Below are 52,354 nucleotides of genomic sequence, written 5' to 3'. Positions count from 1 at the left end.
TGAGGAACCATAAAAGATGCAGCCAGATGATATAGGGTCCCTCCCAGCCTCTCACACATCCTGGGAGCCAGGAGAGGGGGTCTATCCTGGGGAGGTGTGGGAGGAACCCCATTTCCCCAGCTTCCTAGCCCCAGGCGGGTCCTTTCCTTCTAAACACATACGAACTCGCTTAGCCACCTGCTTGGGTTGGTAGTGGTAGGACCAAAATGGGCATCTGGGGTGTCGGAACCAACTTTCTGAGGCTCCCAGAAGTCGTGAATTTACTAAGCTGAGAGTCTGGGGATTGGGCTGGAGGGAACTGAGACTGTGAAAGCTGTGACAGAGTAAGGGAAAATGTGCATAGAAAAAGCCTCCACCCCACCCAGACTCCCTACTCAACTCCCTAGGTCTGAGAAATATTTGCATCTCTAGTGAGGAAGTCAAAATAATATCAATTTCATTAACAAATACAGGAACAACACAAAAACAACCCTCTAACTGCAAAACTCCAGAGATCTCTGCCTATCCCCAGTCCTGGGACCTTGCAGGTGGGTAGGAGGAGAGTTCCCATCTGCCCACAACTAGGTCCAGAGACCCTCTGATTTTCTTTTCATCTTAAATCTAGGAATTGCCAATGTTGGCCTCTGGGCCTGATTTCTAACATCAACATTCTCCCAGACAGGCTGAACTCACACATATTTGGGAGAAAAAAGCAAACTATTATTACACTACTGTTGTCTTTGCCAAGAGAAGGTCCAATAGGTAATCTCAGACCCCCATCTGGGCAGTCAGGGAGACGAGAGTCTGGCCCAGGGCCCACAGACAAAATGCGCTGCTAGGATCCCCACCAGCTCCCTAGCGTCAACCAGGGACCTTTTACAAATCTTGTCAAAGGCCACTTAGGGTCTCCAGGACCCACTCCAACCGTCCAGGCCCCTCCCCCACCCCATACCTCCTGTCCTTCTCAACTCGACAGCTCTCGGAAACCCTTCCAACCCGTCGGCATTTCGGACGTTTGGGAGGGCCGCTGGGCCGGCTGCCGGGCCTCTCTGCTGCTCTACACTTCACAAGGGATGCGGCCCAGGTGCCCCAGCACCCCAAGAGAGAGGAACAGGGGGCAGAGCCACCGCGGGTTTGGGTATCCTTGATACTGGCGCCCGAGAGCAAAGATTTTTCTCCTCTGTGCGCTGGAAGCCGCCACCTGCCAATCCCACCAAGGCGCCGCACCCCCCACACCCCTCTAGCCGCCCGAGACAGAGAACAGGGTTTATGGGCGACTCCCAGGACGGGTTTCATCGGAGCGGGAGGCTGCCTCTCCCCTCCACCGCCCAGAAGGATACGAACAGCAACACGCATAATAATAAAATAAGAGCAGGGGCTGCGCGCTATCGGAGCCACCTCCCCTGCGCTCCCGGGTCTTTCCGCGGCTTCCCGACCGCCTTCTCCTGGCAGCCACAGGTTGCTAGCATGACCTCGCGCCGCCCAGCCACCCTCCGCCGTCCGGGCGTGTCCAGCCCGCGAGGAATCAGCTTTTGTCGGAGGGGAGAAGGGACTCAGCGAGGGAGTGAAACCGAAGGCCCGAGCGGAGGCGAGTCCCCAGCCGGCCTGCGCATCGGCGGCGGCGGCGCGGAGGAAAGGCCCAGAGCGGGCGAGGGCGAGGGTACTCACCGGGAGGCTCCCCAGCCCCGCCGGCCGCCGAGCCGCCCGCGGACGCGCTGGGCAACAGCTGAGCTCGCTCCTGTCCACTATTGTGTGTCCGGAAAACCGGACTGCGGCGGCGGGCAGAGCCACGGGCTCCCTCAGAAGCCGGAACATGACTTTTTTTTTTTTTGGTGTGTTTTTGTTTTGGAAGCGCAAGTTTTCGTATTAATCTCATACTTTGGCAGTCTTTGTTAAACAGGCGCATCATGAGGCTCTCAAACATTTTAATAATTTTTAGACGCCGTGACCTGCGGTTCACCCCTCTCCCGGCCTCCCCCACCAGCAGGCAGTTACTATAATACGCTCGCGCAGTTCGCTGGGTCATATTGAATTTTGCGTAGGTCATTACTTGGGAGAAAAATGACAGAGCAGAAATTTGATTCAGCTCATCCTCTCCAGCTCGACTTTTTGCCAGAGTCTTCTCTTCTCTTCACCCAACCCCCACCCCAAAAAAGTCCCATTCGGATAAGAGTCAGTCGGCCACGCCCCTGTTTTGACTTTCCATCATTCCCATATTTTTGTCAGCTCTGGTTCCAGAGAGAGTGTGGGGTTTCACGTGGGATCCTTTTGAGGCCTGAGAAGGAGGCTGGCACGGGGAAAACTGAAAGCGTGGCTTTGGGCATCTGGGCCCCAGAGAGCAGGCCTGAGCAAGAGGCCCCTTCCCTGAACCTTACCCCTAAATGCCTGTATGGCTAGGGCCCGAATCCCCACTCCATTGCACACTCCATCTGCTTTGTTGGCTCCCCTAAGTGTCAGAGATACCCTCATTTCTACAAAAGCTTTGGAAGCTCCAGGGCCTAGAAATGACCACTCCACCTCTTGGGGCCAAGATTTTGGTCCACACAACCCAGCAGTTTCAAGGAAGCTAGAACCCTGAGAGACGTGCTGGGCTGGGCTGGTCAAAGCTGGGGACATAACTTTCAGAGCTTTAACTGTCCTTTAAATACAAAACAATAGCTTCCCCCTCCCCCCAAATAATTGTTCTCATCAATACAGTAACACTTTTGCCTACCCCCATCAACCACACAAGGAGGTTCAGGAGCAGATCAAGAAGGCATTTAAAACAGTGAGATTTTCTTGGGTTTGTCTCTGCAGGATTAGAATCTGGTGGATTGCCTACAACACACTTCTCTCATTCTCCAGCCTCCTAGGGACCTGCAGAGGTGAGTCAGGTGACTCCCCTTCCTCCCAGTTCAAGTCTACAGACTGAGACAGGGCTCCAGCCTAGTTGGTCGGGTGGTAGCCTCCTAGTAGGGAGAGGTCAAGAAAGAACTCCCCAAGGCACCCAGCTTGATCTAGAATGGCAGAGGCCACTTCTTCCCCATCCTAGGTCCCTCTAGCCCAGGACCTTGGGCTGCTCCAGTCTATACCGAAATTTGCTAACGTTCCGTCCTGGAACAGAAGGAGATGGATTCTTCAGTTCAGGCTTTGACATCTGTCTCTTCAGGACTCCAGGAATTCCCTCCTGGTCTGACACTGCAGAGAAACTCGCCTAAGGACTAAGCAGAAATAGGGACCTACACCCAATTGGTTTAGTCAAAACCCTGGGTTAAATCTATTTGAAATTTGATATTAAACCTTTGTCTCGTCTGGCCATGTTTCAAAAAGGAATCTTTACAGAAACTGTCAGGTTATCTTCATCCTAGAAGGAAAAACGCCCGCAGTGTACCTCCTATAGTAAACGCTTGGAAGAGAACATAATGACATCTCATAATACAATAGTCATTTAAAGACCCAAAATAGGCATATGCCCCAGTGTTATAATTACTGAGTCTCTCTAGGCATTTACTTATGAGCTAAGCTCAATGCATGGATTCAAAGTTCATTTCAGGTTGCCTGTTTCAACTCCAGTAAAAAAGATCTCTGTGAGGCCATTTGGTACTTTTCCTTTGCATTTCTCCTCCCTCATCCAAATAGGAAGAGAAGGAGTCAAGATAAACACAAAAATGGAGGCTTGGGAGAGAGTGAGAGAATTAACAAGCTAATCTTTCAATAGGTAAGTTCTTAAACTGCAGCAATTTGGAGAGACAAATGAGAGTTTGGAAAGGCTCCAGTGTTGGCCCATGCTCATGGACCCTACCTTCCTGACACAGCCTGGGGGTTAAGGGTGCTGGAAAACAGGCCTGCCTCTCCCAGGGTTGGGGGATTGAAAGAGTCAGTAGTTTGACCCCTTTAGGGCAAGCAGGGTGAATTGATGTTGGTGAAAATCAAACCTTCACATTGGAAGTATTCTTTGGCCCTGCCAGAAGTCCTACAAAGACGTGGGGGTAATTTAATTGAATTTCTAAAATGTGTGTGGCTAGGAAGGTTTAATTAAATTTAATATGGTGACTCAAAGATTATCTTTGGAAGAGAAAATTGCTCAGAGGGTTCACCACACCCTAAGCGCTGTCTTTTCTACAACTCACCACCACCACCAGTCTCACCCTTTTTGGAGAAGGGATTTTTCCTTCCTCAGTTTCCCCTCCCCAGATATCTGTCTCTTCGCTGCCCAATTCTGCTCCCCCACTTCTGCAACCCACAAATCTTCCTTACCTCCAGCATCCCTGGCTCCCTGGTCCGTCTTCACACACATACAGCCCCCTCCCCCACCGCTCCACCCCACCCCCGCCCCAGTCGCCTCCGCCGCGCTCGCTCACGCATGGTGTAAACTTTTGACCCTCCAACTTTGCGACCCCTCCGGCAATAACACTGGCCTCACCACCCAGGGTCTCATTCTGCTATGCCGGCCGGCCCCAGAAACCCCAGGGCAAAACGCTCTCCTTACCCCTCCCCCTTTCGCCAGTGTCCCCACTCCCCCAGAGCCTTAGACCTGGGCAAGATGAGTCTTTTGACTATTAAATAACTCCTTGGAAAAAGACGCGGAACCCACTTCACGCATTTTCAACGGTCTCTTCTATTGGGATGCCTGGAAGGGCTTTTGACCACTCACCCTTCTTCATTTTTGACCCCCAAGTGGGGCAGAGGTTGCTGGAGGAAGAGACCTATGGTGAGCAGTAGAATGGGCTGACCTGGAGAAGGGCATTTTTGGGGTGAAGGGTGGAAAGAGCTTGGAGCAGGGGCTCCTCGGGAGCAGAGGGGGCCACTGTGCTCACAGGGCTGGAGGGAGAGCTCAGTGTCCCAACAATGCGGGGCCCAGGGCCACCTTGCGCGGCCGTTCGCTGGCGCCTCGGAGGCCCCAGCCCGGCTGTGAACTTGGTCTAAGGCGGACTCTACTGGCAGCTCCGGGATGTTACAGCCTCTGCCTCTAGTCCAGAGCAGCGGCCGTGCGGACAACCCGCGCGCTTTCGGTTTCCCTTCTGCCCAAATATCGCCTCCCAGACCACCACCTCTCACTGGGAAGGATTTCCTTTCTCCTTCCTTAGGATCCTTTGGGATTCAGAAAACAGAAAAGAAAACGAATTAGAGACGCACGCACCTAAGGACAAACCTGCAGAAGCCCCGAAATAGGGTATCCTCCATGATGCCTCCAAATCCCCCAAGAGGCGACGCCCCACACAGGTTGGCACTTTCCCTCCACTTCTCCCCTAAGTGTGTCTTTCCCAACTGGCCTGGGTCATCTTTTGGTAAGGCAAAATGGTCTGGGGCCTGCGAGGTACCTTTCCTCCCTGGATGCATTCAGCCCTACCCCACTGGGCTCCGAGGTCAGGGATCGCTGTGACCAAAACCAGCCTCTGTGGTCCGAAGCCGCAAGGCTCAGCCCGGATCCACTCGGGGAGAGGCAGGCCAGAGGGCGGCCTTGCAGCCTGGGAACCGTTTCCAGGGAGCAGAAGCTAAAGGATACTGCAGAGAGTGCATTTTTCTCTCCAAGAGGAACTTTAGGGGGAGAAGAGACAAGAGAGGAGACGCCTAAATCACCGAGAAAAGGAAAAAGGAGGGAAGAGAAACGTTAAAACTTGGGGAAAAGGTGCTTTTTGGGATCCGACAGGTTTCCGAATTGCCGGAAGTCCAATCCTCTCCAGGCTCCCAAATTTCCCCTCTTCCTCTTGGAGGCTGCAATCAGTAAATTCGACAAAAGAAAGAACGAAAGATCCGCCTAAACCTGCCGGCGTGCCCCCACCCCAGGTCTGCAGCGGTGGAGGTGCTGCGGCGGTGTGGCCGGCGGCGCGTAATGTATGCTGCAGCGGCTCGGAGCCCCACGTAGGCCGGCGCTGCTGCCCCCGTCTGCTGACCTCTGCATGATCCCGGACTCTATGAATTATTGATGAGATATGAGCGTTGATTTCCCCTTTCAGGATGCAAACTCCATTATATTGTTAAAATGGCGATTTAATCGTTGAGAATAGCTTTGGTGTGGGTTTTTTCCCCCAACTCATTTGCGCCTCCTTCCTTTTCATTTAACTCTCTTAATTAAATCCTTTAACAGATTTTAATCACTTTTTGGAGGGAGGGGTAGGAGACAGGAGAAGGCCATAAGACCATCACTACCAACAACAACGGGACACTAAAGCAAAATAAAACAAACCAAAGTCAAAAACCATCATAAGCCTCTACCTTTGAGAAGTTGAAAGGAAGGTGAAGAGAGGGAGGTTAACCCCTCTAGAAAGGATGCTCGTTAACCTCTGCTGGAGACAGACCTTTAGAGGGCTGGGGAAACCCACCAGAGACAAGGAAGAGTGGGGTGGGGCCTGCAGGAACGACCTGAGGGGTATTTAATCCACTCCTGCCCCGCCCCCACAACCATCACTACCATGAGACTTGTGTGTGAAGTTGACTGTAGAGACTAAGTCATTCTTGCCCTCGCTGAGAACTCCAGGGGCCTCAAGCCTGGGGAGGGCCACAGGATTCATGTGGAGAGGGTCCTCCAATCTCAACCTCAGAGTCACTTAGGGAGAAATATCCATTCTGCTTCAGGAACCCCCATTTCTCCCTTCCCCTCCCCAAACAGCTCGGTTTCCAGGCGGTGTTAATTAATATGGATGTGTAACCACGCTGCAGCAATCGATAAATCTCACTGTGGGCAGATCTCAGCCTCAAAATCCGATTACTCTGAGAAATTCCAAAAATGGGGAGGGTTATCAGTATCCCCTCCCTTAAAAGAGAGGAGCTCATTCTTACTAGCCCTGTCTTCCAAGATTGACCAGGTTGGTCCCCCAAGCTGAGAAGTCCATGCTGGGGAGACTAGTCCTGGGAAGGGACTGAGTTTGGGGGGTTGTGCTGAGCTTCTGTCTTCTCCATTGCTCTGAATCCTTGGTATGCAAATCCCAGGGATAAAGGAACCAGTCAAGGAAAGGAGCTTCCTCTTGGATATTCCCATTCTGCTCACCAGCCCTCAGAGAATAACTTCTCACAGCCAGGGAAGGGTTAAGTGTCCCTGCCACAGTTATGGAGAGGAAGCCGATGAAATATGGGCAATTGGAACTCCAGGCCCGGCTGGCTTTCCTGTTTACACTTCTTTATACTTCCTCCCACCCATTGGCCTCAGAGAAACAAAACAAATAACCAAATAAAACAAAACAAAAAAAAAATCCAAATTGAATTGTCCACTGAGTGGTGGCCAGGCTGGCCTCAAAGGGAAAAGAGAAACTGCAGCCTTAATCTCCAGCTGTCACCTCCTGGGGCCTGCCCCAGGTTGAAGATTTGGCCAGAGGGTATCGGCCTGGCTTGTAGCTCAAGAGGCTGAAGCCCGGACTGGCAGAGAGAAAAAGCGGGTGGGAGAGGAGGGAGAGCAAAGCTCTGGAGAGAGTAGAGCTGCTTTCTTAGAGGGAGATAGCCTGAGGAGGGCAGGAGGAGATGACAGAGGTCTGGGGCAGAGGAGAGAGTTCTTGGCACCAGAAATCCCTTCACACTTCTCATTGCCTCCCCCAACTTGTCCTGGTTGGGGTTCGGACCAGACTGGGGTTCAGCTTAGGGAGCCTGAAGTGGAGAAGAGGAAAGCCCAGCCTAGGCATCTTCTCCAGGACCCGCTTAGAGCTGGAGGAGACCCTTCAAGGGTTTGGTCACTGAGGTGGAACTGGCACCCCAAGTTGCTCTTTGCCATCCTGCAAAATCCAGCCAGATATACTTAGTAGATGTCAGAGCCTGCAGAACTGACATGAGAGGGGGCGAAGAAACAATTTTTCAGCAGCAGACCTTGCTATCTGGGGTTTTAGCTTTCAGGAGGGCTTTAAGAAAGGGAAGTATATTAGAGTGAAGCCAGGGGCACAGTAGGAATGGGGTTCCCCTGGAGACCCAGGTCAGACTCTCCCTTGTGGAACTCTTTCTCTGCATGTCTGTCAACTCCGCTGCCTTGTACAGTGGAAGACTGTGGAAGCTGTGCCTCTGGCACTTCTTTATATTTTCAATGGTTCTGGGGATCCTTTGGGAGTCGACCTGTGTCTCCTTTCTAAGGGATACAAATGCCCTCATCATTCTTGGGATGATGTGTCTTCAAACCAGGGTGACTCTGCTTTTAAAGCCTGTTAAGGATCTCCTGTAAGTCAGTCTTGGGCAGTGGATAGAGAGCTCAGGGAATAGAGAGTGGCTTCAGGAGAAAGAGGAGAGGGGGAGAATTCCAATGTCCCTTAATGGGAAAAAGGGAGTCTTATGACCCCATCCTTGTCCCAAAGATCAGAAGCCCCTCGAGGTGCCACATATCCAATCCCAGAAACTACCTATGGCAGTTGGTGAGGTGAATCAAGGGATGGCAGGCTGGTGAAAGCAGGAGTGACAGGGTAGTTAGCCCCATAGGTCTTAAATTGGAGGGGGATCAATTTGGTGGGGAAGAGGCCTCTGACTTTTAGAAGGGTGACTTTTCCCTAGAAAATAACAGAACCTCTGGGGATCAAATCCTGAAGTCTCTCTGGTTTATGGTGCCACAAAACAAAGGGGCCTTTGAGGGTGTGCCCGGAAGAGAAGAGGGAAAAAGAGCACCTTTCCTATTTTCTCTTCCAGCTCCTGAATCTATTTCCTCCTGACAGTTGAGGGATTTGTATTCTTGAGCTAATTTTATTTATGGAGGGCATGCCAGAGTTCTACTTAAACACCTAACACCTCTAGGCAAGAGAAGAAGCTCTTCCCTTCCCCCACTCCTGGTTCAGGAATTAGGTTTTGAACTGGGGGGATTGCCCACTCTGTCCGCTCCCTAGTCTGACTTCAGGATCCTACTTTGAGCCAAGGAGAAAGATTAGCTTGAGACCAACAGGCTGAAGGTGGAAGCAAAAGCAGCGCTGTGCTCCCTATCCCAGAGAAGCCTGATGAAGCCAAAGATAACTGGAGGGACCCCTTTTTATGGGCTTCAAAGATCTGAAAGCCAGAGAGCACCCCAGAGCAAGGCAGCCCACAGCAGCCACCTACCCGGTGCTTTTTCTCAGCTCACATGTATCTGGATAAAAGTGCCCAGAGGTGCACCCCCCTACACTTCTGACAAATGAATGTCATAAAGTTTCTTTACTGAGGGTGGGGAAATAGCTGTCTGAAGATATCCAGCAGTGAAGTGGCCCCCCACAACGGCCCCTTCTTTCAGCAATACACACCCCTCTTTCTTGGTCCCTAAATTTCCACTGACACTGAGGAAGCATGAATCCCCCACACAAACCCTTTTCCCCACAAAGTCAGACACTCCTGCTAGTAAAAATCAGGCACCCCCGACCCATGAGGCCTTATGAAACTGAGAGCACTCATTTCAGGCACACGGTCCCTTAGAACTGGGTGCATAAAACAGGCTAAATTTCCCCCACATCACCCCACAGCCCCAGCTGGAAACAAGTTTTCTTCCCCCAGTCCCAAGTCCCAGAATTGCAAGGGGTAAAAGCGAAAGCTGAAAGCGACTTACTGTGGGAATGCTGGCCTGGGCCGCTGCTGCCTTCTGGGCTGGTCCGGCTGCTCCAGGCTGGAAGAGTGCTCACCTACTTCTGCCCCCTTCCCCATCACAGCGAGCAGTTAAAGTGTCACTTAACATTCTGGAGAATGTGAAATATACTGCGCGGTGTCAACTCCCCAAAACCATAAAACTAACTTTATGGACCTCACGTGACTTTCTCGAGCCAGTGAGGGGTATCTGTCTGACTTCTCGGCGATTTTTACGATCTAACTTCGAGATAAAACCCCTATCCATTTGACATCTAAATGTCATAGCGACTTTTGGGATAGTTTGCTATCGACAAAGGGGGACAAAGTCAAGGGGTGAAGGGAAAGGAGGGCCAAGTAGAGCCTCCACGACCCTCGGCTGCCTCCTCACCAGCTCCCCCTCCCCCCAAGTCCAGTAAGAAGTTGGGCCAAGCTGGAAGGGATTGACCGGGTAAGTGTCCAGACTTGACTCTTGCGATCAGGGTGGAGGCTGACTTGGATGGAGGTGGACTGGGCCCTGGCCCTGGGCCAGGCTGAAGGGGGAACCAGGGGTCTTTCTGAAAGGACTCTAACTCCTAATCAAGAGGGAAGATCAGTTGGACCCTTGGAGAGAAGGAGCCCTTGATAAGGGTAGGGAAGGCTGAGGATGAGAGAAATCCTTTGAAATCCAACTGATTTTTTTTTTTTTTTTTTTTTTGCTTTAGTTGGTGGCAGAGCTGAATTGGGACTTGGAGTAGGAGACAGGGGGCTGGGCAGGCCTCTACCACTCCCAAAAGGCTAGGAGCCTCCTGCTGAGGACTTAGGCCCAAATTACTTTCCCAGAAGAGTTTTCCAGAGGCTTCCTTGACCAGCTAATGGAAGACCAGGATGGAGTCTAGTTCAGCCTTTCCCCTGCCCCAGCCCCACATGGGGTTTCTGGGCCTTGGAGTTCCCCAGGCACAAAGGTCTGTTCTCTAGCCCAGGTACTGTTGACCAAGCCAGGGACTTACATGGCTGAGAAGAGCTGTTGGGGAGCAGCCTACTTTTTCTTCCCTGCACCCCAGATCTATTGAGAATGGTGCAGGGTGTGCCTGGGATGGAAGAGGCAGACCCCTCGGAGAAAAGACAAGTGGAAGGGCAATGGAGTGGGGGAAACATTTATTTGACTTCCAGGAAAGCTACAAACAAATACCAAAAGCGAATCACTGAGACAGGCCCCGCAAAGACAGATTTCACACGTAGCACAGCATCCACTCGCTCACTACAAATGGTCTTGGAAGCAAAATGGGTAAGGGAGAGATGGGTCTGACCCAGACTATCCCCATATTTACAAGCTTTGGGCCCTCTAGCCAGACCCATAGATTCACAGAGAAATACACAAGACATTTTGCACTGAGGATCATTTTTGTTTCCGTATACTCCCAGACCAGGCCTTGCGGGGCCTACTCAGGCAGCAGGAACTTAAATCTCACTATCTTCTTTCTTTCTTCTCAATATCATCCCTTTGGTCCTCCCTAGCCCCTTCCCACCCTAGGACCAAGCCCCTAGGAGACTTGGGCCTGGGGAGTGGAGAGAGAGGAGGAGGAGAATGAAAAGAGACTCCATCTCCGAGGCCAGCTCAGCTTGGCCCCACTGCGGCACTACCCCACCTCAACTGCTGCCCCTTACAGAAGTTTCCAGCTGAAACTCAAAATACAGCGATCATCTTTTTATAAATAAGTTAGAACACAGATGGGGAGGGGAGAGTTCACATTAAACATGCGAATTTCTTTTTTTTTTTTTTTTTCCTGGGGGAAGGACTGCAATCACAGACACAAACATTCAGAAACGCTGGCGGATTTGGGGCAAGCAGAAGGGAGTTGGGAGCATGGAAGGAAAATAATAATTATTATTATTAACAATAATAACAAGATAACCAGTCCAGGAGAGAGGGCGCCACAGGAAGACCTAAGACCAAACGAAATATCGTAACACAAGGCCGGGGCGAGGCAGGCTTGTGGGAACCGGTCCCCAGCGGGCGGCGGCAGCGCGGGGAGGATTGGAGGGGCCAGGGCTGGGGGTGGCATGGGCTCTTGGGCCGCTGGGCTCCTCTGGGCGGGCTCAGGGCTGGAAGGCGCTGCCGGCTGTAGCCAGGCTCATACTTTTCAGTTTGTTGTCCTTCTTCCACTTCATGCGCCGGTTCTGGAACCAGATCTTGATCTGGCGCTCGGACAGGCAGAGTGCGTGGGCGATCTCGATGCGCCGTCGCCGGGTCAGGTAGCGGTTGAAGTGGAACTCCTTTTCCAGCTCCAGGGTCTGGTAGCGGGTATACGCGGTCCGGGCCCTTTTCCCGTCCGGCCCGGTCATATCTGGAGCAGACAGAGGAAAGCCGCAAGGCAACGTTATTCCGGTTAAGGGAGGGGGCACTGGGTGGGAGGGGGCGGGGGAGCAGGACCCAGGCGTCCGGGCACCCAGCTCACCACAGCTCCAATCTTCTCTACTCCAGATGTCCACATTCAAGCTCGATTTCTGCACCCCTTTCTCCTGCATCCCCCACTTCTGCCGGCAGCTAGTGCGCCCGGCTTTGTCTTTTGCTCGCTCCTAGTGCCTCACCCTTGGCTGGGCTCAGGCGGCCGCTCGCCCCGGGAGGGAGGAGAGCGGTTGCACTTTTGCCCTGGAAAGCTCCTTTTACTGCTCACCCCTTCTTTGCTAGCGGTAGTCTCAAAATTTCAGGGGTAAGCAGGACCCTTCCCCACATTACGTGAACCCCATCCTTTATTCTAAAGCTGGTACAGCTGCGCTAATAAAAACCTAAGCCGAAGCTGAAACAAATTATTAAAAATACCCCCCTCTAACAGAGAGACCCTGTTTGGCTCTGTCTACCAAGCTATGAGGCCCCTCTTAGAGACTTCTCCCCCTTGGAAAAATGAATCTATATTTAGGGTAAAGCCAAGCTCTCCTTGTTCCCCCCATCCCACCCCAAAACGCAGAGAAGGAAAGCTGAGAATACAAAAAAGAGAGAGAATTACCATGGCTGATGTGAAGCTTCCTCATCCAGGGGAATATCTGCGGAGTCTGCCCCTCGGGCGCGGCTGTGGAGGTGGCCATGGGCTCTGGCTGCGCCCGAGCTAGGCTGGGGCTGCTTAGCTGGCTCGCCGCTTCCTCAGGCTCCGAGGACGCACTGGCCTCGTCTATTTCGGTGAAATTGGCGCTGGAACTGGCTGGGGTCGCCTGGTCGGAGGGGGACGAAGCAGAGGGCTTGGCGCCGTGGCTGTCGCCGTTGGTGCAGGGCAGGGACTCGGGCGAGGACAGGGAGCAGCTCGAAGCCGCTTGCCTGAAGCGGGGCTCCTGGGCGGGCGCGGGGAAGGCGCGCGAACTCTCGCCCACCGCCCCAAAGTGGCTGGAGGAGGCCGAGGAGCGGTTGACGCTGAGGTCCATCCCATTGTAATTGTAGCCGTAAGAGCCGGTGTGCATGGCAGCGGGATCCCTGTAAGAGCCGCTCAGAGAGCTGCCACTGCCATAATTTAGCAACTGATAGTCCGGGCCATTTGGATAACGCCCCGAGAAGGAGTTTACAAAGTACGAGCTCATTTGGGTGATTTTGGAGGGCTTGATTTGTGGATCGTGGTCGTTATAACCCTGTGCTTCACGATTTATGATGTATTAATGAATTATAGCGATGCACTGTACTTCGTTTTGCTATGTATGCGGCCAAATATGGGGGGGGTTGGAAGGGGGGTGGGGGGGCGTTAGGGAATCACGTGCTTTTGTTGACCAGTCGTAAATTCTCGCTGATGACCTCAAGAGGTAATTCATGCTCTATGGTTACAAATAATGACGATCCGAGAATCGTTAGGGCCGATTCAATGCGAGCCTCCGAGAGAGGGGGAAAAAGGAGAAGGGGGAGAAACAGGGAGAAGGTTGGCGTTGGCCTCTGAGCAGAGCGCGCCACCTCCCGGCGATCGATGGGAGCGCGGGCGGGAGACCGCCATGGCTGCAGCGGCTGCGTTCCTGCCGGCTCCCTGCAGCCGCCGGGAGAGAAAGAAACCCGGCCAAGGCTCAGCTACAGGGTTGAGCCTTTTCGAGCAGGGGTTGGGCTTTTTACCCACTTTCTTGTGGGTGGGGTTAGCCTCTCTATTTGGTTCCTTCTCCCTACATCATCATTGTCGTTATTATTTTAACTTTGGATGAGAAGATCAAAGATTGAGTTGCTTTTCCCTTTCTCGGGCTTTGCAAGTCTCCGAGTTGGAGGCGGAAATGGGGGAAGGGTTGGAAGTTGTGTGTGAAAAACAATTATTGCAACGGGTTTTCCCCGGGAGCTTAGCCCTGCCTGCATGCTGGTGGGGCTGCTGTTGCCGGTCCACAGCGCCCAGGCCGAGCCGGCAGGACTGGGCGGGAGGCTTGAAAAACAAGCAGGAGAAGCGCTCACTTCTCCTGGGCCACTTGGAGGTTCGAAATCCCCTTCCTGACCTCCTTGGTGGTCCTTAACCCAGGCGTGGGAAGTGACAGAGCAGGACAGGGACCCCAGAAGCCGAACACAGCTGGGGCTAAGTGGCCTAGTTGCCGAAAAGACCGCAGCGGCCACCGCGTCTGCTGCTTGGGTTTGAGTAGTAACATGTGTCTGAGAGTTTGTAAAGCGGAGCCCCTTCCCCTCGTCCTACGCTATTGCATTCGGAGGCCCCACTCCAGGCCCCTCACTCGCAGCTGGGCAGTTTGAGAATTTGCCTGGTGTCAGCCGCCTTCCCGGAAAAGGGGTTCCAAGGACCCGCATGCTTTGCTGAGCACCCTGGGCGGCCAGAGACCGCCCGCAGCTGGTCCCCTATTAGAAGGGGATTATTTTCTTTAAAAATAATAAAGGAAGCCAGAGGGCGGAGGAATAAAGGAAAACAGTGGTCGCAACTTGCCCTCTGGGTGCCGGTGCAAGCAGAGAGAGAATGGGCCATTCCCGGTTGAGAGGATGACACTAAATGCCCCATCACCTGGCCTCCTGCCCTGGGGTCTCCAAGGAGCAAGGGAAAGTTGTGCCCTTCGGCCTGTGCCTGGCTGGTGGCTTTACATTCCCCTGCTTGAGGCTGATCTCCTACTTGAGGCTGACCTCCTATTTGAGGTGGGAAGGGGCACCTGGAGCCTTCAGCTACAGGGCGAGAGATACCCAGTGGCCCCGTTTTTTAGTCTCCGGAGCCACAGGCCAGGAGCGGAGGGCCAAGGCTGGCGAAAAAACCTGGCCATGTGGACGGGCCAAAGGCCAGGGGTCTCTGCGAAGGTGAGAACAGAAAAGTGCTGCAGAGGCCCCCAGACTCGATGGCTCCGTCTCCGCAAGAGAGCTTTAGGGGCCTCAGTGGCTCCCTTAGTGCTGTGGACACAGGAGGAGAGGCTAGAGAATGAGAGGGAAACAGCCCCTCTCCATCCCCCAAGTCTGCACGGGGAGAGGCGGCTGTGAGCCTCAGCACCAGGGAAACGCAGCGCTGGGGCCTAGGCAGGACTGATCGCTCCAGCCTTTATCTCAGCTGTAACTTCCCAGTCGGACAGGGCTCGCTTCAGCGGGCCAGGGCTCTCGCTTTTGCTGAAGAATTCTGGCTCAAGACAGATGGAGAGGCTGGGGGTTGAGGGGAGAGTGAAAAACGGCAGGGGAGGATCGGAGGTGACCCAGCGTCGAGTTTTCACATCTTTATTATTGTTATTATTATTATTATCATCATCATCGAAGTATTTCACGTCCCGAGCTAAGACAAGACTACAAACACAACACATAGAAAATTAATAAAATAGAACTTTGTTTTCTTCTGAGGCTCCTCTTCTTACTTCTAGGTAGTATGTGCTCCTTCCAGTGGCTTTGGGGAGGGGGTGGGAGAGACGACAGGTCTGGGATCAGGGAGTCTTCAAGGCCTCCGCTGAGGGGACAGCGAATCTACCATTGAACCGTGCATGGGGGACATGGACGAAATGAGACGCGACAGGGACAAGAGCATTTTGCTCTGCTTCCAGGAAACATCAAGTGAGTCCGATCCTCAGTTCTCACCAGGAAGCCTGATCAGGCTGAGGCGAGTTCCTCGGGAAGGAAGGGCGCGCGGGGTGCTGGGTGGGCTCGAGTAGTGAGGCCTCAGAGCACCCACCGGGAGCTGTGCGGGCGGGGGCGTCCAGGAGAGAGCTGGGCCTCGCCTGTCGTGCGCTGGAGAGCAGGTCTCCTGGCTCCCCCACCCGAGAGCCTTCCTTCCCGGGTCTCTCCGACCCCCTCGGCTCCCCACAGGCCTTTCCCCTCGCGTCCTCCCTCCCTTTCCAGCACCTTCACTCGGCCGGTTTTTCTTCCTCCTCCTCGGCACTGAGCTGAGACGCGCTGAGCAGTTTGCTCTCCTTTTTCCACTTCATGCGTCGGTTCTGGAACCATATCTTGATCTGCCGCTCAGTCAGGCACAGGGCGTGCGCGATCTCGATGCGCCGCCGCCGCGTCAGGTAGCGATTGTAGTGAAACTCCTTCTCCAGCTCCAGCGTCTGGTAACGCGTGTATGTCTGGCGGCCTCGCCGGCCACTGGGCCCAAAGGAGGAACCTGTTACGCAGAGTGGAGATGCTGAGGCCTGGGGTCACCGGGCCCAGGGCCCCCTCCCCTAGTCGACCCTCGAACACAGACTCCAGCCAGTACAGGGATACCCTCCACTCTGCCGGTTCCCTTCCCCCCTTTCGCACTCCTCCAGCGCCCCCTCCAGATTCCCTCCTGGTCTCCTAGGCCTGTGCCGTCAGTCTAGATGGGGGAGGGGAGGAGCAGTTTGAACTCCCACCTGAGCCTGGGGGGAGGGGCTGGTCAGGTGTGTCTCTTCCTAGTTGCATCTTGTCTTTCCCTCGCTTTCCATCCATCTTTCTCCCCAACCCCCATTCCGCCAACCCAGTGATAAATCCAGGCCCTTAATCCGTAATGACGTAGATCGATCCATAGTCCACATTAACGGCTCCTCACTTTCGAGTCCGGCTAATGGACATCAGTTGGGACTTAAGGCCAACAAATAATCCAACCTGAGACCCCGCGCCTGTTTCTTCCTCTCTCGCTCCGCCTGCTCCCTCTCTCTTCCTTCCCCTTATTCCTCCTCCCTCCTCTGATTACCACTCCTTTCCTGGTGCCTGATCTTGCCCCAGCCCCCCACCCTCAGGGAAACACAGTCCCAGTCAGACTCAACTCTTCCTCTTCAGCGTCACCTCCTACCCCCTTGCATGACGCACTCCGTTTTTAATGGAGCCGTCTTTGGTTGGGGAACCCTACCAGGGCTGGGAGAGGGGGGCTGGGGGCGCAAAGTAAAGCCAAGCCCGTGATTGCGGGCCCCTGCTCCCTTTCCTGTCCTGGAACCCCGGCTCTGGTCAGGGGCCCCAGGAGAGCACACTCGCTCCTCATTACTCCCAGTGCGGCTGAGACTTTGCAAACTTTGTAACTCCTGCCTAATAGGAGACACAGCGAGAGATCCCGGGCAGGCACCCAATCTTCTTCTATCTTCTAACTGAGATGCCCACCCAGCACCCTGTGGGAGATTGGGGCAGGGGGCGCTCACTAGTTCTGTGTCCCGGGGTGGGGGCGCAGGGGAGTCAGGGCTACAGCGACGGGAAGTCTCACTCACTGTTGCACGAATTCATCCGCTGCATCCACGGATAGACCGGAGTGGAGCACTTCTGCTCTTCTGTCTCGCCGAACACGCTCTTGTCCTGCGCGCAGTCCGACTTCCGCGGCTCGGGGTGGAACGGGGGCGGCTCTTCGGCGCCCGAGAGTGCGCAGGCCGACTCCTTCTCGCGGTAGAAGGCCGGCGCCGGCCCGTAGTCGCAGGGCGCCGTTCGGCCGTAGCCACCGCCCGCCGGCGGGTAATAGGAGGAAGTGGCAAAGCCCTTGTCCTGGCCCGGCCCTGGCCCATAGGGCGCGGGGTAATGCCTCAGCGGGTCCGCATAGCCCGACGAGTAGAGCGGTAGCTGGCCCAGGAAGGACTCCTGCCCGCTGGCCAGAGTGACGGGGAAGGTGGAGTTCACGAAATAGGAACTCATTGGGAGGGGAGGCGCGCGCGGCCGCTCCTGCTCCGCCGGGTTTATGATTTGTTGTGTTTTATAGTCCGAGCGCCGCGCCTATTAGTAGTATATCCGAGATTGGGTTTTAGCTGAGGGGGGATGGCGAGGTGCCAGTGAGGGCCAGAAGGAAATACAACCATCTGATCCAACACTGACCAATGGCAGAGGCAGGAATTGTCAAATAGCACCCAGGAGGAGCGCAGCCCGCACGAGGGACCCGCGCACAAACCTATCAACCTTTTTTTTCCTCCTTCTCCTTCGCCTTTCTCTCTCTCTCTCCCCAACAACACAGCGCGTCCTGTTCCACCTACGTAGGATCTGTGAAACAGGCTCTGTGCCTTTGAGGGAGGAGGGAGCGTTTAGATTGAGACCACCCCACTCCTGGGTGATTAAATAAATATATCTCTCCCCCACCCCACGCAGGATTGGAAAAAGTTAATTGTGTTTTCAGAAAAGTTAACCCCTGCGTTGCTTGGGCCCCTTCTCTCCAGGGAGGGGTGGGTACATGTCTCCGAATCTCCTTGAGAGAGAACTAAAGAAGAAGATTTGTTTCTAGGGTTTTGTGTCGGTAGAAGGTGAGAAGAGTTCTCCGCTAAGACAAGCAAAGAAGAAACACCCTCCTCCCCAGGTTTTGAACATCGTTCTTCCTGTTTATCAGATCTGATCTCTCTCCTCCAAGCCTCGGGTTATTGTTCCTGCTTCTCCACAACCCTTCTGTTCTGAGGGGGCAGGCCAGATCCCACTGCCTAAAAGACCCAGAAGAGGAGGAGCTGGCAGGAGGGACTGAGCCCAAGCTTCCCCTTCTGGCTCTGTGGCTAGACTAGGAGCTTCTTGGAAGGTGGCGATGGGGGCGGCTACCCAAAACATTCTGCCTGGTTCTTGTATGCAGCTTCTCACTCTTGGCAGGGGAAGGGGCACTGGGGAAAGCGACTAACCCTCTCCTCACTTGGCGATATGGAGTGAAGGAGTGAGGGGTATCCCTCAGCCTAGGCGGCTTTATTTGTCTGATCTCTATCCTGCCTGCAACCCTCACACCGGTACCCTCTGCAATCCCAAAAGACTTAAGAATAGCCTGGGCTATAGGATTTTCAGGAATGAAGTATGTCCCTATAAATCTGGGCACAAGGAAGAAATCATTCTTCTTCCAGTTGTGGGCTTCAAACCCTCCTGATAGTTGAGGCAGTCAGAGACCACTGGGAAGAAAGGCACCCTCACTCTTCTTCCAAGTCTCTGTAGGAGCTGCCAGTTCTTTTTGAAATTAATTTTTTCCCAAGACTTGGTTTTTGCTTTAGTTTGATAGGGAGAGAAGGGCATTTGCGTTCTCTTGGGGACTCAGCAGGCAGCTTCCAGCCATCAGCCAGCATTCCCTCTCCCTTCTGTCTGTGTCTCAGCATCGCTACAATTCCCTCCCACACCCCGTGTTCATATCATCAACTTTGCTGCCTTACAAATTTGGGTGTGTGAGAGAATGCATATCTCTGGCTCTTTCATCCAAGGAAAATGAGCATTGAGCCCAGACTGGGAGACAGGGCCACAGAGCATTTCCAACATTCTAATATGCATACACAGGCCACATAGTGAAGGGTGACAACCTTCACACCTGGGGACAAGAAGGGGCCAGGGCATGGAACAAAGTCAGATGTCAGGCCAGGCTGACCCTCCTCTGCCTTGTCCTTCCTTTGAGCTCCTTTTTCTGGCCAAGTTCTCCACACTGAAGATGGAACAAGACACTAGGGAAGGTGGTAGAGGACTGAGCTTAGATGACCAAGGGTGGGAACTTATTTGGTTGCAACATGGTCTCCAAGGCTCTCTGAACTCAGGGCAACTTCCAGGCTGTACCTTAATGGCAAAATGGCCATCCCTGGATGTCCCTCCAATCACTTCCTAACCTGACTCTATGGGAGTTTTTGATAAGCATTTAAGAAAACAAATTTAAACCCCCTGATCATGAAGAAGGATAAATATTCCAAACCTAGCTACGGTTGGGCTCGCTTCTAGAGAGGACTAGGGGCCATTTGAACAGGGGGGGGAAAAGTGGGAGAGAGGGCTTGCATGCACCTCCCTCCCTGCTGCTGAGGCTGAGCCCTGGGCCTCAGCCTTCCGTGCCTCCTCCCGGCCCAACAATGTCCCCATCCTAGCACTAAATAGTGTGATTTTCTCAGTGGAGTCTGAACAAAATAAGATCTGGTGAGGAAGGGAGCATTTCCCTGTGTCAGAAGCAGGAAAATAATTGCCCTATCTTTAGAATCACAGCCCCCAAATTTACCTCACCTCTGCAGGTTGCTTGTCTGGAGATGGAGCCACTACGGGCAGGGCCTGGGCGCCTGGAGTCGGGCATGAAAGGAAATAGCGCCTCATCGCTCTTATCTAAGCCCAGAGGTATTTATGAGCGTTTATTCGTCTGATCCGTTTGTTTGGGAAAAAGAGCAGGCGAGCAGGGCGGGCCAGAGACCGACTCCTTTCTGGAGCCAGATCCCTACGAATCTGTCTGTGGTTCGGTCCACCGCCCTCTGTCTGTCTCCATGGGGGAATATGTAAATACACAGCGGGCTCAGCCATCCGCCAGTCTGCGGTGTCTCTCCCTGCCTCAACGAGGAAGTGTGTGTTCAGAGAGATGGATAGAAGTGTGTACCAATTCTTGAGTACATAACAGAGGGATTGCACAGATACCCCACAGGCAGGATTTATAATTGTAATTTTCTATGCTGTGAGTCTGCAGTCCTGTGGGCAAGCTAACACATTCCAGCTCCCAGGAAAATGTTTCCTAAGTTGTGTTCAGTTCAAGAGAAAAACTCTTGATAGGTAACCTCAGGAGGGATATTTGCCTCTATGTGTGTGTGTGTGTGTGTGGTGTGTGTGGGGGGTGCTGAGACGTTGTCCAGGCTTCTGATTTCCTCTAAGCTATAAGGCCCTCTCCCTCAGCTCTTTGGGGGTGATGAGCACCTTCCCCCACTACTCCCAACTTTGGCTGGGGTGGGGTGGAATGAAAATAATTCAACTCAATTCTCACCCTGGACTCTGTTTCTCTGGGTTTGGGGAACATAAATAAATGTTCCCAGGGGTACTGAGTGATCACTCCCATAGGTTGAGGAAGGCTCTTTAGATGAGACACTTTGCCCTAAAATCGGTCCGTCCAAATCAAAGTACAAAGACTTCATTTTCATTATGCAAATGAGCGGCATCCTCTTTGATCTTTAGGGGCAGTGAGCAGTAGCGCTGAGCCCATTCTCCCGGTTTCCTACCCGCACCCAGGGCGCAACCTAAAGGCCCTGAAGTGTTTCAGTACCATGTACCAGCTTGACTTCTCTACATGTCTTTTGGATTGTCCAAAAGTAAAACAATCTCCGAGGGGCCAAGGACCTTCTAGGGCTGGCTCCGTGGGGGCCTCCTATAGAGCACCTCGCTGAGCCGGGCCATATAGCCACCAGAAAGTCACTCTCGCTGCAGAAAAGCTGAAAAGAGCTGCTCCAGAGGCGCCAAAAGCGGGTAGGGGCCGCAGCCACAGTGTTTGTCCCCAGCACCACCAGGCACCTTAACCTCATCAGCTCCTCTAGCCCTGGGCCAGACTCTGAGAACACCTTGATCTGACTGGCACCGCAGGCAATTTCCTGGAACCCCACCCCCACCCAGGAATGGGACCACAGCACCTTTAAAGGAACTGCCAGAGCTTCCTCCTACGGCTTGAAAGCCCAAGCTAATCAGTAACCCGTGAGACAGGGGCCAATATTCAAACGCTGCAGCAGAGGCGCATAGCCTAGCCCTGGCCACCCCCTCTTGGGAAGGTGGTCGAGTTAAGCTGGTGTGAAGGGTCCAAAAGGAACAGAAATTACGACGGTGTGGTTCCTTAATGATTTGGCCCCAGTCCACTACCAAATTTTTCCCAAATCATATTTAGGTCGACTTCGCTTGAAAAGATCCAGAATGGGGGAGGGGATTGACACTCACTTGCAGACATCAACAGTTTCCAGAAAACTCCGTTCAATTCCTTTACCACGAACCCACCAACCAAGGAACTGGCGAGACCCACCAGCCAACCAGGAGAACACAGACCCGGTTTGTCTTTTGACAACCGAGTGGAACTGCCGAGGCCGGCGCCTGCCCTGCGGGTCCCCTCCCTTGGCAGAGAAGAAAACCAAATAAACCTTGAACAGCCTTGGCTTCGGGTGTCTCAAGCTGCCTCATCCTCTCCCGCGCCTTGGTGGGGTGGGGGTGGGGTGGGGATGGCGGTGGGGGTCTTGTCCCTGATCCCTCTACTCTTTGATTCAGGGCCCCTGCCCGCTGGAAGCAGAATTAGACATTCTAAAATATGCCCTAGAGGAAGCCGCTTCCCCTGCCAGCCGCCAGGTTTGGGGCTGGGATGGGCGGAGACTGGAGGAGTGGGAAATTGGGGATGATGGGTGGAGGAGAGACTTCTCTAACCCACACCGGGGAACCAAGATCCAGCTGAGAGCGTCGGCGTGGGCCCGAAATCCCCCGAATCCCGTGAACCCTGCGCGACCGGGTCTCCAGGCGTCGGGGGCACCGCTGGACAGTGTCGCGGGGCTTGCGGCGCCTAAGCCGCTTGTCTCCGAACGGACGGTAGATGGCAGCAAACCGCATAATTTGGGTCACAGCGCACTGTCTAAGGGAGGATTTATAACCCTCCAAGACTACAGGAGAAAAAGACCTTTAGTATGGGTGGGTTTGGGAAATTTTTCCCTTGAGAATAGGCCCCGAGTGCCGTGGGTGCTGGCGGAGAACTCTCGCTACGAAGCCCAGCGGTCCCTCCGGGCTCTCAGGCTGGGCCTGAACCTAGGGCATCTACCTGGGGCCACAGAGCTGCCTCTTTCGTGCCACAAGTGGCCGCGTCGTCCCTCTCCTAGCTTAGGACTGGGATAATAAATATATCCCCACTTCCAAAACGCCCCAGACCCTATAACTCCGGGGCAACCAGAGGCCCGAGGCTGAAAGCCCTGCATCTGGTCTTAAGAAAGAGAAAAGCAATTACATGTTCATGCACACCTAACTAAAAATCACAATCTCTCCTGCCCTGCACAGCCAACATCACTTATCTCTTGGCTGGAAGCTTCCCCAGAAACTCCCTTACCTCATTTTAAAGTACTTGCCTCAAGGCTGGCACCTACTTCCACCCCACCAGCCACTTTAGGAATCTCTGTCTCCTGCCCAATGGTTCTCTGCCCTCCCCACCCTCTAGAAGGCCTGACTGAGGGATAAAATTGGACACCCGAGGGACGGGACTGTCTGAGCTCAGTGCCAGTTAGCTTTTCAGTTTAGACGCCGCTAGGTCCCATAATCGGATTTTCTTTTTATTTTCTTCTTTCATTTCTTTCTTTTTTATTTTTATTTACAAGCCTAAAACAAAAATGCACTTAACGGCTTCTTCACAATCACCACGTCTGGACCCAGGAAAGTTTGAAATGTTATCATATCAGACATACACATGGCAATTTTTTCCTCCATCAAAATCCACACATCCCATACCAATACAACGCAAGTAATAGAATCAATATCGTGCAGAAACCAACAGCTGTAACCTACCGCATTAAAACCACAAAACTGTCTCCCTGCAGAGCCAGGCTCCCTCCTGCGGGAGTGGCGAGATACTTGGGCATTCTCAGGCAGGCTTCCTGGTGGGTGTGTGTGTGGGGGGGTCTCTCTCGTTTTTGGTGTCTCCACCCACAGCCCTTTAATTTCAAAAATGTCTCCGAAGGGAGATAGTGAACATTTCTCTGTGAATTGTCTTTTCTGTGTTTCTCTAGCCGTTTCCTCTCCCTCGCCGGCCTCGGCGGAGATTCCAGGCCCTATAGAGACCAGGACGTCCCTTAACGCCACCGCCCCACATGCCAATGCTTCTGGGAACCCAGCGATATCCGCACCAGGCAAGATAACTGCGCGGAGGCAATAGCCAGAGGCTGGGACAAGGGAGGGATGGCAGGAGGGGGAGGGGGCAAGCCCACGGAGGCCATAACCACTGGCTTCTTTAGGTGCCACTGAAGTCCAGATACCCCCCCATCCTCTCTTTCGCTGCCCCCTTGCTTGAGTCTCTGCTCCAAGCTTAAGAAGGCGACTTAGAGCTGATCTCCTGGCCCTCTTTTGATTCCTCTTCCCGCTTTTCCTGCCTTGGCTCCCCCTCCAGGAAGCAGCCACCCCTCTCTCCACCACCGAATTTCCTGGGAAGCTTTTCCCTGCAGCGCCCAGAGATGGGGTTCAGCCCCGTCTTGGAGCGGGGGAGGAGGGAGAAAAACCCAAGCCCCACCCCCCCACACACACAAAAGCGATGCAAAAGAACAAGAAAATTGTAGAATCTCCCTTACCTTTGCAGACCTTGGGATTTTTTTTCCCCTCCGGATTGAAAGGAATGGGTAGGGAGGAAAGAAGGAGTATTCAGTTTCTTCTTCAGCTTCCAGATAATATTGTCCCAACGTGAGAGCCGTTGCTTCCCCTTCTCTGACTTGGGAGAGAGGGTGTTTCATTTTTCTGACATTTGCATAGAAAACGGAGTAAGTTCTGGCTTTGAAAAATAGTATCGGGCTGCGGTCCTGGGCAGATTGTCCATTTACCTTCCATGGTGACTAAAATCCCAGATCAGTGAGAAAATTAACTTAGGAATCAAAATTATTTTTGGTTCTCTCTTTGTGTAATTCCCACCCCTCCTTCTCTCCCTCTCCCTCTTGCGCGCTCTCTCTCTCTTTTCTCCTCACCCCCCTCTCTCGTCCTCTCTCTCTTTTGCTGTATCGAGCTGATACTGAAGTATAAAAATATCAAGAGGCTGGAGCCCTGAAGGACGACAGTGCTCCGACCTAGGTGTGGTGTCCAAAAGAATGCTGCATTATAACCACCAGGGAAATGATAAAAAGTTCATGTTCACGATCGCCCGGCCACATGACCGGCGCCGGCCAATCGCTGGATTCAACCACTCATAAACTTCTATCACAAAGTTGTAAATTTTCATAAAACAACAAGGAATTTATTGCATTTCTTCATGGCTGCTCCACCAGCAACCCTTTTCTCGGTCGCCATCTTCTTTTCTTCTCCTTCTCTCTTTTTGGGGAAACCCCAATCTGAGAAGGGGTGAGATTTGGGGGGGCAGGGAATCAGAGTGGAGAAGCCATAACCGTACAGCTGGGAAGAGGGTTCTTTTCCGAACCTCCCTATTTTCCACAGAAGCTCTGCTCGCTCTTCGAGTAAAAGTCTACCCCAAATCCTCTGCATAGGGACTGTTCTGAGACAATTTTGGGGTGAGGCAGGAGCAGGAGCCGGTGCCTAGAGTAGACACCTTCATAAGGGCAAAATGAAAGCTTCAGTGTCCCCTTTCCCCCTCTGAACTGGCCCCCTCATTGCTAGCCCTGTAGATGGCAGGACCCCCACCTGTGAGGTTTGCGGCATTGCAGGCATGGGGGCCTTAAATCCCCTAGGGCTTAGTGTTTGCCCCAGAAGGAGAAGTGGCCTGGATGGGGGCCAAGGCAGATAGTCAGATTCTCGCCTCCGCAACCCAGAAACTGGGGGAGGGTAAACCCGGATCCTGGCTTCTCCCGCCCAAATGCAGCCAAGTCCAGCTTCCCTTTGACAGCCCATGCGCTCTCCAGGGTGTTACGTGGTCATTAATGGGGGAAACCGCAGGTTTAGAAGCATTTTACACACAAATTCAAATTAAACAGATTATCCTAAAACCAACTCCCCTCCCTTTTTCTGTCCAAAGTCTGTTTAAATTTAAACAATCCAGGGTTTATAATCGAATAAATGCTAAAAATCATTTCAGCGGGTCTGGCTGCATAGACACCATCCTCTAAGTTTTGGTCCTGCAATCAGCGGGTGTTTGGAAGCAAAAAACAAAATAAAAATTCAGCCCGGGTTTCTCAGGTCCCCTGAAATAACCCCGTCTTTCAAGTTGACCTACCAATGCCCAAACTGAGGAAACGAAATAACCTCTCCCCACATATTTTTCCCCCTCTCTCTATGTGCTGCGGAGATGGTTCCAGGCTGCTAGCGGCGGCTCAGAGAGCGGGCGGAGAGGCGCGGAGGAAGCCCCGGGCGTGGCGCGGCCAGGCTCCGAGAGCGGCCGGGATGCGGCCACACCAGCCTGGTAAACTCGCACTGCTCAGGATCTTGCTCCCGGACTCATTCCCTTCCCCACCCCCCATTTTAAAGTTTTATTTCGGTCGTCTGTGTCAATTTAGAACGAGATAAATTAAGACAAAGTAAAGTAAAATAAATCGAAATAAAATAAAAGAATAGCTCTTGCCGAAAATGTTTGCCGTGCAAGCAAGAAGCTGTGAGCGCCCTAGCTGGAGGCTGCTCTGCACCGACTGAGAGGCCTCTACTCCAGGGCCTGGCCTCTACCCAACGCCACCCAAGAAGCCAGAGTGGATTTGGGTGTTCGTTTTCCCTTTCTTTCCACTATTCCTTCATATGGGTCCTAGCAGCTTGGATTTCAGCTCCGTCTTTGTGCCTGGGCTGCAGCCCAGATCCAGGTCCTGCAGCTTGGTTTCCAGGCCTGAATGAGGAAGCGGGTTTGTGAAATTGTGAGTTTTTTGTTTTGTTGTTTTGTGAGCGTGTGTGACTAAGCATGTGGGCTCCTGAATGCGTTTACTTGGGGGCAAATGTGAATCTGTGTTTATAAGCCAATGTGTGAATGTACGTTGGTATCAATGTGTCTGCGATTGTGAATGTTTACTGGTGAGCGTGTGGGAACGTGAATGCATATGTTCTGGGCGTGGATTTGGTGTTATGTGAATGCCTGTATGTTTATTTGTTAACATATGGATAGGAGTGTTTGTGACTGTGACAGTGTGTATCTGATGTCAGCCTGTAACACATGTGACAGTGCATCATATAAGTCAATATGTGTAAAAGCGTGTAAAGGGAATGCATGAGTGCAATATCGGGGTTCACTAGTTGGCAGCCCCCCAGAGCAGGAGGCACCACCAAGAAAAAGAACAAACTCAGCACAGAAATGAACCTGCATCAGAAGTCAGAGCCAAGGGGCTCTGGGAAGCTTACTCATCGCTAACGCTGAGCCCCTTCCCAGCTTTAGGAAGACACAGAAAATAAGGCATCTGTTTATTTTTAATTGGGTTTTATTTTTCCATCCTTTAGATACACATAGAATGTAAAAGGGAGCACAGGGCCGGGGGATGGGGAGCAAGGAGCAGCAGCCAGGCGCTTGGGGAACACGCGAGTGGTAGGTTTTGGGGCTCCCTAAGGCCCCTTGGTGCCACTACTGGGAAGGCGGAGGCTCAGGAGGGCAGGCAACCACAGGGTTAGTCCAGACCCACAGTCCACAATGACAGCATTAAAGAGGGCTTACAAAACAGCAAGATTTTACAAAGACCTTACAACAGCAACATAGAAAAGGGGAGGTAAATTCCAGAAAGCTACAGAACAGGTAGATAATGTCCTTCTCATATTGTACAAAAAAACCAAACCTGACAGACTTTCCTATAGGTAGTATTTTTTCAGTGTTGAAAAACCAAAATTTCACCTTTCTCCTTAAAAAATGTTTTTTAACTCCTTTCATTTAAATAGTTGTTTGTTTGTTTTTTTTTTTTTTTTAAACTTCCCTATTTGATTTGAGTTTCCTGATTCAGCTCCCAGAGCTGGGCTTCTATTCCTCTCCCTTTCTCATGTCTCTTCCTCTGCCCTTTCTCCGTCCCTCACTCTTCCTCTTCCTCCTCTGCTTCAGCCTTGTCCTGGCTGGTGGTCCCGGGACCAGCGGTCTTGTTCTCCTTTTTCCACTTCATGCGCCGGTTCTGAAACCAAATCTTGATCTGTCTTTCCGTGAGGCAGAGCGCGTGCGCGATCTCGATGCGCCGCCGCCGAGTCAGGTAGCGATTGTAGTGAAATTCTTTCTCCAGCTCCAGGGTCTGGTAGCGGGTGTAGGTCTGGCGGCCTCGTTTGCGGTCAGTTCCTGTGCACAGCATTTAGAGGAAAATCAGTGAGTGAAATCAGTGAGTACGGAAAACGCCAAGATAGTGCCCACCTCTCTTTTAGACCCTGTATGTGATTTGAAGTCGATGGGTGAAGAAGCCCATTTTCCCACTAAACCAAATTCTGGCTTTCCATACCCCAACCCTTACTCCAGCTGCAGTTTCCCCTAATTGCAGAATTTTCTACAGGCTTCTCAAGGCAAACATTCCCATTTTCCATCCAAGAAGTCTTTTTCAGCCTGGAGCTTCTGAACCCAGGAAAGTAACCTGCTGGCTCTTAAACAGCTCTGCTCCTAAGGGGTGCAAGTGGGATGAGGGGAGGTTAAATCTCCTTTCACTCTCTGGGATCAAGGACCCTAAACCCCCTCTTCTGAATGCTGATCTGATGGTCTTTCAAGTAGAGACCAACAGAAACCATGCAAATGACCCTGGAGTGGGGTGCCAGGCCTGGCTTGAGAGCATTTCCCAAGAAGAAAAGGAGACAAAGGGGCCCCAAAGGCCCAGTCTCCCCAACTCATCCCCAGCATGTTGTGGAATGAGAAGGTAAGAATTTGCAGATTTCCTTGGAGCAAACAGTTGGTCTGACAGCAGTGACCCTCTGATGATTCTTTTCCAGTGAGTGGCTAAGCTTCAGCCAGGGCCAGGCTGTCCTGCTTGCCTGCTTGCCTAGACAGCCCAGCTCTTTAAAGCAATCTTTGGGCCTCCAGGAAGGCACAGGGGAAGAGGAGAGACAGTAGCCTGGGATAGGATGGAACATGGAGTATCTGGGTGGTGGGGCTGAAGGGTAGAGGGGAACTTCTGCCTTAGGCCCAGAACCCTGAGGAGACTGAAAGAGGTGCTGATGTCAGCCCTCCTGGGAAGGAGTCAGGGGAGGAGGGGCTAGGGGACCTAGTTTCAAGTCAGATAAAAGCCAAGCTGAAATGCTTATGAACAGAAAAAGTGGGGCTTTGATAAATCAACTGGAAAGGCAGTTAAACTATGGAGCAGGTAAAGGGGTCTATAACCACCAATACTGATGGTGTGAGAGCCGGGCTCCTTCTGGCCCCTGATCATCACTGGGTTGTGTGCCTCTGACCATGAGCCTTGGGTCTTCTGGACTTTGGGGCTAGCTCCCACGTTCATCTGCTTTGAAACAGTGCAGAAAAGAATGTCTGGGTCAGACTTGGCAGGGACCCCATGGAACTTCAGCCTCTTGGGGTTCCTGTAGCAGCTGGCTGGGTGAACTGCACTCCCTAAGTTTTTATTTGGCTCCAGGGAGTCCTAGCCCCTCCCCCAAGAAGAGAGCCACTTATCTGGATTGACACCTCCAAACTTGGCCAGTTCTTTAGGGGTTCCTAGGAGCCCTAGGAAGAGCACCTGAGGAAACCAGCTGCACTCCCATGAAGCCTCTGCCCCTTTCTAGCTCTCCTGTTCCACTCCCCCACCCAAGTTCACTGGGATCAGGAGGCTCATCTCCCTCGGCCTCAGCCCCCTCCCTCCACCTGCCTCTCTAGCTCTGTGTCCCTGGCTGGGTCCTTTTCTCCTCCCGCCAGGCCTCTAGAGCCCACCTCTAATTGTCCTGATGGGAATAATGGGGGAGCGGGGTTGGCTGGAAAGGAAGGGGGAGGGGAGAATTGCTTAGCGCTATGGCCCCCTCCCCCATACCTTATCAGAGCTGGGGCAGTGGGACACACCCAGGGCTGAGATCCTTAGCTGGGAAGGGGGGAGAAGGGGGGAGACCCTAATAGCTATTCTCTGCAAACACCGGCCTTCCTCCGCAAGACAAACGGCCTCGTCTCTAGCCCGTGCCGGCGCTGCTGATAAATATTTAAAGCTAAAAGGCCGAGAGGAAGGGTGGGGGCGGGCTGGGGGCTCGCAGCGCCGTGGTGTCGGCGAAGAGAGATCCGCCGGGAAGCAGAGCAAGCCTGAGAACACCGAGCAAATATGGGGGCGGGGACGGCCTGCTGGGTTGCGGCCCAGTGGGTGCAGCCTTCCAGGCCGACCTCCGGCTGGGGAGCACTCTGGACGCGGAAAGGGGCGCCCTGCCGGGAAGGGGGCGCCTTCCGGGTAATGTGCCCCGGCCCCTGGGGCTCGGGACAGCTCGGTGCGCGGCGTTACCTGAGCTTCGCATCCAGGGGTAGATCCGGAAGTTACTCTCGGCCGCCAGGTCCGAGTCCCTCTGCTCCTTGGCGCCCACCGCCTTGGCGGAGTCGCCGGGACACACCCCGGAGAGGTTCTGCTCAAAGGGCGCGCAGTGCATGTTGAAGGAACTCGGCTCGAGCCCGTAGCCGGCCGCGTAGACGCCGGCCGCGCTCTGGCCCGCCATGCCCCCCCCGCCGGGGTACAAGCCCTGCATCGAGGCGGCGAAGGAAGCGCCCGAACCCGCTCCATAGCCCGGGCGCTGGGGGTTGGAAGCAAACGCACAAGAAGTTTGTTCGGGGAAGGCTCCGGTAGCGAAAACCGAACTTGAGGCTGGATATTTAGAAAATAAAGCATTCGCATAATACAATGAACTCATAATTTGGCCGGATGATTTGTAGGCAGGGACGTTTTAGTGTCGGTTTTACGAGATTCCTTGATATATTACAGAATTAGAGTCCAGATTTACACCAAAAAGGACCCCCTTTTTCCTCTCCGGACCACGTGACCCCCGCCCACGTGACGTCCCCTCCGCCAATGGCCGGGCCGCCTCCCCACGGCTCCCGGTAATACGGAAAAAATTGTGTGGCGTTGGATTTATAAAATATGATCAATAATGAATGGGATAGCCGAACCCTGTGGATTGGGGCTAGGGGCTCAAGGGCCGCTGCCGACTCCCGCGGGCTGGAGGCAGCTTGCAGGCGAGATTTGGGGAGGAAGAGATTGAGTGGAAGGGAAAATAACCTCGGGGCGATCCGTGTTGTCACCCCCCCCACCCACCCATCCTCTTCAGCCCGTTACCGAGCGAGAGACAAATGCAGGGATTGAATTCGTGCAACTGGGTGGGTGGGTGCTTGGGGCAGGTCTGTTCTTTATTAATCAGGGCCAATTGTGCACGGCAAGGCCTTTTGAGGAAGTTGGTCCGGTTCTCCCAAGACGAGGAATGAGGCGAGCCTGGCTCACGGCTCTGTCTCTCTTGGTGCCCCAGATATGCGGGTGGAGATGGAGCAAGGCTTCCTAGGTGCTCCTAGGGCACAGGATCCAGCCCACCGGCCTTGAACGCTGCAGTTTCTGGTGGCAAAAAAAAAAAAAAAAGGTTTGAAAGTAAAAGAAAGAAAGGGGTTGGGTGGGTGGGGAGAGAAAGGAAGGGTGGAGGGTAGTCCGGGCGCGCTGCTCTCCCGGTTCCCGGAGGCGGATGCCTCAGTGGAGCGTGACTACCAGAGAAGCAGAGGCAGCCAAGGAAGGAAGGCAGCCAGCCATGGCCTCAGAACAGAGAGAAGGTGGCCAAGTCCCAGAGAGGGAGAGGCAGGAAAAAGCGGTCTCCCTTCTTCTGCTCCCCCAACAACAAGAGTCCAAGAGTAAAAAAAAGTATGCTCAGCAGGCCTGCACTCCTCCTTTATGCCTGCCACCCCGCCACCCCCCCCCCCCCCCACCCCCGAAACACACACACTCGGGAGGACACACAGCAAAACAAAGAGGGAGGTGGCGGGGGACACAGCCACCAGCCCAGCCGCATGTCTCCAGCGTGGCCTGGGCGCCCTGGTCTCCCGGGCAGGGCAGCCTCGGAACGCGAGAGGAGGGGGTTTCTCTTGGCTCCCCTCCCTCGTTTTTCTCTCCTCCAATCAGGCGCAGCCGCCTCCTTCACCCCCAGCGCCCCTGGGCCGAAGGACTCGCACCACCTGCCTCCAGCCCCCGCCCCCTCCTCTCTGCGGCCTAGCCTCAGCAGGCGCAGGAGCCCTGTGACAGGCTCCCCACAGGTTCTGCAAGGCACCCGGGAGCAAATGAGGAGCTCTGGCCGGGCCAGTCTCGGGTTCTCGCTTGTAAACTTTATTGTAACTCTTCCGCCCTTTTCAGGCGCAGACAACAGAACAAAGTATAGAGGAACAACAAAATATATAATTAGCCCTCCCTCCCCCCCATAAAGCAATTCACGGATACAGGATACATTCTCTTCACAGTAAACCTAAGAACACTTGTAACAATTGCCCACAGCGCGCATGCTAACTAAAGTAACCTCTTTTGAGAAACACTTAAGACAAAATTGTCAAACCAAAGGGGGTGGGTGGAGAGGAAAAGAGAGAAGCCAGAGAGAAAGCCAGCAAGCTGGGGGGTGCAGCGAGGAGAGAGGATTGGGAGGGGAAATGAGGACGCAGCGAGAGAGAGAGAGAGAGAGAGAGAGAGAGAGAGAGAGAGAGAGAGAGAGAGAAGGGAGACAGAAAGAATTACGGCGTGAATAGGCAGTTTCATGTTGTTGGGAGAACTTAGCAGAAATCGGTACCTCGGTCATTACAAAGAAGCACGTTCAAAGGAAAAAAAGACCATTGCACAAGGAGGCTTTTTACATGGGGTGGGGAGGGGCATGGGGGGCTCAGCCGGGCCTTGGCCGCTCAGCCTCACAAGGCGAGGGAGTCCTTGCTTAAATCCTTTTCTTCCCCCCCCCCCGGCCCCCAAGAGAAGGGAAGGAGATCCACGGTAGTTCACACACAGAAGCTATTACGAGATACTACCACTAGCGGGGACTAGCGCGGCGGGGGACGCTGCGGTGGGAGGCCCGGCTCCTGGCCCCGCTAGCGGGGCGAGAGCTCTCTCGGGCAGGGGCGCGCGGCGGCGGCGCGGCCGGGACCCGCGGACGTGCGGGCGGCCGCGGCCCTGGCAGTCCCAGCTGGAGCCTACTTCTTGTCCCCCTTCTGCGCGTCGCCCTCGTCCGCCGCCTCTGGGGCCCGCTCCAGCTTCTGTTTCTCCAGCTCCTCCTGCTCGCATTTGCTACTGGGGAACTTGTCTTTGTTGTTCTCTTTTTTCCACTTCATCCTCCGGTTCTGGAACCAGATTTTGACCTGTCTCTCTGTCAGTCCCAGCGCGTGCGATACCTCGATTCGCCGCTTGCGAGTCAGATAGGGATTAAATAGGAACTCCTTCTCCAGCTCCAGGGTCTGGTAGCGGCTGTAGGTCTGTCGGCCTCGCCTGCGTCCGGCGGCTGCTGGGAATGGGGGAAAGAGCGAGACAGAGGGGAGGGAGGGTGGGGGAGGGGGCAGAGACGGAGAAGGTTGGAAGATTCGTGAACCAGCCTAGGAGACCATTATAATAAGGGCAGGGGACCGTCTACCCCGTGCGGGGGCGGGGGGCGCGAGAAGGCCGCGGTCAGCGGAGGAGGAGGGGCGAGGGGGATCAGACACCAGTGAATCTAAGGGAGCCAGAAAGGGGAGCCCCCTCCCCTGGTAACCAGCACCAGAGTTGGGTAGGAGGTGGTTCAGATCTATTAAAAGTGCCATAAACTTTAGGAGGAAGGATGTGAAGGAGGGGGGAAAATAAGAATAAAAAAGCCGGGTGGGGACGAATGAACCCACCTTGAAAATTCCCCAGAGCCTCTGCCCCAGAAGAAAAGTTTCTTCAGGGTAATTAAACTATAAAGCAATTGAGAAGTGCAAAAGTTGAGCGTCCCCACTCCCACCACCCTGTCTTCACTACCCCCCATAAAACAGTAAACGGGGGGGAAAAAAAAGGAGAGGAAGAAGAAGAAAAGTAAGGCAGGGTGAGGGGTTTATAGATTCAGGAAATGTTTCTAAGCGACCCCCTTCAAGGGAAAGAAAAAAGAAAGAAAGAAGAAAGAAAGGGAAAAAGCGGCAGGCGATCGGAACGGAGCCGGCAAGTCTTCCAGAAGCTGGAGGAAATGCGCCCTGGCCTGCCCGGCCCCCTGCCCGGCCTTGGGCCCTCCCGGCCCCCTCCTGCCCCTGCCGGCCCCGAGGCGAGCTCACCTTGCGGGCGCATCCAGGGGAAGAGCTGTGTGGGCGACGGACTCTGCTCGGAGCCCTCGGCCTCCTCGCCCAGGCCGCTGGCGGCGGCAAGCTTGCAGTCTGCGTACTGCACCAGGTCTGGATCCTGCGCACCGAATAGGCTCTGGCGTTGCAGCGGGTCGTAGCCGTAGAAATTGCCGGGGTCCCCGTGGCACGCCACGGCGCACGGGTTCTGCTGGTAGGGAGCCGTGGACAGCGACGACGGCCCGTGGTAGAACTCCTGGATTTGCGAAGGGTGCTGGAAGCTGCCGCCGCTGCTGGGACCGTACACCACGGTGGGTCGGCCGCCCAAGTCCTGGGCGAAGCCGCAGTCATAATAATTGGGGCGCAGGGACTCCCCGGTTTTGTATTTGGAGAACAGTGAGTTGACGAAATAAGAGCTCATTTTATTGAATTTTGAGGCGGCGGCGGCGGCGGAGGCTGTAGTTGGGGGCTGTTGGGGAGGGGGTGGGGAGGGGGAAAGGGAGGGAGAGAGAAAAAAAAACGCGGATTCGCCGGCTTCTAGTCACCCTCGCCAGGAAAGGAGAGGGAAAGAGAGGAGGAAAAAAAAGAAAAGAAAAGAAAGAAAAGGCGAAGAAGATCTCGAAGTCGCCACACTTTTTGTGATTTCCAGGAATAGAAAAGGACAGAGAAGCCTCCAAAAGTCTAAGCTTGCATGGCAGCCGCGGCTCGCTCGCCCTCCCCCCACCCCCCACCCCCCAAACAAAAATATACCGCCACTTAAAGAGGTCCTCGCTTTACATTTCGAAGAAGGGATGCCAGTTCATAAACAGTTTTCGGTGATTTACTTCCCTGCAAATGAGTTGTTTCATATTTTGCACTGTCTTTTCATGATCATTTGCATCCATTAGAGACCCCGCATCCTATTGGCTTCTTCGTACTCCTCCCGGACAGAACGCAGAGCGAGGGTGAGAGCGAGAGCGAGCGAGCGAGAGAGAGAGCTAGAGCGAGAGAGCGCCAGGGAGTGAGGAGAGAGCGGAAAAAAAAAAGGAGGGGAAGAAAAAAACACCCAGGGAGAGAGAAGGGGAGAGGGGGAGAGAGAGGGGGAGAGGGAGAGAGGGTGAGAGAGAATGAATACGGATTAAATCTGTTTAACTACCTACATTAATGAGATATCTCTCGCCTCACAACAAATCAAATACCTTCGCAGACCACCCCCAAAGACTGATGTGGGGGAGTCACGGAAAAAAACACGCACACACACATACACAACGCGCCAGGCGTAGGCACGCTGTTAATTTCGCGATTTTAACGAGGCAATTGGAGTCTTTCTAAATGTCAGGGTCGCTTCGGAAAAATGTAAAAGAACACGGTTTAATTGCGCCGAGTTTTAAAAGGTCCTATAAATGTAATTGGTATTTTAATACAAGTTATCAAATCATACAGCTTCCTCTCCTAAACATATTTTCAAACAAACGAGGTAGTCATATTTAAAGCTTTAATGATCAATTTCCTTATTATTGATAAAGGTTTAACTATCGTGTGGAGGGAATTGGCTGGGTAACCGGCCCCCCAAAAAACGGCTGTAAACTCTTTAACAAACTATAAAACGCAATAAAGCCGGAGTCTGTTGTTGTTTATGCCGCAGCGCATAAAAGCTGTTAGCATTTTACGAGTTCTTTCCTCTACAGCTATAAAACTGCAGCTTCGATCGCCCCCGCCGCCCGACTGCAGCACGGTGGGGGTGACGAAGCCGAAATGAGAATGATTATGGGGATTTTTTCCGGCACAAACGGTGACTTTTCTGAGATTTTCATCTCCTTCCGTCCTGGCAAGCACCTGCCCCCACCCCTTCTCTGGAGCCCCCAAAAGGTCCCCTCTCTGCCCTGCCCTCTCTGCCCTGCCCTGGCCAGTCACAAAACTTCCTCTCATTAAACAAATAAGCAAAGATTTTCTGTGAAACAGGGATCTGGGAGATCTTAAGAAGGGAACGGGAGGGAAGAAGAAACTTTCTGGTTAATGAGCAGTGGTTGCAGCACAGAGCAAAGTTCGAGCTGCCACTGCCGATTCTGCAGGTTTGTGCAATCTCTGCTTGCTGAAAAGGGGGTCTCCCGAAGGCCCTTCAGCCCAGTCAGCACTTTTGAGGGCAGACTTTGCATGAGGGGAGAGAGCCTGATGCCATCAGAGGGATGAAGCCCCACTGGGCTACCCCACAACTGCACCTCAGGACCCAGTAGCCAAGCCCAATTATTAGCAGCTCCCAACCTTCTCAGGCCGACCCCCACACCTTCTGCAGTGCCCTAGGGTGAGAGGGCACCACTGAGCCCATCAACGCATCAAAGGGAAAGAAGGTTCGGTATCAGACCCTGGCACCTGGCCTTGGTGTCTGCTGTCCTATGCTCTCAGCCGCCCTAGGCAGTGCCTGCAGTGTATGTGTTTGGGAGGCATCTATTAGTCCTCAGTGTCCCCAAGACCTTTTGAGCCAGTCACCACTTAAACTGACTTCGGTGTGGGATTCAGATAGAGTAAGGTTTCTAAGTCCCCCATTTTCTCTCCTTTCCCCTTGGGGAGCCTCTGGTTAAACCTGGCTCTCCCTGCAGACCTGGGGACCAGAGGCCTGAACACGGAAAGCTGGAACAAGCTGACTGGGTGTCACACTCTGTGGCCACTGCATTCCCTGCCTACCGGGCCTCACGATGATGGTGGCCAGGCTTTAGAAGGCCTCAGTCTGAGGGTCAGAACCAATAGCCTCCTGTAGCAGCAGATTGGTAAGGGAGAGGAAGGAGAGAAAGAGAGAAAATTTTGAGCAACAGAAGTGGAGGCTTTACAAATACATTCAATCCATTGTTTATTCAGGAAACAGTGGTTTGTTTTTCGACGGGCACCTTTTGGGGACCCCATACACCCCAACATTTGTAAAAATGAAACTCACGTTTCCAAAGGGAACCTTACCAGTGAGGTCATTTAGTTCTTCAAAAGTGAACCCAGAGAATGAGAGAGGGGCTAGAAGGGGGAGAGAGGTAAAGGAAAGGAGGAGTGGAGAGAACCAGGGCTTTGAATTTTCAGCGCCTGGCTGAGGGGACCGGGAGGCAACGGAGGGCCGAGTTAAGTTGTTGCCGAAGCAAACATTTTTATCAAGTGCAGAGGATTTTATGGTCATTATTTGAAAACTCACCGGCGAGGTACAAATTCAATGGCTTGTTCTAAATCATCTCTACACCGTGCCAGAAATTCCTGATGGAAGGAAAATGTTTCTATTATGGGGGGGGGGGGACCAGAAAGAGCGAGGAGACAATTTATAAACACCCAGCGGAGGGCAGATTTATTAAAGAAATTCAAGTTGAGGAGAAACTCCGCTTACCTCCTTACACTGAGTCCTGGTTGGGGAGAGGAGATGTTGCAGCTGGGGTGATTTTGAAGGGGAGGGTGTATCTATTGCTGGCGCAGGTTTGTCGGATGGAAGGCAGGGATCCGGCGGGGCCGGGAGGACATAGGAGATTTGGAATGCAAGGGGCTGCGGACAGTCACCAGGGTGCGGGTCTCAAAACGAAAGTGCCCGGAGTCCAGACCTCCAGCTGCTCAATGAGGAAAGGACCGGCGCCCCCAGGTTTGCCTGCGGCCAGGGCCAAGGCGCGCGGAAGCCGCAACTCTCACCTGGAAGCCGAGGAACCCAGGGAGAACCGAGCTCCAGCGTCCTGACGCCGCGCCCGCCTTCGCGCCCATGGGAAAACGCGCATTCTTTGGGGCCGCGCAAAGCATCCAGAGGCGATATCCGAGCTTTCCCGCACCCCGCTGCCCTGGGGAGCCCCTGCCCCGTGCCTAGATCGCCCTGCGCGAGCCCAGCCCAGCCCCGGACTCATACAAAGGCACCAGGGCTTGCGCCCGTGCGAAGCCGCCCTGCCGGCTCCGAGCACCTCCGAATCCCCACAAAAGCTATGGCTCCATTCCCCCACACAAATTGGGGGGTCTCGGGCTGGCTTATGCGATTGATTTTCTCTCTAGCTGGTGGGCAGCCCGCCTCAGGGCAGCTTCCTCTCCATCCTACCTTCTTTTGCCGACTCGCCCCTCTCACCTGACCTGCTCACCCGCATCCAAGGACATTCCTTTCGCCTCCCTTCACGGAAAATCTCGTTATTTCGAATCAATTCTCCTTTTGGATTTGGACCCATTATTCCTATTATTACTATTATTCCCCGTTTTCACGCATTTGTTGCCCCACGGAACACAGCAACTGGGTGAGAAGCACTGAGCCCTCCTCGTGGGGAAAATTCAGAAATTGACCATTTGAGAAGATGGGGAACACTACTATAACTGAAATCTATAAAGTGGGGGTAAGGCCATAAAGAGCCCTATTTTTTTTATTGGGGGCAAATTATTCATGACTTTTGGTAGCACTCAGTTCCTGGATTCAGGGCCGACCAAGGCGCGGTGCGGGGCGCAGACATCCTGAGCCGCCGCTCCCGGGAGTTTCACGTGGAGCAAGGGTGCCATCTAGCGGCTCCTTTGCGAAAAGGCGCCGCAGCCACCGGCTCCGCCAGTTTTCTGGGAGAGTAGCCACAGAAGCGGCCAGCAGGAAAAACTTTCATAACTAGCAGGAAAAGGGGAGGGATAGGTAGCGGGCGTCGGGATCAGGAAACGGTGCATGAAATTGTGTAGATAAGCTAAAAAACAGAAAAAAGAAAAAAGAAAAAACACCACAGAGGAGGAAAACAAAAGAAGCCCTAAGCTTTTTTCTTTCTACGTACACCTTCCACCCCTGTCCCTAATTTCTAGTGGAGACCACAAACCAGTGCGCCCTTTGTGGCCTGTTAAAAGGGGGACCGCGCACTTTTCAAACTTCACACGACTGTTTCAAATCCTGAGGAGAAACAATTGGGCTTTTTGTCGTCGGGGGAGAGGAGGCCTGACAGGATGGGACGAGACTGTAAAAGAATCAAGAGGCTGCCCGCGCCCAGACGTCTGGACCCGCCGGACCTGCGTGTGTGTGTGTGTGTGTGTGTGTGTGTGTGTGTGTGTGTGTGCGCGAGCGCGCGCGCGCGCAGGAGACTCCTCGTTTCGGACGCCTGATTTTGGAGGGGGTGTGAAGAACAAAGACAAGAGTCCCAATTGCAATCTCTGAAGCGTTTGAGACAACAGAGTGTTCTTCCCCGGCTTCTCTCCTCTCCCTCTCTGACCCCAGCCCCCTCATCCCCCGCCCCGGAAACCCGGAGTCCCGCGTTCTGGGCGTGTGAGGGTGAAGGCTGCCGGAGCGCGGCCCTCCCATTCCCCAGCCCCGGCCCAGCTGCGGCTCTCTCAGCTCCGGAAAGTTTCCCCTCGCTGTTTGCTTTGCTGCTGTTTAGTTTCTTAACCTTCAGAAATTTATACGCTATAAACTTTTATAGCGGTCATATTCTTTTATTGCTGCGCACACGGCATTGAATTCCTCTCCCGGCTTCTCTCTGCCTCGCACTCTGGCGGTCTCCCTCTCTGAATCTCTCTTTTATGACAACTGATTTCCCCATCTCCAGCTTCCGAGCCTCCGCATCTTCGCCTTTGTTTGTCTTTAAAGAAGCAGCCCTGGGCTGGGGACCCAGACGCTGCTGGCAGAGGCCCCTCCAAGCGCCCTCGCCCCTACCACGCAGCACTGCCCTCTGTTCCCCTCTGTTCCCGCCTCGCTGAGCGTTTGCTTTAGGCAGAAACCGACGTTCTGTGTTTGCTGTCAGCACTGGCTGGGCCTGGGTAGCCCAGGATGGGGCAGGAGCCTGGTCTACACCCGCAGTAAAGTCAGATTCATTTTGTATCCCCAGTGAAACCCTCCTTGGAGGGTGCCTGTCCGGGCCTGCCTGACGCCGAGTTCCGCTTTCTCCTGCCTCCTGCCCTCACTCGGATCAGTTTGTCCTTTCGTTGGAGGAGGGTAGGCCTGGCCTTTTCACTTGCAGGCTCCCTTCACTCGGGCCATGCTTTGTTCCCAACTCTACCCCAACCCGCAGGGTCTCCGCGGGCCGCAGTGTTGTCGGCTTGAGTTGGGGAGAGGCTCCTGCGGAAGGCCGGCTCGGGAGCGCCGGCCCGGCCGAAGTGGAATCCCAAGGCCTGGATGAGAAGCGCAGGCTGCCCAAAACTGCGGTCTTCATGAGAGGCTCTGGCAAAATCCCTCAGTCTGAGAGGGACAAAAAGGTGCCTCTTGAAACTGAGTTTAATTCTGGGGTCCTTTTGGGAGGTGAATTTTTCTATTAACACATTTCTGCTTCACACTCAATGCCCTCTCCACCCTTTGCAGAGGTGCTTACCCAGGTCTCAGCCCCTACCAACCCAACCCAACCCAGCTCAGACCAAGGCTGCTACCCTGTGGCTCAAACTGGAGCCTCCAACCCCAGCTGGAGGCCGAGAACACTAAGGGGTTGGCTCCCTTTGAATGGAAGGAAGGAGATTCCAGCCCTCTGGAGGCCTCTGTCTAGACCTAGGCACCCTGCTGCAGGGAAGAACAGAGGGAAATTACTGTGTTCCTCCCTTGCATCATATTTTAAAGTGGCCAAACTAAGGTGACATTCTCAGGAGCTGCAGGAAGACCTACCTTCCCTCCTATTTTCAAGTCAGTGAGGAGGTCTCAGGACCTCATTGCTCTCCAGACCCTGTCCCCTCTCCAGACAACCCACATTTCCTTCCCCACCACCTCCAGTTTTCCAGTTCTCCTGTTGGAAGGCTCTGGATCAGTTTAACCAGTAGTCTTGGGACCTGAGGTCTGGGACTGGCTCTCAGCTCCACCTCTAGAGAGCTCTGCAGGGGACCTTGCCCTGCAGGGTCTAAGGAGAAACCTCCTGAACTCAGCTATCTTTTGTTGTTGTTTTTTTTTCAAGCCTTTCTCCTGACAACTGGGATCTCTACCTATGGTCAGGCCCAGAGAGCCAACACAGAATAAGACACAGGAGAGATTTATTTTCTATAGTGATATATATTTTTTGTTCTTTTTCTTTTTTTCTTCCAAAACAAACAATTAGAGCTCTAGGCCCCTACCCCTCCCCACTCCCACCCAGAACCCTCCCATATAATCGACAACTGAAAACAGGCGAGACAATCACCCCCAAAGAAATCACGAAACACAAGCACAATTTCACGACAGCCACCGACAAAGCAAAAAACTTCTACTGGAATGTCCCCTTGCAGGATCAGGAGAAGCAGGAGCAAGAGTCTACGAATTGAAGGGGATTGAGAAGTAGGGGAGCAGGGGGAGGAGGGGAAGCAGAGAGTAAGCTTCCATCTGATGCTTAGGTGCGATTTTGCCTCTTTCCTTTGCACGCGGGACTGTTCCCCAAAAGCGCGCGCACGCACCAGCCGCGCAGATCGGCATCCAGGCCCATGAAGCAGGAGGCAAAGCCCGGCCCTGAGGCCGGTCTCCTTTAGCGCTGGGGCTGCAGCCACCAGGCCCGGGGCTCCTCCGCGTGGGTCGAGAAGCCGACTGGATTCGGAGGAACGCGTAGAGCTTTGAGCGCTGGGGCCATTGCTCCTCCCTGTCCCAGACCACTTGTCCCGGAAGGGAGCTTGGGAATCGATTCACAATAAATTTTCATTCGGACTCTCCTGGCCTGGCTTTCCTGTCTACAGTGGGGTTTGACCTAGCGGGGAATGGAGGGTGGAGGGGGTTTTCTACAAGGGGCGGCTTTACTTGCGGGTGCAAGGTGGATTCGAGAGTTGATTTCAGAGCTAGGGAGGATGCGGAAGAATGCAGGGCCGGTGGAGAGTAAGAGAAGCTACAGTCTGTCAAGTGGTGCACAGATGAACAGGAGGACAACATTGTCAAGGCTCTACGACCCACAGTTTGACCTTCTTTTGTTGGAAGGAGAGGGAAACATCATGCAGAATTAAACATTTCCTGCAACAAAATGTACATGTTGGTGGGAGGTGGCGAGTAGCTCCACCTAAGATACCTTCATAAAACCAAGTGCTGCCTTTTCTTGTACTTTCTAGCCCACCAGCTTGGGGGCTAGGTTTGCCCCATCTTCCCCATGGCCCTTGGCCTGAGAATAGTTGGCAACTCCATGGGGATGGTATGGCAATGCTGCAGCCTTTGGGCTGCAACACCTCACTCAGGAGTCTGCCTCTAGACATCTCCCCAGTGGGTATTTGCATCAGGGATAGAATCCGGGCTTGCCTGATGATCTGAGGGCTGTTTTGCCAAATTTGGTGTGCGATGGTCTGCATCTGGAGCGTCATTTCACTTGACTGAAGGGTGGTTGTGAGCTTGCCCCATTATTACTGTGTGGGTGTCTGCTGAGCTGTGTGGAGTTGGAGTGTCCCTGGGTGACTTTTGGGTGGGTGTAGAGAAGAAACAGGCAAGCTGGAAGTGAGGGGCTAGGACTTCCCAGAAAAATTACAGGGCATACTAGGAGCTTGACTAGGGTCTCTCTTTCCTTGTGGCCAATCACATTCTTAGGAACCAGCTACTTCTATCTTCTAAATCAACAAAACTTTCTCCTGACACCCAGGGAGAAGAGAGAGACAGGTAAGGGCAAAGGAAAGGAGAGAGGCTCTAGGTGCAGATAAAGGACTTAGAAGAGAGACTCCCTTCCCCATTCACTTGAATACATCCCAGACAACGCTGGCTTTGCAGTCGTCACATAAATAAGAGTGAGATGGGGAAGAGCTGGGGAGGACTGGGGGTAATCTTTAATCTTTACTCTTTGCCCTGCTCCTTATTCATTTTCTTCATTTTCATCCGCCGGTTCTGAAACCAGATTTTGACTTGTCTCTCACTCAGATTGAGGAGTCTGGCCACTTCGTGCCTACGGTCCCTGGTGAGGTACATATTGAACAGAAACTCCTTCTCTAGCTCCAGCGTCTGGTATTTGGTGTAGGGACAGCGCTTTTTCCGGGAGGAGCGAGCGTGCAGCCAGTTGGCGGAGGGGTTGGCTGAAAGAGAAGCAGCGATAGAATCAAAGGAAGGAAAGGGGTTGAAGGGCCCCAGACCAAGAGGGCACACCCTTGGTCTCCACTCCCCATCTTGCATTGGAGAAGAGGCCACCTGGGCCTTCAAGTTTTCAGGAAGGGTGTCACAGATGGGCCAGCCACTGCTATAGACACCTCCAGCTGAGAAGCTGTGTGGAAAGGATGGAGCCAAACGTAGGCCCAGGCTTCTTCAACATTTCCAAAGCTCTGCCTACATCAAGTTCCCTCTCAATTTTTCTCCACTTGGGTCCAAACTGCTTAGGACTCAGGTCAGAATTCAGCATGGTTGAAGCCCCACCAGCAGCACCCCCAGGCTGGCTAGGGGTGGGTAGCTGACTTGAAGGGTCCTGGCTCTAGGAGGTGAGAGGAGGATTTGGGTGGGGAAGTGAGATGTCTGTTCAGTTACCACATTTGGGGTGTCACTTCACCCCAAGAGACCTTTCAGCCCTTCAGTCTAGTCCCAGTACACCCTGCCTTGATCACAAACTTGTGTCTCTAGACCACATGGCAGCAGGCATGTGTGTCTGTGTAGATATCTCCCCCTCTGTTACCACCACACACCACAAATATGGGTCTGCACTTAGAGCCACAACCAGGCAGCACACTCCAATTCACACGCAACGCAATTGCAACCATTTATCAACTCCAGCCTATGGACAGGGGAGCGCCGGGGGCTCACAGATAACTTATGGTTGCAATAGTCTCTCTTCTTTTCAGCTCCTGCTCAGCTCACAGTTTGGCTAACACAAGTTCAGGGAAATTGGGGAGTAAAATTGCTCCAGTCCCAAGGTGGGGAGCCAGGGGTGATGTGGAGGTAAAAGGAAGCCCTTCACAGCACACCTAGCCTTAACTGGTCCTATGTGGGGGCTGGAGGGGAGAAGAGGGTAACTGAGTGGAAGAGAGGAAACAAAAATATATACAGGCTTCTCTTCTTCTTACCCTCTCTCTCCCTGCTCTGGAACTCAAAAAAGTTGCCAAATAAAGCTAAGCCAATTAAAAATAATAGCCACCAGCTACTAGCTTCCTTCTCCCCAAGTGAAAAACACTGGATTTTGTTTATATATAAAAAATTTGGTTCATCCTACACTAAGTACCCTGTCTTACCAATTTGCAGTGCTATTTCCTTAATGTGATTGCCTGGGATGGGACCCGCAGCCGCATTAAATATGAAAGAGGGAAAAAACTGTTAATAATTGATTCTAGCCAAATGGCTGCCTTGCAATAATGGGCTTTTCAGGGAGAGTTTGAGGTTTTAGGGTGGGGGGTCGGTTTGGGAGTGTGCGGGGAGAGTTGGGGAAGAATGTCTTCCCCAAATGCCAGCTCTTAGGATTCCACCTGGCGGGTTGGAGGTGACAGGACCCTGCAGGGAATGGAACAGCTCTTTACTCTCCAGCAGGCAAGGATGCACTAAAGAGCCCTGGGGCCACTCCGTCAATGGGAAACCTAGCAGGGCAAGGAGAGACGAAAAAATCCCTACTTCCCAAAAAGAGTAAGAAACGAGGACTTGATTCACCAGCCTGCGAGTCATCGTTTGGGGCTGAGTTCCCTCGCCGAAGGGCCCTTCTCAACCTTAAAAATAAGTAATAGGAGAACCCTCTCTTCTCACCTAGTAGTACCTCCTGGAAATCAGCCAGACTTGGCGTTCTGACTGGGGTGCTTTTGAGGAGTGGGAGGTGATGGGAAACTACCCATAAACGGTAAAGTTCTCCGCCTCTCTGCAACCCTCTCTTCCCCCGACCCCTCCTCTCCCCGGGATGTCCCGATATTCGGAAGCGATTCCCCGACTCCCCAAGAGGCGGACAGCCCGGGCTGGGGCTAGGGAGCCCCGCAGAGAGCAGCGGGGTGGGGGGAGGACCGCAGAAAAGGAAGCGGCAGCCCCGGCGAAGATGCCGAGGAGGAGAGGGGCCACCAGAGGGAAGGCTCCCGGGGAGGGGCCGGCGCATCCGGGGAGGGGGCTCAGTCACCCCGTCCTGGGCTTCCCCCGCCCCTCCCGGCGCCGGTTGCGGACTCTGCGCGGCTACAGCACGAGATCTGCTAGGAACAATTCTCCGCCAAGCTGTTGCATCGCAAATAAAATCCTAATGAGCCCCCTCCCCCTTCCCTTTGGCCGGCTTTTACGGTCTGCGCGTGGAGCGGGGAGCTCTGCCAGCCGCACGGTCCCGGGCAGCCCAGTGCGCTCCGGCCCTTGCCCTCGCCGGCTCTCCGCCTCGCTGGCCGCTGGCCCCCGGCCCCACCAGCTCCTCTCCCGGCCGTTGCCGGTCTCTGGCCGGGCTTTCAGCTGGGGCCTCCGGGAGACAGGGGAAAAGAGGGCCGAGAGAGCTGCAAGTCGATCCCAGAGCCCCTGTTCCCCGCACGACTTGAAGAAGTGGGGGCAGAGCTCCTCTGGCGGCCTCAGTCTCCCCTTCCAGAGCACGCAGCTTTCCCCCTTCCCTCCGACTCTCCTTCCTCTCCCCTCCTCCCGGCCCGCTCTCCGGCCACCGCCGCAGTTTCCCTTCACATTGTCGGCAGTTTATTGCCTTTCCCCTCCCCGCCCCCTCCTGGCCTTCGGCCTGGGTATTTCCTCACTTTTTATAACTTACTTTGATCCGGCCTCTCTTTGTCCTCGCTTCCTTCGCAAATTTTATTGTCCCCGTAGCCGGGTCTTTGATTAGACAGCACGGCCTCCCTGCCCGCCGAAGTTTCCAAACTGTACTCGGGCGTGCCCTGTTTAAGCAGCTCCCCAGGCGCGCCCAGCAGCGGCTCCGCCTTCACTGCCGCCTGGCCCTGCCCCGGGGCCGCTTCGCCGCGCGGCGCCGGCTCCAGCCAGGTGCGGAGGTACCTGCTCTCGGCCGGCGGGACGCCCTGGGGCTGGATGTAAGGGTGGTAGACGGACGGCAGGCTCCCGGACGCGTGCGGGCTCAGCGGCGCCCAGGAGGCGCCGAACACCGGCGCTTTGGGCTGGAAGCTGCACGAGGGGAACTCCAGGTGCTCCGCGTGGCCCGGCTGCCGCGGGCTCGCGTACTGGCCAGAAGGAAACTTGGCTGGAGGCGCGTCCTCACTCTCGTGACTTATGATCGAGTCGACATAATAGCTGCTAAGCGTCCCAGAAATGGACATTCTCAGACATTATCCGGGCGCTCGCAGGGGGAAGGGAAGCGCTCGCGCGGCGGCGCCCAAGCAGGGAGAGGTGGCACCCGGACCGGTGTGAGGGCTTTCGGACGCGACCCCCCCAGCCCCCCACCCTCCCACCCCCACCCCCTGCTCAACTTCTCAGCCAACAAAGTACAGTGGAGCAGCCAGGCTCAGCGCTCCTTGCAAAATGATTGGTCAAAGTTTTTCCGACTGCCTGATAAAGCGTCAGCTCCGACATAAATCAATCGGGCGAGGAGGCTGCGCTCTCGCTGTCATCCGTCCGCACCGCATTCCATATCGAGGATGGATTGTTTTATGCTGATGCAATGTGCTATCACGTCAGGGCTCCGGCGGCCACGTAACCTCAGCCTGAGCTGCCGGCTGCCCGGTCCCCCCTCCCGCTGCAGGAAGGGGGGCAGTTCTCGACATGGGGCGGCGGGGGCGGAGGAGAGGCGGAGGGAAGCGGCGGGCTGCCTCGGGAGGGACGCAGGCTGTGGAGCCCTCTCCCCAGGCGGGTCGGGGAGGGAGGGAGAGCAAGGGCGGAGGGAGGGAGAGAGCCCCAGCTCGGGGAGCAGCCACAGAGGCCCGAGACGATACTGGAAGAGGAGGTGGTCCTGTCCCCCCCAACACACACCTCCACCTCCACCCCACAGGCCCTCATTTCCTCTTCTCTGTCCCCTTGACAGAAGATGTTTATTAAACAACAGCAGCAGCAGCAGCAATCCACAGGAGATGAAGTAAAAGGATGAGGGGAAAAGTTGGGGATTTTAGGACGTTGTCCGCTTTGGAGGGGGCTCTCTGTGCACTATTTGTAGAGATTTACATGACTGGGAGCTTCCCTGGACCCCTCAGTAGCTGAGGGAGGAGGAGAGAGGTGAATAAAACGGCTGAGTGTCCAAGAATCCACTACTTGTCCTGAAATTAGAAACTGCTTGAGGTTAAAGGGATCCATCAGGCCCCGGAAACGTGAGCCTAGGAAAGAGTTTAATACAAGGAACCAGAGTGCCTTTACATTTATTGGGCCTTTCTGATTCTGGCCACAAGGATGGATTTAAGATGGTGGTGGTGAGGTGGGGGCGGCAGGGGGGGGGGAATTGCCATTTCTCCTTTTCTCCACTGAATAACTGAATAACCACCCAGGCCCCTAAAATTGCCCTGATGAAGGAGCTGAATAGCAGAAAGGGTTAAGGACACTTCCCTGAGGTGTCACCAGAGTAGCGGCCTGGGAAAGGATCCCCAGTCAGCAAGGGAAGGGGTCCCAAGTTATCTCCCCTTCCATCCAAAGAGGAAGGAGCCTGGGCTGAGTTTTCAGCCCTCCTGTATCACTCCTCTCACCCAGGGCTCCTGCTCTGGAGACTTCCAAACACCGATATAGGGGCCAGTGTGGACAGGGAGCCCATGGTCAGTCTCTTCCCCTCGCGGCCTTACCCCCTGCAGACTGCCTCACTGGAACTTCCAAATAGCCCTTTTTATATATATCTACTCTGTGGCCCTGGGCAGGGACCCCCGGGGCCCACCGACTGGTTTCCTCGCTCCTCTGGCAGCCCCTGCTCCTCAGCTTCTGCCCTGGTTGCAGTCACCTCTCCTGGCACTTGCGGAGGTGTGACCCTTGGACAGACCCAGTTCTCCTGGGGTTGGGCTCAGGGGTAGATTGGGAAGGATTTCTCCGCAACTCTCTGACTCTGCATCCTAATAAGGTAGGCTGCCCTCAGTCTGGTCCTTTTAGCAAAAGTGGGGCCTCTCTAACTTGAGTCCGTATCTTTTTGGCCACCTACCCCTCTGCCTTGTAGAAGGCTGTGGATCACCTCCCACACAGGCACACACTCCCACCCGCTTTTCTTTCCAAATGAAGCCATCTCGTGTCGTTACATGTGAAATACGAGGGTGAAGCGCCATATTTCTTCACATTATGGCGATTTCAAAATGATTTTTTAAAGATCAATGCTGGGGCCCAGCCGGTCCCCTCCTTTCCCACCCCTGCTCTCCGAGGGTGACAGCCCAGCAGATCCGTAACCAAACAGCATGAAGATCTGCCTTTTCCATAGGACCCAAGTGGGGAAACAAAAATCCGATGCAAATTCTTCCAAGTAGCTGTTGGACGTTTGGGAAAGTCGAGGGAGCTCCCCGGACTCACCAGCGAAAAAGCTGGGCGCTGAGCGAATGAATCACAGTTAAGGCAAAGCACCTGTTCTCAATTTGCCAGCCCTATGAAGTCTGCTGTTGGCTTTACCTGTCATAAATATACTCTTCAAGAAAAAAGATTCCCTCCCCCGCCATAAATAATGGCTTTATGAAGCATGGCGGGCTGAGTATATGATTTCTGTAGTATATAAATTAGGGCCTAAAAGGACATGTGTACTATGGACTGGGGAGTTTTTATTTATGGAAAAGTCAGTGCTGGGCTGTCCGTAAGACCCAAGCAAAGCAGGCACTGGGCTCTGACTGCCGTCTTCCTGGTTCCCCTTCCTTCCCCTGCCCTGACTTTGCAGCTGCCTCTCTGCAACGAGAGGAGTCAAGAGGGTCACTCAGTTTAGGGAAGAAGTTAGAGGAAGAAGAACATTTGGGCTGATGGCTTGTGTTCTCCAAGGGTGAATTCTCCCAGCAGACAAGATTTGGGTTTGTGGGTTGCTATCTGCCTGAGGAGTTGCCCTTTATTCCCTGGTGGCTCCTGAGTGCTGGGTGAGGAGGGGACTCAGGCCTCTTTTCTGAGATCGGAACTTAGCCTTTGCTCACGAAGAAGCTGGAGAGTGGAGACAATTTTAAAATGACAGGTTTTGGAGGTCTTGGTCTTCTCAAGGAGCAATGACTCCAGAGGAAAGAGAATGAACTGGCCCCTAAGCCCTGTAGTCTGCATCCCAGCTCTTTGCCCTCCAGGTAAATGCGCCAAGCAAGGAGTCCTACCCCAGCCAAGCTTTCTAGAAAGCACTGCTGCTCCAAACTGTAGTTCAACTCCAGCTCGGGCAAATGATTAAAGGGTCAGCTGAGAGCCTGTGGACTCCCTCCCACCAAAAAAGTCTTGTTTTCTCCCCAGACAATGGTACTCACTATGAAAGAGGACAGCAAACAGGATTGTGGCCCCTGGAGCCCAGCTTCTAAAGACACTTAATAGAGGGGTTGCTTCAGTGGGGGTCACTTTATCCTAAGAGAGTGAAACTGCTCCGTACCCCACCCCCAATCCTAAACAGAAAGAAGGAAAACCCTGCCTTCCCTTGCAGCCTTTTGCCATTCCCTGCACTGGAGCCTCGCCTGAACACAGCTGGGGCCAGTAGCTGGTAGCTTGGAGAAGGGCAAGCAGGAAAAAGCGGCAGCTCCCGGCCACACTGGGGCCCAGAGAAGCCAACAGCGAGGCCGAGGTTTGAAGAGCAGAGGCCGACCAGCCGGTGAGTGCCTGTGCTGTGGGGGTGACTTTTGGAAGGGTCCTTTTCAGTAAGAAGAGAGATAAAAGCTAGAGGAAGGGAAGGAAATGGGAGAAGAAAGAAAAACAGTAAGTGAGAATGGGGAAAAATAGTTTGTTTTTAATTAATAAGCTTAGCTGAAATGTATGCATGTTTTATGTAAATAGGTGTGTGTGTCCTATATGTATATTTCAAATCAATATTTCTGTACGGGAAACCCAGTGTGCAAATGCACTGTGCTCTACACTGTGTATAGAATATGTAATAAATAAATCTGCCCAGCTATGAAACTTGATGTGCTTGGGTATTCGTGTATGCAGGTAACCCCTGTGAGTGATGGAGGTTTAAGATTCTGCTCATGTAAGAAGATCAGTTGCCCAAAAGCTTGTGTGTACATTTTTATAACCATCACACACCTATGGAAAAGCAAAAGCTTGGGTATTTGTGTACTTGAATTATGGCTATAAAATACTAGCTAATTCGGATGTCGCACTTGAAAATCTGTCCCTTGACTTGATATTCAAGCAAAATATACAGCGTATCCTCAAACAAATGCATATGACTTAACACTAGATAGATTCTACGACAACTTCTTTCCAAAATGTTTCTCTGGAAGGTAAAAGAAATGCTTCCTATTGGCCCAGAAGAGGTTATGAAATTTTGTGACTTCTTTGTTGGACCATAAAATCCTTTACTGGGCTTCTTACCCAAGACCACAGGGACGATGTGCATTGTGTGATGCTTATTTCATGATAGCGATGGGTGCGGGGGTGGAGGCACAGTTACTTACAAGCACATGTGTCTCACAGAATTATGAGGCAGCAGTGGACAGAGATGAGCCGAGTGTGAAAGTGACTGTGGAGGTCAAGCAAAAGCACTGCTGTGTACAACAAAATTAGAAAAGTCCCCAAATCTATGTCCTCAAGCACCAGAGGTATTTTTTCTGTCTCCAGATCACAGTCCAGACCCACTCTGGGAAAGAGTGAGGCATGAGGACACTTGTCCCAGTGGGAAAGGGCACAAGATCCCAGAATCCTCACCCTTTACGCAAAACGGCCTCCAAAACAGGTATCACATTGAATCTGCACACTCAGGTGCAAACCTCGGTGCTTCCATACCCCCCAAGTGGGGATCTTAATAGTGAAGTAAAGAAATCTTCTGCCAAACCTCCCTCCCAGGATGTCAGAGGTGAAAGGAAGGACTGAGAGGTCAGTGGCCCAAGCCGACCTCAGGAATCTTCTTACCAGCTCTCAGCCATCAAGGATATCCAAGGCGGTGGGGGTGGCTGACTCCTTGGGAGGGGGCATCCAGGAGGCCAAACGGGGTGGGCGGCAGGCAGGCGGAAAGGAGGCGAGCAGGTAGAAGGTTATTACGAAATTGCTTCCATAAAACCTGTGGCTGTTGTAAAACTCTGCTTTCCAAAGACTTTATTTCCTCCTTTCTCTCTAACATTCCCCTTTTTTCTTTTTACAGCACTTTTCCTGGGAGGGGGTGGCCAAGGGACGCCAGGGATAGAAGACAGTCAGGCTCTGAGTGACTGGGCAGGTTTGTGAGAGGCCCAGGGAGAAGTGAGATAAGGCTGCAGGGACGTGCCAGGCCATCTCCACCCAGACCAGAGGATGAGAAACTGTCAAGGGACAGAGTTGTTGGCCTTTGCTTATCAGGACAGTGGGTTGAAGGTTGCATTTCCCCTAGGCTAGGGGTGGGTCTCCCTAATGCCCCTCTGCTCTAGCAGAAGCCCCTGGCCCTCCAAGTCAGCCTGGCGCCGAAGCCCCATCCGGTCCGGCCTCTTTCCTGGGCCCTTTTGCACATTTCCTCTGCCTCAAGCAGGCGGGCTGGGGGGTGGGGGAGTTTGGGAACAAAAGTTAGCTTATGCTTTGGAAAGTCCCCCTTATTCCACCAGCACTTCTAGTTATTCCTTTCCCGGCCACAGGACCAGCAGCCTTAAGAGGACCGAGGTCAGAGAGGGTATCACAGTCTCACCCTGTCCAACCCCTGGTTCCATCCTTTGTCACTGCATCAGTTGGGGTTGAATTGTCCAACAACCTGGGCTCCCCATTAGCTTGCAAGTCAGGCCCCTCTCCAAGGGGGTGGCACTCAGGACCTATGTGTACCCCCAGCCCAGCCCAAGGCCAGAGGGAAGCTCTGGCCACTGGGGTGGGTGGTGAGGAAAAAGTCAACTGAGGGATTAGGAAAGGAAGGACTTTTTTGACCTATTTCTGTAGGTCCGGTCCCATAGGGGGCCTTCGACAGGACCCTAAGGGCTTCAGACTAAGAGTGCAAGAGCTCTAGATGTTTCCCTTTCAGAATGAGACCTACTAAGCCCTCTTCAAGGACCTGAAGCTTCCCGCTGAGGTGGAGCACCAACCCCCAAAGAGTTACAAAAACCTCAAGAATCCCCCTGTGTTTCTTTTGAAATCAAATATTTGTGAAGTTGGGGAGACTTTCTCTGGAAAGTTTTGGATGTAGGTGAGAGCTCAGAGACCCTAAGGCTGGAAGCTTGGAGCTCTGACTGCCATCTTTGGGTTGGGCTGAACAGCTCAACAGGGCCAGGGGGGTGCCTTGGGAGAGCTGACTGCTCCTTATCCCCCTTTCCCTCCTAACACACACACACACACACTTCCCAGATCTTTTCTGGGAAACATCCTTGTTGCTCCTGGATGAAGGACCTCAAACCTCTTCCCCATTTTGCAAGGTTGATCCTCCAGTCCTGATTCTGCTCCCCTCCCCCAACTCCTCCAGCTAAGCGAGGAGCAGTAACTGCCGTGAATCGGGTGGTTTAATGTTGTTGTGTTCAGAAACCCAGGCCCAACAACATGAAACTACCTAATTCACTCAGCAGTTCCAGTTCAAGCTCTAGGTCAAGGGCTCACTGGGGGCAAACCTTGTGGCCATTTTTTGTGGGCCAAAAAGCGGCTTAACTTAATTTTCCTCCACCTCTTCCCCAAGAGAAGAACCCAGTTGCTACTAAACAACACGTCGGAAGAACTGAACCCAGGACTGTAGGCAAAACCATTTTGTAGCCAGTCCTGACAGCTCAGATTGCAGAGACATTTACTCCCTTCCAGGAGCCCTGGCCAGAGAAGACCCTAGGCACAGGCACAAGCCTGGGCAGGGCCTCTTTGATATACCTGCTCAGTCTCTGTCTCTCAGCCCAGCTGGAGGTCTCCACAGATAAAAAGAATTCTCAACTTCAAACCGATACAAAGGTGCATCTACACTCAGCACCCCGCTAGCCCCTGTATTTCAACTCACCCAGCTTCCCAGTGTAGCTCTGAGAGGCCAGATCTTCAAGTCCTACACATCCTCCAGCTTTGAGACTGGGGCGCAGACAAGAGAGTGGGGCAAAAGAGCGCCGAGAAAGTGCCAGAGAGAAAGGTGGAAAAGCAGAGTGTCAGAAAGTATCGGGAATTCTAGGAACAAACAGAGGAAGAATGGGATTTGGAGGGGAAAGCTGGTTGATCTGAACAGTTGCTGTGAAGGCACCCTGCCCAAAATGTCCCAGGGTCCTGGCTCTGCAGAGGCCGCGCTGCTCCAGGTAAGACAATTCATTCCGAATCTTCGCAGAATAAGGACTAAGAGGCTAAGGACTGTGATTGGGGCGCAGAGAACAAATTTGCTTCCTCCTTCCTGACCTTGGGTCTGGGTCCTTGGCCCCCTAACGTGCCGGCTCCTCACCCGTGCCTCTCCAGACACCCGCCTGGTCACAGGTAC

The 52,354-nt window shown here is 53.6% G+C and overlaps 5 protein-coding genes and 1 long non-coding RNA gene across 8 annotated transcripts; 1 reads left to right on the top strand and 5 right to left on the bottom strand.

Moving 5' to 3' along the window:
- The first annotated feature begins 9,601 nt into the window (after positions 1-9,601).
- Positions 9,602-21,598, top strand: LOC116271060. 2 transcript variants are annotated; one of them, XR_004179451.1, is made up of 2 exons: positions 9,602-9,898; positions 19,720-21,598. It is a non-coding gene; the product is annotated as an uncharacterized LOC116271060 (long non-coding RNA). The 2 variants fall into 2 exon arrangements; XR_004179452.1 differs by lacking the exon at positions 9,602-9,898 and adding an exon at positions 11,601-11,682.
- Positions 10,568-14,969, bottom strand: HOXB5 (homeobox B5). The gene is made up of 2 exons (XM_003912679.5): positions 12,435-14,969; positions 10,568-11,774 (listed from the first exon to the last, which is right to left on the bottom strand). Exons 1-2 carry the CDS (start codon positions 12,994-12,996, stop codon positions 11,527-11,529), a joined length of 810 nt encoding a protein of 269 aa, XP_003912728.1. The 5' UTR covers positions 12,997-14,969; the 3' UTR covers positions 10,568-11,526.
- Positions 15,058-19,725, bottom strand: HOXB6 (homeobox B6). The gene is made up of 2 exons (XM_009190168.3): positions 17,005-19,725; positions 15,058-15,950 (listed from the first exon to the last, which is right to left on the bottom strand). The coding sequence occupies exons 1-2, from the start codon at positions 17,417-17,419 to the stop codon at positions 15,691-15,693; spliced, it is 675 nt and encodes a 224-aa protein (XP_009188432.1). The 5' UTR covers positions 17,420-19,725; the 3' UTR covers positions 15,058-15,690.
- A 4,901-nt stretch (positions 21,599-26,499) lies between the features above and the next one.
- On the bottom strand, positions 26,500-30,014 carry HOXB7 (homeobox B7). Its single transcript, XM_003912680.5, has 2 exons — positions 29,464-30,014; positions 26,500-27,347 (listed from the first exon to the last, which is right to left on the bottom strand). Exons 1-2 carry the CDS (start codon positions 29,861-29,863, stop codon positions 27,094-27,096), a joined length of 654 nt encoding a protein of 217 aa, XP_003912729.1. The 5' UTR covers positions 29,864-30,014; the 3' UTR covers positions 26,500-27,093.
- A 1,276-nt stretch (positions 30,015-31,290) lies between these two features.
- On the bottom strand, positions 31,291-34,640 carry HOXB8 (homeobox B8). 2 transcript variants are annotated; one of them, XM_031657583.1, is made up of 3 exons: positions 33,990-34,639; positions 33,237-33,708; positions 31,291-32,458 (listed from the first exon to the last, which is right to left on the bottom strand). In XM_031657583.1, the coding sequence occupies exons 2-3, from the start codon at positions 33,658-33,660 to the stop codon at positions 32,154-32,156; spliced, it is 729 nt and encodes a 242-aa protein (XP_031513443.1). In that variant the 5' UTR covers positions 33,661-33,708; positions 33,990-34,639; the 3' UTR covers positions 31,291-32,153. The 2 variants fall into 2 exon arrangements, with proteins under 2 accessions (XP_031513443.1, XP_031513444.1); XM_031657584.1 differs by having other exon boundaries at positions 33,237-34,640.
- Positions 34,641-40,123: 5,483 nt separating this feature from the next.
- HOXB9 (homeobox B9) lies at positions 40,124-45,362 on the bottom strand. Its single transcript, XM_003912681.5, has 2 exons — positions 44,714-45,362; positions 40,124-42,098 (listed from the first exon to the last, which is right to left on the bottom strand). Exons 1-2 carry the CDS (start codon positions 45,228-45,230, stop codon positions 41,863-41,865), a joined length of 753 nt encoding a protein of 250 aa, XP_003912730.1. The 5' UTR covers positions 45,231-45,362; the 3' UTR covers positions 40,124-41,862.
- Between the last annotated feature and the right edge of the window lie 6,992 nt (positions 45,363-52,354).

This window comes from Papio anubis, chromosome 17 (assembly GCF_008728515.1).
Source record: "Papio anubis isolate 15944 chromosome 17, Panubis1.0, whole genome shotgun sequence".
NCBI classification, from domain to species: Eukaryota; Metazoa; Chordata; class Mammalia; order Primates; family Cercopithecidae; genus Papio; species Papio anubis.
Note: the sequence above shows the minus strand (reverse complement) of the source record. Positions and strands in the feature narration are given on the sequence as shown.

Bases quoted from the DNA above. Each gene is read 5' to 3' on its own strand.
- HOXB5 (XM_003912679.5), bottom strand. From the start codon at position 12,996: ATGAGCTCGTACTTTGTAAACTCCTTCTCGGGGCGTTATCCAAATGGC. The intron at 11,775-12,434 runs GTAATTCTCTCT...TGTCTGCTCCAG, and splicing joins GAAGCTTCACATCAGCCATG to ATATGACCGGGCCGGACGGG.
- HOXB6 (XM_009190168.3), bottom strand. From the start codon at position 17,419: ATGAGTTCCTATTTCGTGAACTCCACCTTCCCCGTCACTCTGGCCAGC. The intron at 15,951-17,004 runs GTGAGTGAGACT...TCTGCGTAACAG, and splicing joins GCGGATGAATTCGTGCAACA to GTTCCTCCTTTGGGCCCAGT.
- HOXB7 (XM_003912680.5), bottom strand. From the start codon at position 29,863: ATGAGTTCATTGTATTATGCGAATGCTTTATTTTCTAAATATCCAGCC. The intron at 27,348-29,463 runs GTAACGCCGCGC...TGCTGTGCACAG, and splicing joins CCCCTGGATGCGAAGCTCAG to GAACTGACCGCAAACGAGGC.
- HOXB8 (XM_031657584.1), bottom strand. From the start codon at position 33,660: ATGAGCTCTTATTTCGTCAACTCACTGTTCTCCAAATACAAAACCGGG. The intron at 32,459-33,236 runs GTGAGCTCGCCT...CATTCCCAGCAG, and splicing joins CCCCTGGATGCGCCCGCAAG to CCGCCGGACGCAGGCGAGGC.
- HOXB9 (XM_003912681.5), bottom strand. From the start codon at position 45,230: ATGTCCATTTCTGGGACGCTTAGCAGCTATTATGTCGACTCGATCATA. The intron at 42,099-44,713 runs GTAAGTTATAAA...CTTCTCTTTCAG, and splicing joins CAAAGAGAGGCCGGATCAAA to CCAACCCCTCCGCCAACTGG.